The following is a 60,948-nucleotide window of genomic DNA, read 5'->3' as shown; positions in this document are numbered from 1 at the left end:
TTTATTTCGGGTCACTTTCTAATGATAATTAGAAAATTAGTTCGCAAATTAAAAAAAAAATCTGTTTTTTGGGCAGTCTTGAGTTTCCTTGTTTATTTATCAAAAGGCGGAAGTAAAACAAGAGGGTCACATGACCCGCACTCGTGACCGTCTCCGTTGATGTTAGTCACTTAAATGTATTTCCACAGTTCAATTAGCTGAATTATTTATTAAAAAACACCTAAAGTGCAGGTACGTATCGTTCTTTTCATAGCGTTTTCCTCAGCTACGTGTATTCAGCTTGTATTACTCATTACACGCGCTTGTCAATCAAACCTAGCTTAGCTGCTACATTAGCATTGCTGAATGTTATTTATGTGGAAATGAACTTTACGTCTTTGTCATTTTACCAGAAATATTTAGTGATACGGGAAGAGACTTGCCACCATGGCTGACGTGAGTATATGCAGCTTTATATGTGATTATGCTAGCTTTTTAGCATCTCTTTTTCAATGTAAATAGTGTCAACATACAAAAATGCCACATCAGGGTTTCCAGTTTATACATTACTGTGTCATACGTTACTGATTTGGTTCAACAGTTTCATTAACAACACATTTTTATATTACAGGATTTGAAAAGATACCTGTACAAGCAGTTGCAAAGGTATGTATAGAAAATGGGAAATGTTTTCTTTTCGTATGTTTACAGTCGATTAAACATTTTATCCTGTACTAAAGTTCCATAAAATATACGTTACTGCACTTTAGGGCTTTGTTATGTGTAATTTATGTGGATATAATCTGTATTAAACATGCTTGATGTTCAGAACAGCATGGAATACTGTGTAAAATAGTTGAAAAGGTGATTATGGGATCCACTATAATATTAATTTATTTGATTTTCTGCTTTTATTAAGTGTTGATGGTCTTCACGCAATCGTGGTCACTGACAGAGATGGAGTTCCAGTTATTAAAGGTATTTAACCCATAAATCTATATATATGTACACAGTTGGGCAATATAGAAAATATAGTATTATAGAGAATGGACGTTACTTTCAAAATAATGGAACCTTTTAACAAGGAGCAAAATGCAAAACTTATTTACGTTGCATTTCGAAATGAATTGTCATGAAGTTAAAATGGTCACGAAGTTAAAATGGTCAGCCAAAAATGAAAACATTCTAATTTCTTTTCATGTCAATTGCTGGGAAAAAAATATTGCTTGCTTTTATTTTGGTAGTTTTGGTACAAAATACGTACTGAGCGGTTTGGTATAACAAAAAAAATGACAGTAAACTACAGCAGATTTTTTGCATTTGGAAAATTTGACAGTCTCAAGACATTCGCATTACCGTTACAGCTAATCTCTGCTAAGGCTAAGTAAAAAAAGTACAAATATTTCTCAATAACAATCATATTAGCTCTTGTGATCCATCCATTTTTTTTCGCCCCACAGTTGCTAACGACAACGCTCCAGTCCACGCGCTGAGACCGGCTTTCCTGTCCACGTTTGCGCTAGCAACAGATCAGGGAAGCAAGTTGGGTCTCTCCAAAAACAAGAGTATTATCTGCTACTACAACAGCTACCAGGTCATTTTTTTACTGTTGAAACAACACAAGCCATACTTTTTTTTTCGGCCCCCAAAAAATTAACCTAGCGACCCCCATTGACGTTCGTTCATTCGCCCTCTCCAATCAAAATGGATTGGACGTCTATTGCCGTCAATGGCACTAAAAAATGAGCATCTGGTGATTGTTTATGTGCAAGTAACAGGCCATAAGTTAATTTTGCATCACTCTTTTTGCATTTTGGGGTGCTTATAGGTCATTTTTGTAAAAATTTTGGATTATGGGGCTTTCGGGGGTGCGTACTGTTGATTTTTGGTCATTTATTTTGGTTTGAAGGGTCCTTGATGGCCCCATTTTAACTGTGGATGGGAAAAATTAAAATACTAAAAAGCATTTATTCTCTTAGTACAGTGTGTTTTTTTGCCTCCCCCGTTTTTGGTTATCTGGTTTTATTTATTTTTTATATTTTTTCAACAGATTGTGCAGTTCAATCGTTTACCTCTTGTCATCAGTTTCATTGCCAGCAGTGATGCAAACACAGGTAAAAAAATGTTTTTCAAATAAAAAAAAAAGGGAAAAAAAATGACAAAAAAATTGGGAAAAAAATGAGAAAAAAAATGCAAATTTTATCAAACTGTCACACAGAAAAATTGATGTTTGTTCTTTTCTCGTGTCTTTGTCCAGGTCTCATCATGAGTTTGGAGAAGGAGTTGGCTCCTTTAGTCAATGAGCTCAGGCAGGTAGTAGAAGTCACATAAAGTCAATGAAGAATCCTCACCTGGGTTTTCACATGTACACTCTGTGCTGTGTTCAAAACTACATTTGTGTGTATGTTCTCATTGCTGCTTGAGGTTTGAATAAAAGTTCCATTTTAATTCATGATGGAATGAACATTTTGGTTTTTAATTATTTTTGCAATCCTATGTTTTTTCTGGTTGAGTGGTTAGCGTTAGCGGGTACCGGCCTCACAGTTCTGGGGTCGAAACAACTTGAATTGAAGATTTTTTTGGCCTGCAATATTCCTCAATTGTGTCATCCAAAGAGTAGTTGAAGTTCCCTTCTCCTTGAATTCTTCTCCAGTGTTCGTTTGATTTTAAGCGGAAGGTGTTGCCAAGCACCCGGAAGAGGAGCCTGCGGAAGAACCACAACACCAACGTCAACTAAAGCTCACATCTCCACCGACCAAAGCGCCAAAAAGGTTTTTCAAGTTCTCAAACCCAAAACTAACGTATGCTTTTTTCTGGTCCTACCTGGGCGTTAGCGCCGTCACCACGGTGAGTGTGCACACGAAATAAAAGAGGGGCTGGGACATTTGCCAGGTTTCCACACCCAGGGGGCCGCAGGTCCGGCAAGAAATGGCGAAAACCAGCACAAAGCCAAAGTAGGACCCCCCGCTGAGCACTAGCACCAGAACGTGAATCCAAGTCTGCAAAACCAGATTTTTTCCAGTAAGTAGCGACCGTCATGGGTCGTTTTTTTGGTGACTTTTAAAGTGGCGCGTCTGACCAGGTTGTGACTCTCGATGACTTGGTGGAGGAGGACGATGAGGAGAGCGGACGCGTTGATGGGCGACCCAAAGGACAGCAGGCCCACGTCCGATCCCACGTAAGTCTGACAAACACGTAAACGTCTTAAAACGAGTGACGGACAAGTTGGACGCAAAAAGCCAGAAATTTGAAACCGCAAGAGTCAGACAAAAACACCATTAAAAAAAAATCCAAATCTAATTTAGGATTTGTTTTGGATGGCGTAAATATATTATTATTAAATATATTCATCCACGGCGCAAATTCATTGGAGTGTGTTTTAATAGCGAATCAAAAGAAGAGAAACATGAAACGAGGCAAAAAAAGCTGCGGTATATACAAAATCGAAGAAGCAAAGAGCCGCATGCGGCTCGAGAGCCACGTCTTCGTCACCCCTGGTTAATACCAAATTGCCATGTTAACCGTGTATTTGCTTAGCTAATAAGCCACGTGCTAAATAGGCGTTTCTGTGGGTGTCAGTGATGTTTGGATAACAGCGAATCGGAGCAAAATTGACGTAAAGAGTGGCGTACTTACTAAATAAGGCACAAAAAAGCAGACGAGGCTCTGGTAAAACGCATCCAGGACCGTCAACCAGAAGGAAAATCGAGCACAGGCCTGAGGAAAGGAGAGAAAAAAATAATTGAGTTCAAATGTGATCAAATTGATGAAAATTGGAAGCGTTTGGATGACTATTTTTACGCAGGATTCCAAGCAATCACAAAGGGTTTGCACACATGTATATAATAGGGATGCGACGATATTAACCCACAATACGATATGCCAGGATCGCGATATGACAGAATAAACTAAAAAAACAAACTGTACTGCACACAGAAAAACAAAAATGATGTCATACACAATAACAGTCTTTGTGGCTTAAGTCTCAACCTGACTTAAGTCAAGTTTAGAACGGGTTCTGCTATTACAAGCTACCTTTGAGCCGACACGTCCCTAATTAATCTATTTTTTAAATGAATTGGTGGTGGAAGACTGGATTTATGAAGACTTTAAAGCAGGGGTCTCGAACTCAATTTACCTGGGGGCCGCTAGAGGCCGAGTCTGGGTGAGACTGGGCCGCATCAGGATTTCCACAAGAAAAGCACTGATAAAACATTCCAACGTTATCAAATATCTTTATTTTTTAACAAAAAATAATGAATTAAATAAATTAACTTAAAGATGAATAAAAAATAAATCAATCAGTAATACAAAACCAAATAATACTAATGAGCATACAGTAGATATACACTGGCTGGCTAAGTAGAGAAAATGAATTATTTTTATTCCGTTTCAAATGTCTGTATTAACAGCTCTTTAACCTTTAACTTTCTGAACTTGAATGGAACATTGAACATGAAATATTCTGAACACGGCTTCTCTTGCCTCAGCGCTTCTTCTCACATAGTCACATTTGGCTTGAGGGAGGAAGCAGTGGAGACCCTCAGTAGAGCTTGAAGATGCTCATCAGTAAGTCTGGACCTGTACTTGGACTTATTGAAGTTCAAGGTGGAGAAGAGCTTCTCACACAAGTATGTGCTCCCAAAAAGGCACATGGTCCGCTTGAACCTACGTTCAGGGAAGCTGGGGGTCAACTCTCTCAAAAATTGCCCAAGCTTGTCTGCTTCTCCACTCACCTCCCTGAACTTGGCTTTGAGTGCAGAGTTGCACTGCAGGTCAATGAGCTCCATTTGAAGCTCAGGAGGGGCATCTTGCACATCAAAGGAGAAGGGGTCCGCAAAAATTTGAAATGTGGCTTTGTGTGTCTTGAAGTCTGCAAATCTGTGATCAAATTCCTCCTGTAGCTTTGAAATGGCCTCAACATACTTCTCACCACTGAATGGTGTGCCTGCATCCACGAGAGCCTTGCATGCTGGGAAATGGCAAAGGTTTGTCTGAGAGAGCTGGGCTTTCCATAACACAAGTTTAGGGCAGAATGCTCTCACGTTGTCATAGGCAGCACTGACAAGTTGCCCCTGGCCTTGTAGCTTCTTGTTCAGTACATTAATCTCATGTGTGATATCAACAAGAAAAGCTAAGTCCATGAGCCATTTGGGATCACTTAGCACAGGATCAATCAACTCACAAACGGCGTAGCTAGCTTTGACTGCTGCATTACTGTCTTTGGTAGCCTTCTTGAAGAAATCCTGTTGCCTCAGAAGACGTGTTTTAAGACTGGCAACCTGGTTGGCTCTCTCATCTCCCTGGTATTTTTCGTACTCCTCAGCATGTCTCGTAGTACAATTACGTTTCAAATTGTATTCCTTGTGCACCGCAACTTTTTCAGTGTAAATGGGACACGTCGGGGTGCCCCTGTGTTCAACAAAGAAATATTGCACTCCCCACTTTTCTTGAAACTGTCTGTGCTCATCACCGACCTTTCTCTTCACGGCAGGCTTTGAAAGAGACATCTCTGGGGCTCTGTAATATGTTTTTCCACTTGGAATGAGTCTCGGGTTGATCTTTCACATTCAGTCGCGCGGGTTTGTGGCGCATGTGCACTTTCGCTCTCCGTTTCAATCGCGGAGATGGCTACAGACACTGACACAGGCTGGATCACGGATCATAGCGCCTCATTCAGTTCTATGCTGAGAGCAGCGGAGGAGTGTGCGCGCCGAGCGGAGTGATCGGCCTCACCGTTTCTCCTCCGCCCAGCTGATTGGAGGAATGAATGAGTGAGTGAGCGAGGCACTGGACAGCCCGGCCGATGTCCCGCCCTCCAGAGCCGTATACCTCACCGTGATTGGTTCATTCAGCTCCGAACCAAAGTTCCCTCTAATTTTTTGTTGGTCTGAGCAGAAAGACAACCTCCCTGAGCGCACTGAGTACCAGTGTGAGCGACATCATCGGTACTCGGATGATTCGCTTAAAGACGTTTCGCCGACGGACGTTTGACAGACGGGCAGGTCGCCGAATGGACGTTCCACCGAACGTTCATTCGGCCGAACGGAGGTTTCGCCGAAACGGGATTCGAACGCTCGCCCCGCCGGATCGTGTGTGTACAAGTTTTTCAACCTCGGCCCGCGGGCCATATACGGCCCGTTAGGATTTTTAATCCGGCCCGCCGCCGGTGTTTTCCAAATTATAGTAAAAATCAATGTTCGTCTACCATCAATGGCAGTCCGGGAATAAGCACTCTTGGGCAGGCAGATGTAGCAGAACCGAGCCGTAAAATGACAGCAATCGGGTCAAATCCATCCTAAAACAGCATTTAATGATTAAATACAAATACTGGATGATATCGCGATGGAGGCAAAAAAACGTCTATAGACGTCCATTCGCCAAACGGCTCAAAATGCTCTCAAATTCGGTCAAATCCAGCTGAAACCAGCGTTTAATGATTAAATACAAATACTAGTATTTTTATTTAATCATTAAACTAACAAATACTAGTACGACCTGTCCGTCTGTCAAACGTCCGTCGGCGAAACGTCTTTAGGCGAATCATCCGGTCACGACATCATCATTGCTCGCTATGGGCACACCAGTATCACACCTGCCACAAGCAGGTGCATGTCAATGTTCCCTCTAATTTTTCATGTAAAACATGCTGTAAAACACGAAAAACATGAGTGGACAGAGCTACTGCCACTGGCTGCCACTTAAACGGCGCCATCATGGGGAAAGGGGTAAAAAAAAAAAAAAAAAAAAAATTAAAAAAAAAAAAATTTAAAAAAAAAAAAAATCGATTTTTTTTTTTACTGCGTGCCATATGATTGCTACTGCGCAGAGAAGACGAGAGTAGTGGCCAATTGCGCACGCGTGCAGCTTAGAGGGAACATTGCTCCGAACACAAGTGTCATTAATATCAATTTTGCGGGCCGCACGAACATTAATCTTTCATATTAAGACGGGGGCCGCAAATTATCGTCCCGAGGGCCGCAGTTGGCCCGCGGGCCGCAAGTTTGAGACCCCTGCTTTAAAGCATGTGTCAAAGTGGCGGCCCGGGGGCCAAATCTGGCCCGCCGCATCATTTTGTGCGGCCCGGGAAAGTAAATCATGAGTACCAACTTTCTGTTTTAGGATCAAATTCAAATGAAGAGTATAGATGTATATTCAATTTCCTGATTTTCCCCCTTTTAAATCAATCATTGTCATTTTTTTTATCCATTTTTTTCTGTGTTTTTAGTTGAAAAATCATTTTGTAAAATCTAAAAATATATTTAAAAAAAGCTAAAATAAACATTGTTTTAGATCTATATAAAAAACTGAATATTCAGGGCTTTTAATCCAGTTCTTTTAATCCATTTATAATAAAAAAAATCTAGATATGATATCTAAAATGGTCCGGCCCACGTGAAATCAAGTTGACGTTAAAGCGGCCCGCGAACCAACCAGAGTCTGACACCCTTGCTTTAAATTTAGCGTAGATGATAAAAATCTATGTTAGTGGTGTTAAAACGTTCTAAAGCGGCACTAGGAGGACTTTTGCGGGTGTTTTGACGCTTCCAAAAATTCCCCAGCACCTCGGAGGCACGTCCGGCCCGGTAGAGCTCGGGTTCCGCCGTCAATCGCTCGGCGGGGACGTCTTTGTCCAGGACGCCGTAGACCAGAGGAGGGACGGAGGTGAAGAAAAGGTTGAAGAAGATCAGAACCCAAGCGTTGGTCATGACGGCCCCGGAGAAGCCGCAGAAGAACTGGTACCAGAACAACAGGTTCACAAACATCTGCAAGACCAGGACAAAAAAATGGTCCAAGTCCTGTTAGGTTCAAATTGTGAAAAAACCCATTGTGACGAAAACTGACCACATTTTTGTAGATAAAATAGAGCATCATGTTTCCAAGACGAGACAAAGACCAGCGGCCGTGGACCAATAAGAGCTTCCGAAGGTGCTTAAATCGGGAGATGGCAAAATCGCTGGCCATCACCGCCTGCAATCAAAACCAAAAAAAGGGAATTATTGTCATGTAGAATAATAACAGAGGACGAAAAGATGGCATTTTTGGAGAAATTGTCCGCGGGTGATGCCTTGCTCAACCATCGGAATTGACGAAGAAGTCTGGCGTTGGAATCGACCACTGGAACATGAAGATTTGTTATTAAAAAGCAAAATAGTATGGAAAAAACATTTAAAAATGGTGAAACATACGAAATACAAACACCACGGTAACAGCAAAAAATGCTAAACAGGTTAAATGGGTAAAAAAAACAACAAGACGTTTCAATTTGTTAATTTGCGCTTCCCAGTCAATGACTCATCCATTCATTTTCTCAACCGCTTTTCCTCACCAGGTTTGCGGGGGTGCTGGAGCCCATCCCAGGCGAGGGACACTTTGAATTGATGACCAGCCAATGGCAAGGCACGAGGATACGAACAACCAATCACACTCAAGACAAGGTACACTTTAGCACCCAATTAGCCTAGCTTGCATTTTTTTAGCATGTGAGGGATAACCGGTGTACCCGTAGAAAACCCATGCAAACTTGAACCCCAGAACTATGAGGCCAACACGCTAAGCCACTCCCATGCTAACCCCCCAGTCAATAAGTTAATTAAAAGAAAACAAATAAATGTTTTTTATAATATTTACCTGCATGCCTTCTTGGCCCGATATCCCAATGCCAACATCCGCTACCCGGATCATGCTAACATCGTTGGCCCCATCACCTAAAAAACAAAAAAATCCCCTGAACACTTCATTTTCAATACTTTTGCATACCGATGTCCACCATCCAATCACAGGATTAGAAATCGGGCCCCATTAGGTCATTTCTTAAAGGTCAGAATTGGACTTTTTCAATGGACAGTGCTACCTCTACTTACAAAATCAATTGTTTCCGTTTATTTGTATCTTGAATCGCAGCATTTTCCACGGAATTAGCAAAATTTGTTCCACAATCTTTAACGCTAGCCACTATAAACCCTTTAAAAATGATTTAGCATGATGTATACAAGGCTCGCAGGGGGTGCTGGAGCCTAACCCAGGCATTTACTGGGGACACCCCGAATCTGGGCAGCCAATCGCAGGGCACTAGGAGACAAACAACCAATTCAAACATTCAAAGCCAGGGACTATTTAGCATCCAATTAGCCTAGCATGCATGTTTTGGGGATGTGGGAGGAAACCAGAGTACCCGGAGAAAACCCACACAAGCCCGGGGTGAACATGCAAACTCCACGCATGTGCTAGTTTTGCGGTTAACGAATAAAACTAGCCAAATAGCTAACGCGGTTAGCTCACCTACTGCCAAGGTGGAGACCTTGAGGCGGTTTCGGACCAGCTGGGCCACTCGGCTCTTTTGCGAGGGAGTGCAACGGCAGCACAGGACGGCTTTGCACCGGCGGCTCAACTCCAGGAAGCAGCTGGAGTGGTCGCCCAGCGCCCAATCCAGCGTGCGGCCGTCGACGACCAAAACGAACCCGTCCTCGCCGTCCCCAGATATTTCGACGGTCCGCGCTTGCAATTTGAGGTCCTCGAGAAGGGTGCCGCAGTCATCCTGAAAGACGGAGGAACTCAAATATGGATGACAATTGACGATGGCGGGTGCGGAGAAGGTCCTGACCTGGTTTTCGCAGTTGAGTCTCAGAATTTGGTCCTCCGGGCCGACCAGTCGACAAGCGTAGGCCACGTTGACGGCCGTCTCTTGTTTGTCTCCGGTGAGGACCCAGATTTTGATGCCCGCCTTTTGAAGGGCTTCCACGGTGCTCGGAACGTCTTCCTGTAGCCGGTCGACGATTCCCGTGCAACCTGAAACCATACAAGGAAGTTGCCTAAAGGATTTGGACATGTAGGGCTGTCAAAGGCTCGGAAAGATCAGCAGTTCTCTCGGTTGAAATGATTTTTTTCTTTTCAAAAAAATCTTTTAATTGCGCCTTATAGTCCGGAAAATGTGGTATTTAAAAAAAAAACCTTTACATTTTATAATATGTTATTCATAGAAATATATTAAATGAAACAAGAATGATGTATATTTGCTTTTTTGTGTTTTTTTTAGACATGTCATCCCAATTTAAGTCCACCTGACCTCATTGTCTGCCATTGACAGCAATTGACGCCCTATTCATTTCCAAATTTTTTTTTCTCTCCCGCTAGTCCAAATAACTTGGACGTCTAATGCCATCCGTGCAAGCTCATGACTTAATATCATGAGCATGACATAGATGACCACGGCACAATTGAAACATTTTGACCCCTCCCCTCCTTAGCTAGGCTCTTCTGAATTTGTCATGTTCACAGTCAGCTTTAGCATAAATGTTAAAGCTCCCATACATGTTGATGTAGGCTAATGCTAACATTAATCATTGCTGATCTGCGTTAGTGGCCTGTAAAAAAATAGGTAGATGGTGGAAGTTTGACTCTCTCAACTTGGAACAGAAGAGAAGAGTATGAACACCCCCGCAGTATCTTGCCACAAATTGTGTGTCCTACAAGTGCAATCAGGAATTGCATTCAGGTGCTTCTTGTTTCAGCCCAACCCCCGTTGCTGCTGGATGGCTTGTAAAAAAACTCCAAACCCCCACCCACCCACAGAGGCCGTCCAGGACTGATTTGCCCAACCCTGGTCAAGACTTTTTAGGACCTATGTCAAACATTGGCAATCTTAGTGCAGACTTTAGACCATTTTGAAACCCATGTAAGATCACCTTGATGAAATTGAAGCATTAGAGTTATACAATAAGGATCCAATAAGACAAGGCCTTAATTTAACACGGGTGTGCAAACTATTCTACTGTGAGCCTTTTCATTCCAAGCCATAAAAACGAAACCTTTCCACAAAACTGATGTCCTACAAATGCAATGAATGAAGTGCAATCAGGTGCTTCTTGTTTCAGCCCAACCCCTGTTGGTTCAACACTCTGCGGAACCAAAACCTCCACTCGCAACGACCCTTAACGAGCGAGCACTTTACCCAACCCCCGACCCTCACGACAAAGTAGGTCGCAAGAGATTGGCTCATTGAAAAGTAGTGCGATTCAAATAGTCACTCTGAACTTGAAATGCTTGCAATTGACAACGATGGGGGAAGGGAAGTCAACAATGATTGGTTCTTCAACATAAGAGCGACTTAGGTGGTCCTACCCAAAAGGGTGAGGTTGCTTTCCAGCCTTTGAATGGATTCCAGCATGAGTTCTTGTCGGTTCTCAATGCTTTTCTCCACCAGCAAATGCTTCTCCAGCCATACTTGGTACTCTTCTTGTCCCAGGACCTGGACCAAAGACCGTTAAAAATGACCAAAAATGTAGACATTTATATTTATACAGTCATCCCTCAATTATCGCGTCTTCACTTACCATGAATTCACTATTTTGCATTTTTTTTCCTGCCATTAACTATTTATTTATTTATTTATTGAAAAGTTTAGGTCTACATTAATTGGGATTTTCGAGGGATTACTGTATTCATTCATTTATTCATTTTCGGAACCACTTTAGCCTCACAAGGGTTGCGGGGGGTGCTGGAGCCCATCCCAGCCAATGAGCCTGAATGGGTGGCTAGCCAATAGCAAGTAGAAATGATTTTAAAAAAAATGTAAATAGAGAAAATGATAGAGAAAAATACAAAATTGTAAAATGCTAAATAGAAAAAAGATGAGAAATAAACAGAAAATTAAAATAAGCTATATTTTTATTTTATTTTTACATGAAATCAATACTACAATATTCTCGAAAATATATAAATTACATATTTATTAATAGTTTTCTATAATTAGTAAAATAACCAATTGCATGATTTAAAAAAAAAAACTAATTAAAAATTGGAGAATGCTCCATTTAAAAAAAAGGACCAGATGATTAGAAAATGAATAAATGAAAAGAAACAGAATTTTTAAAAAATGTACGATTTTTTTGCAGGAACATAAAATGAAGCAAAAGTTCAAACGATGAGACGAGCTACCTTTTTAGCAAAGCAAAGAGTCCGAAGACCCTCTCTGGCGTACTGGTCCAAATGCTCCTGCGTTTGCGCCTTCATGCCACGGTAGCTCTCCTCACTTTGCTCTCCACCTGAAATTATTGGATAGAAAAACCAAAAACGCACCACCACTGTCAGATATTTTTAAAAAATACACCAGAATTTACATATAAAGTACACCTCTACTTACAAAATTTTCAAGTTACAAAAAAAGTCTTGGAACCCATTAATTTCGTAAGTAGAGGTATGACTGTATGTTGATCAATATGTCCTGTCCATCATTAAATAAATAAATCCCGCCCCTTACCTGCAGGCTTCCCCGCCAGATCCATGACCACCGAATCTGCGCCCTTGGTGTACACCACCGCCTGTTCCGTCAGAGGGTGCCGGATCACCACCGACATCCTCTTTCGCTGGCAGTCGAAGGGCAGAACGTGGAGCAGCCGGATGTCGGTGGTGCCCATACCGGGCAAGTCCACCTGGAGGCGTTGTGGAGAGCGTTCCAGCAGGGTGCAGCGGTAAGCCTGGGCGGCGTGGACCAGAGCCGCCTCGTCCGGACTCGCCGCCTCGTAGGTGAGTTCCTCCTTATTTTCCGGCTCTTTCTCCGTCACCTGGAATGGGCGATGCAATGTTTATAGTCGGGCAGAAATGAGGGCCACTAAAAATCCATCACTGTGTGAGTCATTTTATGTCACCATATAGCCATACATTTGTCATTATTTAGTGGAAAAAAATAAGAAACCAACTATGACCCTTCCTCCTCACTTAATTTTGAATTGACCTTAATGCGGTTGGTGTCAAAGGTGCGGCCCGGGGGCCAGAAGTGGACCGTTGGGGGGTCTCAAGGTGGTTCTGCCATAACGGGCACTTTATAGCCCATTCAAACAGAATTGAATGTCTTCATTTTTTTTTGACAAAAACTAGCATCAATTTTTCTCAATTTCCTATCCCATCAAACAGATTGGTTCATTCACCTCTGCTGTCAAAGCGGGGCCTTCAATGACAGCCAATGAGAAACCTTCAAAAGCCCCAAAACAAACAGGAAATCACCTGGAAATGCGCCAAAAAACAGCAGGAAGCAACAAAAGTCCCTGATATCCAATAGGAAATGACCCAAAATTGACCAAAAGTGACCCGGAAGTACCCTAAAATCACAAGGAAGTGATTGACAAAGAGAGATGTCCAATTCACTTAAACTAGCCTTGGATGCTCATCTTTCAGTGCCATTGACGGCGATAGACGTCCAATCCATTTTGACTGGGAGGGCCGAACGAACGAACGTCAATGGCCGCAAGTCATTGAATGGATTGAATTGAATGCTTTTATTGTCATTATACAAATATAATGAGATTTAAAGCTTAGTGAACCCCCCTCAAGTCGTTAAATGAGCACCCAAAAACAGTTAAAATTTGAAATTGCTCACATGTTGAGGCATCATGGGAGATGAAACCAGCACGCTATTGCACACGGCCATGGCCAGGAAAAAATCGATGATGGCGGCCACTTCCAAACTTGACGTCGCCTCAGACGGCATTGTGGGAGATTGAAGACAGCTGATTTTTTTCACCAGCTCGGGGTCCGGGATCACCTTTTTTGCCTGAATTCAGGACACATGAGCACAATTGGAAGGTTATTTATTAGCATTATTGAAAACCTGGAGGGCTTTTATGAATTTATTTAACCCTTTCACTGAAGATTTTTGCCCAAATGAAAACAGGCCTAAATACTAAAAACGTTGTCAATTTAGCACCGTGTAGGAATCAAAAATAACGTTTTGAGTACGTGAGTCGCCATTTCGAGGAAATTATCGCCTTCCGAAAAATGTAAACAAAAGACAGAGGTGGGCGGAGATTGGGCTGGAATTTTTTTCGGCTTTTAAACTCCAAAAAGTTGAATTTTTCAAGAGGAAAAATAGCCATGACTGACCAAGCCGCTGCTTCTTGGAAGGAAATGATTGGACGCTCGCTCGTCTTCATCGGACTCGTCGAGGAAAGCGTGGACGGATACCGAGCTGCCGTTGCAGTCATAGTTGACGGATTGACGTTGGAGCGTTTCGCGACGACCGCTTGCGTCGTTCTTTTCCGTCTCGTACAATTCCAGTCTCCGACCTGATTCAAAAAAGAGTAACCCAAGTGAGGAATATACTTTCTGACTTGTATTTATAAGACAATTTGCCATTTTTTGTGGGTGTGTGTGAATTTTGTGAACTGGAAAAGACAGTCGTACAAGTAGCATTTAGAAATTGTAATTTTTTTGGGATGTGGCACGGTGGAGAAGTGGTTAGCATGTGGGCCTCGCGGTTCTGGGGTCGAGGGTTCGATCCCAGGTGGGTCCTCACTGTGTGGAGTTTGCATGTACTCCCTGTGGGTTTTTTTCTGGATACTCCGGTTTCTTCCCACATCCCAAAAACATGCATGCTAGGCTAATTGGATGCTAGCTTGTCCGTGGCAATGGGTGTGATTGGTTGTTTGTCTCCTCGTGCCCTGCGATTGGCTGGCCACCTATTCAAGGTGTCGCCCACCTGGTGCCCGTCGTTAGCTAGGATAGGCTCCAGCACCCCCACGTGAGGATAAAGTGGTTCGGAAAATGAGTAATAGTTTTGGCTATTGGAAATGAAAGTGGCTATTTTTTGGGTGAATTGTGTACAAGTAGCATTCCGAAATGTTCATTGTTTTGGTTATCGGGAATGAATGTGGCTTTTTTGTGGGTGACTTGTATACAAGTAGTTTGGGATGGTTACCATTTTCCAGGTGAGGATATTCAATGCCATAAATACTGCAGCGACGAAACACCATGTCGTTCTCCGTCAAAGTCCCCGTTTTATCGGAGAACAAATGTCGGATGTGACCCAAGTTCTCCGTGATGTTGAGCGCCCGGCACTGGATCCCGCGATTCGCGTGCTCATCGTACAGGTCCAGATCCTTTTGGATGAAATACACCTGACCCACTTTGACAATCTCAATCGATACGTACAGGGAGATGGGGATCAGCACCTGTTTCAATAGTCTATCGTTAGCCCGTTTTAGCGGATTTAGCACTTAGCCCAAAAAAATACAGTCCGATCAACATACTTGCAGAATAATGATCATGGTCCAAAAAATGTAGAAGCCAGCCAGGGCGGGAGGTATCTCTTCATTCGGCAAAAATATTGCATTTTTAATCCGTTTCAGCCAAAGTCCATGACCTAGCAAAGCACAAAATATTTTTAGCACGGCCAATGTCGCTACATTATTTTGATAAACAGTGGTTTAAGTTAAAAACAGTCATAAAATGCCTTTATATTAAAGCAAAAACATGCTGCTTCTGTTTACACTGGATTGTTTTAAGCTGCAGCACTACTTGATGCATTTCACTCATTGAAAGTGACACACAACCTATAAAGTGCTTATATTTCAGTGCCATTAGCGGTGATAGACATCCAACCTGAATGTTCACTTTGCCCTCAAAATGGGACGTCAATGGCAACCAATGAGCTAAATGCATCAAGTAGCGCTGCAACTTAAAACAATCCAGTGTAAACAGAAACAGCACATTCATTCGATATTTACGTATTTTTGGCAGCCCGGTTCATCAATTTTAACGTGAGTGGACTGAAAGCTATCGTAAATGCATCATTTTTCCACCGAATAATGAAAAAAATACGCACCTATGGAAGTAGTCAGACACATGATGACCAATAAGAGCACGCACCACAAAATATCAACGTTTAAGCGCTTTTCCAAATGGCTACGCTTATATTTTGGTCCGCTGTTGTTCATCATGGCTTTGGTTTCGTGTCCTGAGTCAAAAAAATGGGTAAAATGGAGGTGATACACGAGAAAAAATAATAATTTTTGGGACGATTTTTTTTTTTTTTTACCAGCATAGACCACGACGCCAACCACGGTTTCCGTGTTCCGGATGGTGCAACCTCTCAGGAGGAGGTTGTTGTTGTCCAGTCCCACGTGAGAACCGCTAGAAAACTCCCTTAAAACGATTAAAAAAAAGAACATATCCCATATCGAGAATGTTCCGTCACGGAGGGACGGCGTCGCCGATATTTACATGAAACCTCGATAGGTGGCGAGGTCGTCGTTGGGGTCGTCGCACTCGATACGGCTGTGGAAGTTCTCGGGGTTGAAATCCGCTGCCTTGGGGTGAAATGTTTTTATTTTTAAAAAAAATTAAGGATCAAATGGGGAAAATAAGTTGTCAAATATGTTGCTAATTGTTTAGAATGGATATAAATACAGAAAATTGTAGTTAAATGTGTTGTTAATGAATGAAAAGGTCTTTAGTGGGTGGGACTAACAGTCACCTGCCCATCTTGGGGAACCAATCAGGTGTTAGTCCCGCCCACTGACTTTGATGGGTGAGTTTGACAGTTCAATTAAATCATCAAATAGGGCAACATTGTCCAGGGAAAAAAATCATTTAAAATAAGTGAAAAAATTACGTTTGTGTTTTTTTAGGGAAAAATAAGTAGTCAAAAGTGTTGTTAATTGATTAAAGTGGAAATTAAATGAATAAAAGTGTCATTAAATGTGTTGTTAAAGAATGAAAATAACAGCTATTTGGTGGGCGGGATTAACATCCACCTGCCCATCTTGGTTTAATGTGCTGGGGAACCAATCAGGTGTTAGCCCCGCCCACTGATTTTGATGGGTGATCTTGACAGATCAAATTAATTCATCAAGTGTGGCAATATTGTAGTTTCTCTAAAAAAGTGAAAAAATGATATTTGTTTTTACATTTACGAGCTGCTATTGTCCTTAATTAATAACACTTGCATTCATTATGAATTTAAACTTGTTTTTACCTGCAGCGGAATGCCCGAAACGATGCGCTTTTCTTTCAGGTTGGTCTCCCCGTCCAAGTTGGCGGTCTCAATGAAACACGTGCCGCCAGGGTCCGATGAATAAAGGAGCAAAATGTCCGCGGGGGTGATATGGTTGCAAGATAGCCGCACAAAGTCCCCCACTTGAACATCTTTCCAGCGGACGCCAACATAATCTTTCTGCTTTCTGTCATGAGATTTCACACAATAAATCGGACAGGAGATTATGAATAATGCATTCATTTTCCCAACTGCTTATCCTCACAGGGCTCGCGTGGGGTGCTGGAACCTATGTCCGCTAACGCCTTGAATCGGTGGCAGTCCCGGGGAGGGTCCCACACGGTGAGGACCGACTTGGAATCGAAGCCTCGACCCCAGAACTGCGAGCCCGATGTGCTAACCACTCAACCACCGCACCAAAATTTATTTTTTGAACGACTGAGTGAGTGTTCTGGGATATAACTTGCCTACAATAGACGGTGGCGACACGGTTGTTGATCTTTTTGTCAAAGATGTAACGTCTGTAGTCTTCCACGCCATCTTTGAGCGCAATGACGGTCAAAACCAGCAGCAACGGAATCATGGTAATTTCCTTCTGAAAGGCTTCCACCACTGGTACCCAGTTCAGCAAAATTAGAAACAGGAAGTAGAGATTGGCCACCCTGGGAGCAGGAAAAGGTATGTTCAAATTACACACACACAAAACAACAACAACAACAAAAGAGCAATCCATCCATGGCCAACAACAGGTAAAAATATTTACCTTTTTAAAAAAAAAAAAACAGTATATATTCTTTTTTTTTTGCAAATAGAAATACAAAATATTTACTGTTTTTCCTTTTTAATATAAAAGTAAAAATAACATTTCGATGGAATGATCCCTGCTTCATATAAATCTACTTCTTTTTAAATTCCAATTAAAAAACAAGCATTTTTAATTTTAACATTTAATATTAATATTTATTAAAATAAATAGAAATAGAAGTAGTAAAGCTTTCTTTTTGTAAAATAAATTAAATACACCATTTTCAAAATTAAAAATAAATGTAGTTAATAGCAGTTTAAACACGTTCACCTAAAAACAGCCTTCTTAGTAGATATGGGCAGCCAATGAGAAAATGACCTCCGAAAATATGGATTAAAAAGTGCAATTTTCTGACAAATCTGACCTCTGAAACTGCTGAAACAGGTTCATGGGGATGAAGCTTAACAAGGTGTACTTTGTCGTGTGGATCTTGTTCCCTTTGTAACTTTGGCCGTTGTCGTGTTCTTCCTGTCGCGGACCTCGGCCAATGAGAATGCTTCTCCTCTTTGAATTGGGAGAATCCTCCCAACTTTTTTGCCCACTTCCACCCAACAAGCGCCACCGACATTGCCGTCCTAGCCGACGGCAGACCTCCATTGGGGCGGCAAGGCAGTCCGGCCCGCTGTTCTTCGATCATCACCTCGACACTTTCATCGTCTAATTCAAAACAAAAATCATATTAATTAATTTTCTGCATCCTTTATAGCTATCTCCAATGGAGATTTATTTCTAGGGATATATCATCACATCACATCAGTAAGACTTTCATTCAAAATTAGTTTTCATTCATTTTCGGAGCTGTTTATCCTCACACAAGGTTCGCGGGGGGTGCTGGAGCCTATCCCAGCTAACTCAAAGGGACACCCGGAATCGGTGGCTAGCCAATTGCGGGGCACAAGAAGACAAAAAAACCATCACACTCAAGGCAAGGGACAATTTAGCATCCAATTAGCCTAGCATATGATTATATGAAATCCAAGTATTAAAAATATTGGCTAACTGAAAAGTATGAATATGAAAAATAGGAGCATGTACCACAATGAATACTTTAGCCTGTATGACACACTGTTATAGTACACAAACCTGATTGTGAGTTCATTTGTGGTTGTAAGATTGTGAGTTAGTTTAGACGACGTTATCAAAAGCGGGCGTGGCAAGATTTGTTTACGCAGCTTTATTACTTTTCATAAATGATTGATGTAAGGCGATGAATAGTCTACTTGTACTTTGTCTGTGGGGAGAATAAACATCAGCAAGCCATCAATCTTATTCTGGTACTTTATGAAATCTGCTATTTTAAGCCACACCCAAATCACAACGATAGATATTATTAGTATTTCATGCTTCAATGATCTCAAAATGAAATAAAACAGAAAGTAAATGTTGAAATAAATAACACATTCAATTATTATGTCACAATTAACATGAATAAATGGTGAAACAATTTTAAAAACATTTGAACTGGAAAAAAATGAAAATAGTTCATGTTAAAATACATTAAAATGGGCCAATAAATATTTCAAAAATCAAATAAAAATGAAAAAAAATACAGAAAAATTAAATCAATACTCACCTAATTAAAAGAACTAATAATACAAATAAAAAATTAAATAATTAAATCAAATTGAAATAAACACTAACCAATTGATAAATGCAAACGGAGCAACCACAAAAAAATATTTTGCAAAAGTTGTTGTCAATAAAAGAAGGTTAAATATTCACAACGTTCACTGAATTAAAAAAAAACTGCCAGAAAATCTCCATTTTGTCCATAAAAATAATAACAAAAATAGTAGTAGTATCACTGTTATGATAGCTATACTTCATAGTACAGTATACTGTACATTGTAACGAAGTAGTGCCAAACAACACACATCCTTGACAAATCTCTGCTTAACCTCAATAACTGGTCGCGTTCAGATATTTTTGGGCAATTTTAAAAAATGATCGTAACTCAAATATACAGTGCTTTATAGTTAACTTGAATCTAAAAAAATGAACAAACAGAATGAAACAAGTATCTATTCTAGAGCTATAATTTCCCTTTAAAAAACCGCGAGCTTTTATCCCATGACAGACTTACCCTAGTTTCAACGTCGAACTGAAGATTGACGTCAAATTGTGGCCACTCATTCGCGATTTTATAACAAAATCAGTTGTTACTGTTCGTATCTCAAAGGGAGAAAAAGCAGCACTGCGGGCGATTGTCTTGTCACAACCGTTTTTTTATATAACTGTGCTCCTTCCGCTTCGTTTCCATTTTGACGTATCAATAATGACTAAACGTAACATTTGAATGAATGAATGAAAATGTAATATCCTTTTATTAACACATTTTGTCACAAGGGTTTGAATATTTTCACTTTTCAGTTGATTTTTGTTTTCGTTTTTTTTTCGTTTTTTTCATTTTTGACGTCAAATTAACGTTAACAATACGCGATTGGAAAATACCGTTATTGATATTGTTGACACTAGATTTACATTTTTCTTCAAATATAAAAAAATGCAAAAAAAAGAAAAAGAACGCTTCCTGTCACAATCACGTGACTCGTTGCTAGTCAGGTGACAAGAAAGCGGAAGTGGAAGAATTATGGCGATACAATTGACCAACGTGCCTGTTACGGAGTGTCTTAAAGTGAGTGTAAATGTTTTTATTTTTGTTGTGGACGTGTAAAAATGTTTTTGGGGAAGTAGCAGGGGTTTACTAAAACTAATTCCTGAGCTATTAAGCTACGTGAATGAATTTAAAGTCAAATGAACGTTGGGTTACGATATTCTGATTAATTACAAACTAGACTCTTTTTTTGTTAAGCATTAATACATTTAAGCTTTTGGTCATTACGCAAAAATAATTGTCATTAGTGTAACGTTGCAATTTCGTGTGTTTATCAATATCTGTCGAGGGTTTATGCCCACACGTGTTTTGGGAAAGAACGTTAATTACCCCTTGGTAATTACGACTCTTGTCCAGGTGCTAAAAACTTAGGTAGTGGCTCCGTAGTCGGTAACCGGTCAAATAACCTATATGGCCCCATTTGGCCATTTAGCCGGTAAGAATTCTGTGTGGGGTAAATAGTAAACTACATTTTATAAGGTATATTTGCTTAATGTGATAATTGATAAGGACCTTTATATAAAGATAACTAGGCTAGAAACAGCTATAGGCAAAGTCAAATCCTTTTTTGGAATTTAAATTTGGCAATAATTTCTAAAATTCTTTACAAATACTCACAATATTTGGCAGTTATTATTTATTTTATAAGTGTTAAACTTCCCACCAAATTTGATAAAGATCAGATGGACAGTTAATTTTTTTTCCTGTTCTCCCAATTAGCATGCAATTGATAGATTTTAAGGTATTTTAGGTAATGACTATTATTTAACATTGAGTGAATAGGGGATTTTCTAAACCATTCAACCAATCTTATTGAAATTTGATGTGTTATTGCCACTTATAAAATAAACAATAACTGCCAATTATTGTGAGTATTGCTTTAGAAATGGGAGAAATATTGCCAAATTTCAATTCTCATAATGGATTGACTTTGCCTATAGTCTACATTAAAGTAGTATCCCTGTGTTTTGATGACTCAAAGACAAATCGGAGCTATATTAATATAATGCTGAGACAGAGTACTGTTATTTGATAAATGTTGTGAAAATATGAAAGGAGGGTAAGGGTTTACTATATAAATAAATAAGATATACTGTCACACCGGCCCCTGGGACTATTTGACCGGTTACCGGCTACGGAGCCATTGCCAAAAACTTAAAACAAGAAGAAGAAAAAAACACATCAGTCATGCTTTTAGTTGTTTTTTTTCACGATTACCGTGTGACTGCAGTTGTGTCACAGGGTCGTGGATGGAATTTGTGGACGAGAACCTCCTTGTAGAGGAGACTACAGCAATTTGTGGAACCTGGAGGAGTGGATGGAGCTTATGAACTCGTTAGCTGCTCTCTTCCGAATGTCGGTGGGGAATGGCACCTCTGATGAGGAGGTGAGATGGCATTAACGGGTCGTGTAATAAATTACTTTGGGGGGGAAGATATTCTCAGATTAAAAATACGGACTGAGTGTGTCTCATTTGTTGTGTTCAGGTGCTGGCTAGCCTGTCGGAATTGAGCAGTAGCCACTCAAAGGCTGTGCTCAACGTGCTAAAAGCCAGACGAGAAGAGATTCACAATGCTCTGCTGGAAAGAACCAACTCTATCGCATCTGCTACACTGCAAGACTTTGACTGGCAGCTTAAGGTGAATTAATACAGGGACATCTCGCTACTTTTTTTTTAAGTCATAAAAAAATCGTGATAATCGAGGTATTACTGTACTGAGATTGGAAACTGAACTTCTACCTAGGCAATATATGAAGAAGAAAACAAAACAAAACAAAACATATCCTTCACGTTCTGGTAAAATGCAGCTAGCAAGTTCGGAAAGTAAAGGTCTGTTTTTGTAATGCATATCTTCTGCCACTAGATGGCACTATCCAGCGACAACATCTCATCTCTTCAGACTCCCCTTTTAAATCTCAACTTGGATGTCAGAGAGAACGAAGCTTTGAAGCCCATCATCATGGAAATGAACAAAGAAGAGCTTAACACGTTCATCAATTCACTCGAGGCTGCTAATAAGGTAAAATGTCCGAATTTGGTTCTCAACTCTCACTTTAAGACCAATTCTCATGCCCCCACCCTCAAAATATTAACTAAACCAATGTCATAATAGCGTTTCGTTACTTTATCGTACCAAATTCAGACTTTTGAAAACACTACTGAAGGAGCTAACAACATAACTTCATCCATCCCAAACTAGGTTTGCTCCAAATGCTGAATTTTTCAACAAACTTAAGTGTCCCTTGTGATTTTTTTTTTTCATACAGGTGCTGCTACAGTTGAAATAACAAAGCAATTATGGAACCAGTTCTTACCTCCAAATTAGAAGCACTAACGACATATGACCTGGTATACATCAATGGAGTTAACCTATATGATACCAATAAAATGATGTGAACAAGGTTTGTCCTTTCTCTATCCTAATTTTTGCTCCACGGATAATGTTCGAATTTCAATTTATATGTTTATTAAGTTTAGCCTTATATTGTTTAGCAGCAAAACTAATATATCTTTTAATTGATTAAAAAAAAATCATGAACAAGCAGTCCTTAATGTTCGGAGCTTTTAATTAATCCAATTTGATTATATTCATCGTATATATTTATTTATAAACTATTAATAGCCCTAACAAAAAAAATAACTACCAAGTATGAGCATCCAAGTAAATAAAAACCAAAAATGTAAACTAAATAAAAATGAATGTCAATAGGCTATTAGCTTATTTTAGCTTAGCTTCCCTCCGCACCGTTTTCCAACTTCAGTACGGAGAAAAAAAAACATAAATGCATCTTACCCCGATCAAACTGTGACAACAATTGTAACGATTACTCAGAAGCATTACAAATATGTACTTGATTACACAAGTGTGATTTATTTTTATTTTTATGACACTTCAGGAGTGCGACTGAGATTTGAGCCACATCTGGTCTCGTCCAATCAGTTATTCCCATTTTCCAGTGGAACGTGTATAACCTTAGCGAGTATATGACAATTCCAAACTCATCTTTTCGGTTGTATTGCAGTATGTTGATGTTTTCTCTGTCCTTGCTGGTCATTCTTACAGAAGCTGAGATTTTGTTGATGCGGTCAGAAGCAGCGATGAGGTCAACCTCCTCACTTGAGTGCACGTGTGCTGCCAAGAATATGCCTGCTCTGTCTTTTTCCTGTGTTTATATTCAGCTCAACGTGACTGTACTTGTGACTAAGCATTTACGGAATCCCCTCTGCGACCTTTTGACGGCAGCTTGGTCCTAACCGGGCCTGGAAACACGCCGTCCGATGCGATGAGCGTCATCGGCGCCGGCGGGAGACTGCTTTCCATTTGAGAGGTCGGTGGATTTAACACTTGTGGGCTTTGTATTTCAAAATGTACTCAAATGTGGGGGTGTTTTCTTTTCTTCTAGCTTTGGGAACTGGAGTTTTGCTCTCCTTTCTTTGTGCTCGCAAGCTCTGCTTTCTCAGGGGGGCTCTATTGCAAGTTCAACTAAAGGGTGCGTTCAAAGGCCGCTCGGAGAAAAGAGTTTCAATGCTGCTTTCTAGTCTTTTTGTCCTGTTTTTTTTTCTCCTCTGCTACTATTGTCTTAATGATTTTATCTTGCATTTTTGATTTGCAAGTTCAAGTAAAGGATGTGTTCAAAGGCTGCTCGGAGAAAAGATGTTGCTTTCTAGTCTTTTTTAACTGTTTTTATTCCTCCACCCTACTATTTATTTCCTTATTGATTTCAAGTTCAACTATAAGGTGCGTTTAAAGGCTGCTCGGAGAAAAGAGCTATTATGTTGGTTTCTAGTCTTTTTGACCTGTTTTTTCTCCTCCACCCTACTATTGTCTTATTGATTTTATCTTGCATTTTTTATTTGCAAGTTCAACTAAAGGGTGCGTTCAAAGGCTGCTCGGAGAAAAGAGCTTTTATGTTGCTTTCTAGTCTTTTTGACCTGTTTTTTTCTCCTCCACTACTATTTCCTTATTGATTGCAAGTTCAACTAAAGGGTGCGTTCAAAGGCCCCTCGGAGAAGAGAGTTTTCTGTTGCTCTCTAGTCATTTTGTCCTGTTTTTTCCCTCCTCCCTACTATTGCCTTATTTTTTTTATCTTGCATTTTTAACATTATCCTGCACAAGGGACTAAAGATTTAAAATTAGCCTTTGTCTATAATCTTACATATTTACATGTATATGTATGATTTATTGATTTTATTATTTCTCTGTTCGTTTGCTATTTGTGCTCTTCCCTACTTATGTTGACTACTTTTTATTTATTATTTCTTACTTATTTATTGATTATTTATTTTTTTGTTTGTTGTTGTTCTTTGTGTAAAGCTTTAAATCTCATTATACTTGTATAATGACAAAATAGTTGAATCAAATAGGAAGGTAAATAAAAATCTGGGTCAATTGGATGCGTTTTCTTTTTTGTGGAAATGATTGAAGGTGATTTTGTATTTCTTTTTTTCTTTTTCAGGAATATGGAATATTTTGTCAATGAAAAAGGAGCACGAAGCCATTGGTTGACGTATCCGTGCCAGAGAATAAAGAGAGCTGACCTGCTGACTATTTAATAGGAGCTCCGTCGGGTACTCCGCTCAGTTGCTCGGTCGTGGACCAGGGACGAGGATACCGACCGAGACGCCGTTGTTGGAACTTCATCTTTGAAAATACTTTGATTCCCTTTCAAAGTATTCAAAATTGGCACCTACCACTTTCTCAACAGGATCAGCTGCAGCGGACAACTTTCGTATTTCAAGTATGTTACTCTACCTCGACGAGTGTCATGAAAAAATGTGGACAAATATGTCCATTTTTTTACGAATTTCCACATTTGTTATTTTGGTCTTAACTCTAACTAATGAAAGGAAATCTGCCAAAAAATTGTGAATTTGGAACTGATTTTTTATTTTTTTTAATTACAGCATTGAATTTCCCAGTTTTTTTTTTCCCTCCGCATCAAAATGTAGCCGCAAAAAAATACAGACAAAAAATTCATACGTTTCATGTTTCCCTGTTTTTGTTTCACTTTTAGGAGCATCAGAGGGTGAAAAAGATGAGAGGACGACGGCGCCTTTGTTTTTTTGCTGTCTCGGTCTTCGTGATAGCGATGCATAATCGGTAAGTTTTAGCGCATATTTACCTCCAGATTCCCAGCGGGGGGTGTTAGAAGGCAGGCTCTATACCTGAAAAGCTTATTTTCTATGTCCAATTATTAACAACCGCTGGCTAATTATTTTTTTTTTAAACTGACATTAGTATAATTGAATTAAAAAGTTGAAACATTTCCCCTTGTGTACTTTTTTTCCTTTTTTTTTTTTTAGCTCCGAAGCCGATTCCAACGCAACACGCAAAGACATCACCACCTTCACTAAAATCCTAGACAGTCTGCTCGATGGTTACGATAACAGACTGCGACCCGGTGTGGGCGGTAAGACTGATTTTTTTTATTGCAATTCCCTTTGCTGTTCTATAAATCGGTCCTAAAACTTAGTTTGTTTTACTACCACTTTTTTTGTTTTTGTTAGACCGCGTGACGGAAGTCAAAACGGATATCTACGTGACGAGCTTTGGTCCCGTGTCTGATACGAACATGGTAAGTCAAAGACATTTCATAAATTGTCTACTATTATCTGTCAACCTCGGCCAATTACTCTCCCTTATTAATGATTTAAAATTCCCCTTATTAAACGATTAAAAAAAACCTAGATACAAGGTGGCATATATTTACTCACATAGGGTGCACTTAAAAGTCTAAAAATGGATGGGGTGCTCAATCAGTGTGCACTAAATTCAAGATTCTGTAGATGTCTACACCCTCTTTTTTTTCGTTGCTTAAAAGCTTTCTCCAATTTTCCACTTCTGGATTTAAAGCAGGCCTCCGTTTCACCTGTCTTCTGACAAAAGTGGTTTGCGGTGGGCCAGACAGAGAAATGGACGTGAGACTATGATCGGGGTGACAAGCGCAACTAAAATAGGGAAGATGGACGCATGTTTAATTTATTGTCCATCCTCATCAAATTTGCAATAGATCATTTCACTCCACCTCTAAAGTATGTGTGTATATGTATATATTACGTGTATCTATATGTGTCTGTGTGTGTATATATGTATGTGTATATAAGTGTGTATGTGTGTGTATATATATGTGTATACTATATGTATGTATATATATATACACATACATATACACATACTCATATATATACATATACACATATATATACATATACACATATATACATATACACATATACATATACACAAATATAAATACACACACGCACATATATATACATATATATACACATACATACATATATATGTATATATGTGTCTATATATATATATATATATAAATGTATATGTATATATATGGAGAGAGAGAGATGTGTGTATATGTGTATGTGTATATGTATATATGTGTATATGTGTATATGTATATATGTGTATATGTGTATGTGTATATGTATATATGTGTATATGTGTATATGTATATATGTGTATTTGTATATATATGTGTATATATATACATATACATATATATATATATAAATATATATAAATATATATATAAATATATATATATATATATATATATATATATATATATATATATATATATATATATATATATATATATATATATATATATATATATATATATATATATAAATGTGTATATATGTTTCGAGGCGTTGAAATTAGAAATTTGGTACTTTTCTGAAATAGTTGCCCCCCCAAAAAATTTACGTGACAATTATTTTGGATTTCCAGAGTTTAGAGAGGTTGTCCTGAGTCGCAGAGTTTGCGTTGCATTTCCGGGTAAACTCCTGAAATTCCGGAGTAGTTGGCAGCTCTGATAATACGATATGTGTTCCTGCTTTTTTTTCTTCCCAGGAGTACACCATCGACGTGTTCTTCCGTCAGAGTTGGAAAGACGAGCGATTAAAGTTTCACGGACCAATGAACATTCTTCCCCTCAACAACTTGATGGCCAGCAAGATCTGGACTCCCGATACCTTCTTTCACAACGGCAAGAAGTCAGTGGCCCATAACATGACCATGCCCAACAAACTTTTAAGGATTATGGAAGATGGAACGCTTCTCTATACCATGAGGTAATAATAATTTCAGTCTGTTGTAGTTTAAACCTTTCCATCTCTGATTTGGAATTCAACTAATATCCTTAAAACAACTGAAGAATCCATAAGCACATAAAGTGGGTTTTGATCAAATACCTAATCGAGAAAATTTCATAAAAAAATTCTACATTTAGAAAAAGACATTTTAAAAAATGACCAATTAAAAAAAATATATATTTTAAAAAAGATATGATTTCAAAATTAGGAGGAATATATTCATGAATTCCTCCTTTTTGTTTTTAAAAAAATATTTTCTCCAATTTTGAAAGATTGTAGATCTGAAAACTTTTGTAATTTCTATTTTCTCCTGTATTTTATTTTTAACTTAACTTTACATACAACAGTAAACCTGTTGTTAAATACTATATTGCCGAGCACAAAGCGCGCACCACACGATAATCACTGCCCTCCAAATGCTCTTATTTTCAGGCTGACGGTTCAAGCGGAATGCCCCATGCACCTGGAAGACTTTCCCATGGACTCTCACTCATGTCCTCTTAAGTTTGGCAGCTGTAAGTATGGAATAACTCGCCAATGTTCACCCCCCAAAAAATCTTTTTGTTATGGTTCCCACGTTAATGACAAATAAGCTGCCATGAGAAATTTAATCTCCTTCTTCTTTAGACGCCTACACAAAAACAGAAGTTACTTACATTTGGACTCGGAATGCTTCCCAGTCTGTGGACGTGGCGGCGGACGGATCCAGACTCAACCAGTATGACTTAGTGGGCCAAACAGTGGGAAAGGAAACCATTCAATCCAGCACTGGTAACCATTAATACTCGTTATTTTTCATTCTATCCTACCTAGTTTGGAATTAGCTGGAAGGAAACCCTTGACCTAGATTTCTAATCATGGACCATTCATTCCTTTTCTGAACCGCCTATCCTCACCAGGGTCGCGGGGGGTTCTGGAGCTCATTCCAGCTAACCACGGGAATCAGTGGACAATCAATCGCAGAGCACAAGGAGACCAAAAAAAAACCAATCACACTCCTGGCCATTTAGCATTCAATTAGCTTAGCTCAGCTTAGTTTATTGTATCTTATCTTAGTTTAGCTTAGCTTATCTTAGTTTAGCTTAGCTTGTTTTATCTTAGCTGAGCTTAGCTTAGCTCAGTTTAACTCAGTTTATCTTCATTTAGCTTAGCTTATCTTAGTTTAGCATGCATGTTTTTGAGATGTGGGAGGAAACCGGAGTACCCGGAGAAAACCCACGCAAGCCCAGGGAGAAGATGTAAACACTACACAGTGAGGACCCACCTGGGATCGAACCCACAACCCCAGAACTGCGAGGCCTGATCATGGGCCATTCCAGTAATAGAAATAATATGTTCCTTCAATTTGGACTGGGAAGGGCAAATGAACAAATGTGATGTGAATGAAGGAATTCCCCCCAAAAATTGTGATTAAATTATTTATTTGTAATTTTTTTATTTTAATTTTTGTTTCCCTCAGGCGAATACACCGTCATGACTGCCCACTTTCACCTGAAGAGGAAAATTGGCTATTTTGTCATCCAGACATATTTACCGTGTATCATGACGGTCATCCTCTCCCAAGTTTCTTTTTGGCTCAATCGGGAGTCGGTTCCTGCCAGAACAGTTTTTGGTGAGTCCAATACAGAATGAGCCAATTTGATTTTTGGAATGGAGTTTGATGTAAATTCTATGACTTTTTGTATTCCAGGTGTGACCACCGTACTGACAATGACCACCCTGAGTATCAGCGCCCGCAATTCTCTGCCCAAAGTGGCGTACGCCACAGCGATGGACTGGTTCATCGCCGTGTGCTACGCGTTTGTCTTCTCCGCGCTCATCGAGTTTGCCACGGTCAACTACTTCACCAAGCGAGGCTGGGCCTGGGATGGAAAGAGCATCGTCCACGACAAGGTAGCGTTCCTTCCGTCCTCCTTTTGTGTGATGGCTTTCATTTTCAGCAACACTTTTAACACTAGAAAAATGCATTGCTGAATGAATCAATGACCTTAAATGCTCACACCACAATGGTAAATATTCTATTTTCATTGATAAATAGAAAGGGATTCATTTTCCTAAATTTTAGATTTAGAAAATATATATTTTTAGAGCAAATTTTAAAAGAAAAAAATTCCAGTTTTCCCTTTTATTTCTAAACAAGAAGAACACAAAAACACTAAATTATTTTAATCATTTGTTTTTTTCTGTAATAATCTTCAGAAAGCGTGATTTATGGGTGTGTGAGCTTGTGTGTGTGTGTGTGTATGTTAAGATTCTCTCGCTACGTTTGTCCAAACCGTGCAACGTAGCGAGTTGAATTTTTTTATCGTGGTTAGAAACGACTGTCAGATCCTAATACACTGTCAAAGTGGTGGCCTGGGGGCCAAATCTGGCCCGCCGCCTCATTTTGTGTGGCCCGGGAAAGTAAATGATGAGTGCCGACCTTCTGTTTTAGGATCAAATTCAAATGAAGAGTATAGATGTATATTAAATTTCCTGATTTCCCCCCTTTAAATCAATAATTGTAATTTTTAAATCCGTTTTTAGTTCAAAAATCATTTTGTAAAATCTAAAAATATATTTTAAAAAAGCCAAAATTAACATTGTTTTAGATCTATAAAAACGGAAAATTCAGGGCTTTTAATCCGCGAACCTTGACATCCATTTTCACTAACACAATTCTCTATCTCTTATCACTTAATCTGACGGCCTTTTCCCCGTAGAAGAAGGAATCATCCGCGGTGAAGAAAAACAACGCCTACGCCGTCGCCGTGGCAAACTACGCCCCCAATTTAAGTCAAGACGCCACCTTGGCGACCTTAGCCACCATTTCCAAAGGTGCCATCGGCGACGCCGGCAAGACCTCCTCGGGGAAGAAAGCCGAACACGGCAAAAAGACGTTCAACAGCGTCAGCAAAATCGACCGCATTTCCCGCATCATGTTCCCGGTTCTGTTCGGGAGCTTCAACCTGGTTTACTGGGCCACCTACCTCAACAGAGAGCCGGTCATCAAAGGTTTGGATCATTCCAAATAAGGACTTTTCCCACGTCAAATTCTGTCAAATTCCATGCACATACTTGGGATCCTCACCACCGTATAATACGCAATATTTTCAAAGGACTGTACGTCGTTACCGTATTTTTCGGACCATAAGTCGCAACACTTGGGGGGAAATTTATTTGATAAGATCCAAAACAAGGTGCAGACAAGGCATTTAAAATAGAAATGATCATAACAATAGACGGCAATAACATGCTGAATATAATTTTTATGACAAAAAAGTTTCAAAGAAAATTGCGTATTTTCTCGCATATAAGCCGTATTTGTAACAAAAAAAATGATGGCTTATATGCTCTTAAATTAGACTTGACATGTACAAAACCTGCAAGGTGACAAAGACAAAACGTCATAGCGCAAGACAATGCGGCCGATATGGTCATTTATTTCAAAATAGAGAAAATGTGAACAGATAAAATGCTTAACAAAATTTATTTTGATGTCTGCGAATGAAATTCAAGAAAAAAAATGCATCTTGCATAAATCGTGGAAAAACTCAGGGCGCCGCCATCTTTAAAAAAAAGCGTCCTATAGTCCGGAAAATACGGTATATTCGATTTGGTGAGCGTGACTGTGTCAATTTTATCATGTATTATTTGTTTCATGTTTTTGTAATTTACAGTTTTATAACCTCACAAATGGCGTGTACAGAATTGGTGTTTGAAAACCTGTAGTGAAATAAGAGCTGTAATCTTTAGGTTTGCGTAAGTTTTATAATGCTAGTCTGCGCCTAATTTAAAAAAATAGAATTAGGTTTTATATAAAGTTTTAACTGGGCGGCACGGTGAGAGAGTGGTTAATGTCTCGGCCTCACAGTTCGGGGGTCGATGGTTCGATCCCAGGTCGGGACTCACTGTCTGGTGTTCTAATTGGGCTCGTGGGGGTTTTCTCCGGGTACTCCGGTCTCCGCCCACATCGCAAAAACATGCATGCTAGTCTAAATCGATGCTTAATTGGCTTTGATATTAATGAAGAATCTAGTGTAAAATTTATTGAAATGTTACCAGTTGCAGTGAAAGGATTTTTTTTCCTCACAATGTTGTGACATAATCCTTTTTACCCAAATATGGTATCGGTGTAACATTAATGTATGCTAATAAGATTTTCTCAACAACAACAAAAAACATAAATGTCACAGTTCCCAAACCACTGTACAATTTTTAACCTTGTCTTTTTTTAAACGATAAAAGTCCAGCAACTACTGTATTTTCATTCCTGAATTTTTAATTCACAGTTACCTTTCTGGACAGGTTTTTTTCTCAAGGGAAAAAAAACTAGTAAAAAGTACAGTAATCCCTCGAATATCGCGGCTTCAACTTTCGCGGTTTCACTACATTGCAGATTATTTTCTGGATAATTTTTTTTAAATTAAATTGTTTTTTTAAAATGAATAAAATTGTGAAAACCAACGCGGAAGCTACTCCCCAGTTCTCCGCTTGCTACTAGGACTCAGCACTGAAGTGAAAAAAAATTAATATATTTTTTTAGGGTAGGGTTACCCCTATTTAAAAACAAAAACAAAAAATATTTATATATATATATATTTTTTTAATAAGGGTGACCCTACTTTGCGTTTTTTCGTTCATTGCGGCCATGTCTGGTCTACATTAACCGCGCTAATCGAGGGATTACTGTAATACTTGATTCATAATAACAAAGACCTTTGACCAAGGTCCAGATTAGACCATGAGGATGCGATGCTAAAATCTGAAATGAGAATCCAACCTTGACAAGCACAAGAAATGAAGCTCTCTCCATCCAGTAAGTAGTCCCTCCCCCTTCCCCATCCTCCTCTTCCTCCTCCTCTTCCCCTCCCCCCTTCGAACACGGACCACCGTCGCACCTTTCTCATGCTAGCGACCTAACAATTAACCTCAATATTTCCAATTTCCGAGAGACCTCCTTCCAGACGTCTCCGATTCCCCCCGGAAAGCGCCTGGCCCGGACGACCCGCGTGGGACAGAGTCATGAGGTCGTGCGTGCTCTTCGCCATCCTCGGATTCTGGTAAGCGGACGCACGCGGGGGGTGGGTGGGGGGTGTCGGAGCCGTAACGGGATGGCGCTCTGGGGGATTTGTTTGGCTTTTTGGAATGAGATGTTTTGGTTGTTTATGATTAGCTTTTTGGATGAGATGCCATTAGGATGCGGTAGGGATGTTGGTGCTGTTGCCTAGGAAACATCTGGAGAGAAATTGCAGCGAATAGCAGGGCTACAGTACCGCATAATGACAATGCGAAATACTACTGGCTATCCCAAGGGGTAGGGTACCTATGGCTCGGGAGCCTCGTGTGGCTCTTTTGATGGCTGAATACGGCTCTGAGGTCAAATATGGAAACCGCTGGTGAGAGAGAGGAGGTCCGAACGCACCAATAGGAGCGTGGCGTTGGCGCTGTGGCGTTGATGCCGCCTCTAATGGCTTTTTAATTGTTTTTTTTTTTCATCAGGGGGCGGGAACCTTTTGGACAGAGAGACAGTAATCCCTCGATTGTCGCTTTTGTGATTTTTTTCCGCTATTAATTATTTTAAAATATATATATATGTATATATTATGAGTCCTAGTAGCAAAAGTTTCAGCGTGGAATTTCACATTTTTATGAACTTTAAAAAAAAAATTGACTAATGTCATAAGAAAAATATTATTTAAGCGGCGCTAAAGGTGGATTTTAATTATAGGTTAACAGAGCATCTTATTTTAAAAAATCTTTTAAAGTTATTATTATTATTGTTTTAAATCAATTTTTTCATTTGCTATTATTTTTTTTTTACTTTTATGTTCATGTACTTCATTATTCAACCTATACTTTGCGTTAAATACATTTCCTTTCAAGTAAAAACAAAAATAATGAATTTGAGTATTTTAATCTACTTTTATTTTTGTAATTAAAATATTCCTATTTTTTCAATTGTACTCTCCAATTGAATTTCCTATATGTGCACATTTTTACCATAATTATTACTCTTTTCATCTACTTATGTATTCCCCCAACTGCTCTTTGATTTATACCTTTAGGCATCATGTTTTTAACTCATTACAATAACCGTCCAATGACATTCGTTTGCAATAATCGGACATAAAAACAAAGTATATGCTGATCGTTTTAACTCATCTTTAATTATAAATACAGTATAATATTGTCAAACCCTGCACAAACAATAATATTAGGACGCTTTCTACGAGTTTTTAGTTCTCGCATTACACAACAACGAAAAGGCTATTGACAACGTCTACATTTCTTTGTATGTATTGACATTTTTTGGTCTTATTTCCCATTTCAGCGCCGCCCTTCAGCCCGCGAAACAAGTAGAGGAGGATTACGAAGACGTTCCCATCAATAAGACCTGGGTCTTATCTCCCAGGGTCTACGAAAGTGACGTCACCATGATTCTTAATAAACTCCTGCAGGGCTACGACAACAAACTGCGGCCGGACATCGGGGGTAAGTCGACTTCTTTGTTCTCTTTTCATTTCTTCCTCTATACGCGAAACCTTCAAAATAGCCGTGACTGGAAATTGAAATGAAATAAAACCATATCACCCATAGACGTCCAATCTTTACTATTTTATGGTATTTATTATGAATTTTGATTTTCTCAGTGAGGCCCACCGTGATTGAAACAGCAGTTTATGTCAACAGCATTGGACCGGTCGACCCTATCAACATGGTGAGAAGATTTATTTTGCTTATATGATTATGTAAATATATATACTATATACCACATGTGTCAAAGTGGCAGCCTAGGGTCCTAATCTGGCCCGCCGCATCATTTTGTGTGGCCCGGGAAAGTAAATGATGAGTGCCGACTTACTGTTTTAGGATCAAATTAAAATGAAGAGCATAGATGTATATTAAATTTCCTAATTTTCCCCCTTTTAAATCAATAATTGTCATTTTTTAATCCATTTTTTCTGTGTTTTTAGTTCAAAAATCATTTTGTAAAATCTTAAAATATATTTAAAAAAAGCTCAAATAAACATTGTTTTCGATCTATAAAAACGGAATATTCAGGGCTTTTAATCCAGTTCTTTTAATCCATTTATAAAATAAAAAATAAAAATATTATATCTAAAATGGTCCGGCCCACGTAAAATTAAGTTGACGTTAAAGCGGCCCACCAACCAACCCGAGTCTGACACCCTTGCTATATACTACTATATATACAATATATATGATATTTTAAATTAAAAAAAATAGCTGTAGTTTTCAATTCATTTTCTATACTTGGTATTTATTTTTAATCCTGTACTAATTCTATTTCTCCATTTTTTTTTTCTATAATTGATAAGTGTAAGGGCGCGGTGTAAAAGTGGTTAGAGCGTTGGCCTCGCAATTATGGGATCGAGGGTTCGATCCCAAGTTGGTCCTTACTGTGTGGAGTTTGTATGTTCTCCCCGGGCTGGCGTGGATTTTCTCTAGGTACCCTGGTTTCCTCCCACAAAACATGCATGCTAGGCTAATTGGATGCTAAATTATCCCTAGCAAACAATGTGATTGGTCATTTGTCTCATTGTGCCCTTCGATTGGCTGGCCACCCTTTCAGGGTGTCCCCACCTGGTGGCCATAGTTGGCTGGGATAGGCTCCAGCACCCCTGGCGACCCATGTGAGGATAAACGGTACAGAAAATGAATGAATACTTGTTGAATGTAAATTCAGGCATCATGAGGTTTTAATTAATTCAACATCAAAAGTAGTACTTAAAAAAAAAAAAAAATACTCTTACTGTAATTAAATATTTACCCATATTAACGCACAATGGGACTATTCACTTTTTCACTAATTGAAGTTTAAATAAAATATAAAAGTTACATATAAAAAAATAAGAGTTTTCAAATAAATTTGGATGTTGAATTGCTATTGTATCCTTTTTTTATATATATTTTTTAATTCCTTTTGCGCACGTTTTTCCAGGAATACACCATCGACATCTTTTTTGCCCAGACGTGGTACGACGGCAGACTGAAATTCAACAGCTCAATGAAGCTGCTCATGCTGAACAGCAACATGGTAGGCAAAATCTGGATCCCCGACACCTTCTTCCGAAACTCCCGCAAATCCGACGCCCACTGGATCACCACGCCCAACCGCCTGCTCAGACTGTGGGGCAATGGTAGAGTCATGTACACGCTCAGGTGAGATGAGAGACGCCGACTACGACCGCTACGCTCAATCGTGGCCTTCGATTCGTGCCGCGGTACCGGAAGCGTAACGCCAAACACACGCGCTGCTTGCGTCAAATTGATTGATTTGAATGCTTTTATCATATAAAAACCGCAGTGCCAACAATAACAACAAACAAATGGACTAATAAATAATCAATAAATAATAACAATAAACAAATCAGCATCAATAAATAAATAAGAAATAATTAGTATAGGTAATATAATTAGTATAAGTAGGGAAGTGCACAAATAATAACAACAACAACCAAAAATACACAATCAATAGATAATCAATAAGTAATAAATAATTAAGTAGTCAGCATAAGTAGTGCAAAAATAACAACAACAAAAAATCAGGCGAACCAGTTATAAGTAATAAATAATTAATTTGTCAACATAAGTCGTCAACAACGTAAGTTGGGAAGTGCACAAATAACAACAACAAAAAGACATTAATAATCAATACATAATAACGATAAATAAATCATCAATAAATAAGTAATACATAATTATGTATTCAACAACAAATAAGTAGTGGAGTGCAAAAATAACAATCAAAGAGACAAATAAATTATCAATAAATAAATAAGTAGGCAACATAAGTAGTCAACAACATAAATAAGTAGGGAAGTTCACAAATAACAAAAAATAGTCAAACAAATAATAAGTAATAATTAAGTAGTCAACAACATAAGTAGGGAAGTGCATAAATAACAAGCAAACGAACAGATAAATGAATAAATAATAATAAATAAATTAAGTGATCAATACATTAGTCAACATAATAAAAAAACATAAAAAGTGCTTTTTTTTAGTCGCGCCTTGTAGTGCAGAAAATACGGTACTTGAAATTGATATAGCGTTTTATAAAGGCATACCAACTCAAAATAATTGTGAATTTTCCCCCAAAAACACATTTGACTACACATATTAAAAAAAACATTCTTGTCTGCTTCAAACGCAATTTCATTTACCAAAGCGCTATTCCACTTTCCACTTGCGGCATGAATCCAACGCCATTTTTAATCCTGTCTGAAGTCTGTTCAGCATAAAACCAACTGGCCAGATACTATTTGTTGTCCGTGCCGCTTGACTGTACGCATCTGTACCAGCGTGATATTCTTGTTTGTTGGTGTGACGATCCAATTCTGTTTTTGTCAGGTTGACAATTAACGCGGAGTGTTACCTTAAGCTGCATAACTTTCCAATGGACGAGCACTCCTGTCCGCTGGAGTTTTCAAGCTGTAGGTGCTCAAACGTCTCCTCCTCTTCCTCCTCCTCCCATTCTAAACACGTCATCTCGACTTCAAATTCTTCACTTTGCCTGGAGACTAGGGTTGGGTACCGTTTGCCTTTTTATTACATTAGCCGTCACTACTCGGGGGTTCTTAAAAATAAATAAAAAAATTAATTTAAAAACACTTCCGGCGCTTAAACCACCCCTTAAAACATAACTAGTTTTTTTTAGTATGGTTGAAACATTAATGAAGCCTCTTAGTGGACAAATTAATCTTGTTTCGCTTCGGGTTTATTGGCTACCATTGACACTGTTAGACGTTCAATTCGTTTTGAGTGGGTTCAAATTTAACATTTTTGTTTCTTAGTTTATTATGTTTACGTAGTCGTTTTCTTCCTAAGAATAACAATTTTAAATGTGAAAAGCAAACTGTAAGCTAATAAGTTTAAATAAATCCTAAATGCCTTTTATTTCTGCTTTGAATTCGAACTAGCGAATGATTAGCATTAAGGACTAACGGTTAGCATTTGAGAATTAGCGCATTAGCTAGCTAATGCTAATTCTCGAACTAGCTAATGATTAACATTTGAACTAACTGTTGGGGTTTGAGAATTAGCGCATTAGCTAGCTAACGCTAATTCTCGAACTAGCTAATGATTAGCGTCAAGAACTAACGGTTGAGAATTCGCGCGTTACTCGCTAACGTTGGCATGCAGACTTGTTCTTGCGATGAAATTAATCTAATTGCGGCTTTGAGGTGCACTGTTCAAATGTTAGAGGATTATTCATTTCTGGTATTTACGTCTGCGTGTAATGTTAGAAAATAGTACAACATAATGTGCTAATTATATATATTTTTTGGGCTTCCTTGACTGTAGCTTGTGGATACCAACACTGACGTCAGGCTTGTTTTGGGGGATAAAAACAAAACTGGGACTGGGACACCAAACCGTACCTTTTTATTCTGCCGGGTTTCCACCGGTAGCTTCGGAACCGCTAACGCTAGTTACGGGGTTTCGGTACCCAACCCTACCGGGGACAACGGCATCTCAGTCGGCTAGCATACAGGCTAAGCCCATTTGTTGTCTTTGGCAAAAAGATCCATCCGCTTCCAGCTGCCTTGTCAGAGCCTCTTCCAATCTATTATTTGCTGTACTAGAGGAGAGAAGATGTCATTGGTAGCATTTGCTCTGACAGACTTGATGAATTATACACCCTCTGCAGTGTGATTCATGGCGTCTGCGTCACCCTTCACTCGTCTCTTGTGCTTCAGACTCATGTCCTCGTCCACACGCCGATGAGAAACGCAGGTGTTTGTTTGGGCCATTGCAGTTAGACTCAAATTCAACAAACGAGCATATAGATTCGTTATCTCAGGCGGCAAAATATGGCTCTAAATTAATCACTGTGTCACAATTTCAAGCTAATTTTGCTTGGAGAAAAATCAGGCCGAAGAGTTCAAAGGTCATTTTACTCAATTTAATCTGAATTTGCGTTAATTTTCTCAGCAAAAGTAGTGTTGCACCGATTGTGGTATTAGCGTCAGTACTGATACGGCACTCAAATAATGTACGTAATAAATACTTTGCCGGATCTAGATTCAAACTACAGGTCACTTCCTGTTTTTGTTTACTTTCTGCTCTTTTGCGGCCTTTCCGTGTCACTTCTTCATCATTTTCTTCAATCTGTTTATTTTGAAATCCATCCTGTTGATTTTGGTCCATTCCTGTCTCACTTCCTGTTGATTTTGGCGGACTTCCTGTTGTTTTGGGCCCATTCGAACCTTAGCATGTGTTTATCACTAGGATAGCAATTTTTGACTTTATTTAAAGGTTCTATGAAATATCCCAAAAAATTAAATGGCAACACTAGTGTCATTTTACTCGAATAGGATTGTCTCTTTCTTTTCTGTCACTTTTTGAATATTTTCTGCATCCAAAATATGGTCAGCTAAAAAAAAAAGAATCAGTGCAACTCTACAACAACAAGTGAGTTTACGGTGTGACCAATTTTTTTTAAACGATGATTTTTAAGTCAGTATGCTCGTTTGAAAGAATTTCAGGAGTCCCAGCTTGTTACTTCCATGTAGAATGCTGTGCTTGAACCTTTAAAGCAGCGGTCCCCAACCACCGGTACCGTCCGACAAATTAATATTAACATTTCCAATCTTGCTCTCCCACTTAGTCATCCGTGCACCCGCGTTTTTGGTCCCAAGTTGTCGCCCTCCCCAAATTCCAAAAATAAGAAGCGCTTTTTAGGAAATGTTTGGGGACCGCTGCTTTAGAGAATGCGCTCCACCACGGTTAATTCTATTTTTTTCTACATATCTACGTGTTTTCTCACCGTCTGTTCTTAGACGGTTACCCCCGCAACGAGATCTCCTACCGTTGGCAGCGACGAGCGGTGGAAGTGGCTGACCAGCGTTACTGGAGACTCTACCAGTTCGCATTTGTGGGGATGAGGAATACCTCGGATGTGGCGCACACCCAGTCAGGTAGGAACCTCTCTGTTGGCTTTTCTAGGGATTAAATCATTCATTTTTTTGGACTCTGTTCGTTGTTTTTCAGGGGAATACGTCATCATGACCATCTTTTTCGACCTGAGTCGGAGGATGGGTTATTTCACCATTCAGACCTACATCCCGTGCAGCATGATCGTGGTCCTGTCCTGGGTGTCCTTCTGGATTAATAAGGATGCCGTTCCAGCTCGCACCTCTTTAGGTTCTATGTCGTCTTTTTTTTTCTTGAAATCACCCCTAGAAAAGAAGATTTCAGATCACTCTTAACAAAGTGGTGACCCGACGGAATTACGGAAATATCCTTGAATTTGGCCCTGTTGCAAAATGGCCGCCCTGAAGCAATTTTGCTAGGGCCGTTGAATGGCAATTTTACGCGAAATGAGTACGTAACTAGTAGATGTTCTATCCATTTAAAGTGGAAGGCCGGTTGCAGGAACATTTTGCTGCCTTTCCTCCCACTTCAAATCGATTGGACGGTTATAATATTGCTATCATTTAGCAAAACTCCATTCAAGCTAGTTCTGTATTCATTTCAATAGCAATGCATTCACTTTGATGGGATTCGCCTCAGATTGGCGGCCATGTTAGTAGGGGCTTCACTCTCTTTCCACTTTAAAATGATTGGACGTCTCCCGTCGTCAGCAGCAAAAATGTAGCGATGTTCTCACCAAAAGCATCTTCGCAATTAATTTTTCGGCTATTTGCTCTCAGGTATCACCACCGTGTTGACGATGACGACCCTCAGCACCATTTCCAGAAAGTCCCTGCCCAAAGTCTCGTACGTAACGGCCATGGACTTGTTCGTCTCCGTCTGCTTCATCTTCACCTTCGCGGCCCTCATGGAGTACGGCACGCTGCATTACTTCACCAGCAACAGGCAGACCAAAAAGTCCAAAGCCAAGAATAACACACAAGTACGTCATACTGTATTACTGTTTTCTTTAAAAAAAAAATGGAGCACCAAATTTTCATTCCAGCCGGATATATTTAAAAGGATGCATGATAATTATCCTCATCACAAATTTGTATGATACTACATTCATTTTCTAAACCGCTTATCCTCACAAAGGTCGCGGGGGGTGCTGGAGCCTATTCCAACTAACACCTTTAATCGGCGGCCAGCCAATCGTAAGAGCACAATGAGACAAACAACCAGGCCAGGGACAATTAAGCATCAAGTTAGCCTAATATGCATGCTTTTGGGACGTGGGAGGAAACCGGAGTACCCGTAGAAACCCCACGCAAGCCCATGGCGAACATGCCAAACTCCACGCGGCGAGTACCGACCCGGGATCGAACCCACGTCCCCAGAACCGCGAACATGTACTAAATGATAATTTTATTTTCCCGCAGAAACCCACAAGTATGACCAATCTGCACTCTGGCCCCTCCCTCCTGCAAATGAACAACATCATGCACTACCACGACGACGACGACGATTACGCCTACGATTGTTTGGACGGCAAAGACTGCATGAGCTTCTTTTGCTGCTTCGACGACTGTCGCTCGGGCGCTTGGCGAGAAAACCGGATGCACGTGCGAGTGAGTAAGATCGATTCGTACGCCCGAATATTCTTCCCCACCGCTTTCGGCCTTTTTAACGTGGTTTATTGGATCGGTTATCTTTACCTATAAAAAAAACGGGAACCTCAAGGAACGCCGCTCCGAGTTTTTTTGTCTGTCCAATCATTTTGCAAGGAAACCTATCCATATTAGTGTTGCGCCCATACCGTTTCCGCGGGTGGGTTATCTGCCAATACCGATTTATTTATATATATATACAGTGGTACCTCGAGATACGAGCTTAATCCGTTCCGGGACTGAGCTCGTATGACAAGATTCTCGTAACTCAAGCGGAAGTTTCCCATTGAAATGAATGGGAAACAAATTAATTCGTTCCAACTCTCTGAAAAAAACACCAAAAACGGGATATTGGATTGAAAAAAATGTTTTATTTCTTATAATCAGCTGGCGGCAATCTTGTGTGTGGCGATCAGCGATTGGACAGTAGATCTTGTAGAAGACAAACATAAATGCAGCGGATGATGTCATTTTAATCAATACGCATGCCGCATGATTTTCTAAGAACAAAACAGCTTTTCAGTCAACTTGAAAAATTCAAAATTCAAATCTGAAATTAATATGTCGCATTGCATTGTCTGAAGGGGCAAATGTTTTATTTCATTCTTTTTAGTTCTGCTTCTACACAAGCAAGAATGTATTTAAAACTGCAATAACCTATGCAAAGATAAATATTGTTGGTCTCCGTGTTTGTCCTAACACAGGGTGTTTTTTTTTTTTTTAAATCAATGTATTTATTATAATATATCATCATTTTTAATGTACATATTAACTACGCCGCTTGGCCTGCTCTATTTATCGATTCATTATTTTAAATTAAAACCATATATGTATATTATATGTCTGTTTTACGGGAAGCTCCAATTATTCAGTCAATGGCCGCCATTGACGGCAATAGACGTCCAATCCATTTGAAGTGGGAGATCGTGTGAGAATTTCAAGACAAATGTTCTAATTCGATTGGACGCCCCACGGCAGCGTGCCGAACGATTTTCGACGCCGTCGTATTTGACGTTCCATAATGCGCCAGACGTTTTCCCATATGACCGAAGCCATATTAAACGAAAAAGACACACGCCAACCAATGGGATGTCATCATTTTTAAAATGTCTGTCTAATTGTATTGTGATTACCCAATACACTGTGCCAAAATAAAGTAGTGCCTGGAAAAAAAGGTCAAGTGAGTTTTTATTTCTGTCATATAAAAAAAGACCACTAAAATATACCGATAGTATTTTTCAGGTAGGTTTTATGCCAATTAATAAATAATAAAGCGCCCAATATAGTGCCCGGCTCAATATTTAACAGATATCTGATGTATTCATGGAAAAAGTGCTTTTCTTTTAGAAAAAAAGCCTTATAAACAATGTATGACTCAAAAAATGCATTTATGGTAAAGTGCACTCTGAGATTCCATACATGTTTTTAGCTATAGAAAAATATACATGTCATATTTCCCACTCTCTGAATTCGCCACTTTTGAAAGATTATCCAGAAATATTTTATTTTTTTTACTTAGTAGGTGGAAGTCGCGCAAAATATTTTGACCGCACAAAGAAAGAAGTCAGAATATTACAAGATTAAAAATCTACTATTGCGAGGTTAGTGTTAAAATTATCAGAACAATTTCATAATATTAAATCACATTGAAGGCATTTACTCGCATATAAGCCGCATGCTTAAAATGGCCTTAAAATCGTAGAATTTTGTAATTTCTCGCGTATAAGCCGCCTCCTGATTCACAATTTTCACTTCCATATTCATAGTTTTAATAGGGAGTACAAATGTGTTACTTTGAAGGGAAAATCGCAAGAAAAATCATTGCGGGGGGTATTTCTGAGATAATATAAGCACATTATTAGGGTCAATATCATAAGGAATTAATTCATCCAGTAAAGGTTGTTTTCTTACTGCAAAACAAAAAATAACCAACAAATAGTCAATGTTACTTTGCCGACATTTACTGTTGAAAAATCATATCGCAAGTCTTGTGCGCATATAAGCCGTACTCTCGATTCAGTCATTTTTTTAAGTTGCAAATGCGGCTTATATGCGAGAAATACGGTACCTCGTTTATTGAGGTTAATATGTTCCAAGACCCATTTCATATTTGGACTTTCAAAACTCTTTCTGTGCTACTAGTTAACTCCCGATGCTAAACACTGCCCTCTAGTGGCCACTCTCTAACGGTGACCCCATTTCATGTTTGTATTATTGTCGCTACACTATCAACTTTTCATATATATTTGTTGAATCTGCTATAATTTGAGCTTTATCATAGTTTCTTCAAGGAAGAAAAATTCCATGGCGACATCCACGTGGGCGGAGAACCTCTCCAAGAACCGAGACACATTTAAAGATTAGTAAGTACTCTGAACATTTTTTTTAAATTCCTATACGGCGCCCTTTTGTGTTAGGAAAAACACCCAAAAGTGTTTTTTCGCCCGCTGTCGATCGTTTCATAACTTCATCATCCGGCCACTGCACAATAGCTTATTAATAATAACCACTTAGCCAGATGCTATCATAGGCAGCTGCTGCATAACTTATTGATGCGCGCTAGCATACACTGGCCTCATTATTTAATAACGAACACATTGAGTAAATGGACCCAAAGGCTGACGAGTTTTGACTTTGTAACTTTGAAAGGGAAGCCATCTTGTCCACACTAGAGATTGGATGTGATGTTATATTTGTGATTTACAGTAATCCCTCGATTATTGCGGTTAATGTAGACCAGACATGGCCGCGATAAGCAAAAAAAAAACGCAAAATAGGGTCACCCCTATTAAAAAAATATATATATAGATATTTTTTTTAAACTTCAGTGCTGAGTCTTAGTAGCAAGCGAAGGAAGGAGGAGTGTCTTCTGCTTACGAGTTTAAGCATGGAATTTTACATTTTTATGAACTTACAAAAAATAAAAATTCCCCCAGAAAAAAATCTGCGATGTCGTGAAACTGTGAAAGTTGAAGCCGCGGTATTCGAGGGAATACTGTTTCATTGATTACATATTCCAAATTTTTCATTAAAAAAATTTCCCCCAGAAAAAAAACGCGATGTAGTGAAGCCGCGATATTCGAGAGATTACTGTATTAATAATTTTAGTTAGACACAAAGAGCAAAACTTTTAAAATGTGGGAGTTGCACAAAACAGGCAAAAACGCACAATTAGCATATTATTCACCCTTAAAAACATAATTTATGATTTGTTTTGTAATAGGCGCTGATGACTTTGAGTGTTTTAAGATAGAATAAAAATAGAGTAACATTAAATGAGGCAGAGCCACATTAAATACAAAATATGATAAGAAGCAATCCCAATATAATTTTCACAAATTTACATCAAATCCACATCAGAAAAAAATATCCCACAATTCTCTATCAAATAGGATCCATGTGGCTACATAGTATTTAATTCCACAATTATAATAAAAAAAAAACAAAGACAATATGCATTGGTCTAAAGAAGAAAAATACAAAACACCATTTAAAAAAGTTTATTGTCAAACAATTGCAAAACAGTAACAGTTGCAGCACCCGCGCCAATTCATGAACAATACAAATCTTTTTTTTTTTCATTATTATTTTTTTCTTAAACAAATAATACTGATATGATCACTAATTGAACACGTCGGCCATCTTTATTTGTCCTTAATGCTGAGAACAGGATCCACCAGTCTATTGTGGACGTGCATCAAACCTGCAATAATAACCCCCAAAAATTGCTAAAAATTCACCGTCAAAATTTTCAACTCATCGGTCGGTATCCATTGACCGTGCTGGACGTCCAATTCCTTTCCACTCTGAACAAATTTAAACGCATCAAGTAGCGCTGCAACCTAAAACTAGTCAGTGTAAACACAAAAAAAGCCAATTTTTGGCCTCAAATGTACAGTTAAAAATAGTAATAGTAAAATAATGTAAAGTTAGAAATATCTTCTGATATTTGTGACTGGCCGAAAGGAATTGGACGTGCGGTGCTGTCGATGGCACTGAAACTTGACGGTGGCGTCCGTACCTTTAAAGTATTTGACCGTTTTGACTCGTAACTCCAGCGTAGCGTCTTCGTCGCAGACAAAGATGGTGTGCGGATGTTGCTGGAACGCCGAAACTGTCCACATGTGATTGACACCGTCTTCGATGGCTTTGTACAGCGCAAAAGCTTTGTGCGCACCAGTAATTACAATCATCACCTAGAAAAATACAATTTTAGATTAGATTAGATCACTTTATTCATCCCGTATTCGGGGAAACTTCATTGTCACAGTAGCAAGAGGGTGGGAATACAGACACAGCAAAAGACAACTTAGACATAAATAGATAGGTCATAAATAAGTAAATAAATACATACATACAAATAAAAATTATTTAAAAAAAATAATAAATATATAAATAAATAAATAAATATATACATTATTAAATAAATAAATATATAAATTAATTTTAAAAAAATAAATATATATAAATTAATTTAAAAAAATAAATATATATAAATTAATTTAAAAAAATAAATATATATAAATTAATAACGAAATATATACATTATTAAATAAATATTTATCATCTAATGTTAACATAATCCACAAAAACTGCATGCTATTTTAAGATGGTGGTGAATTTTCCCAACTAAAATTCACACAATTTTCATACCTATACTAAATTCACTTATATCATTTAAAAATGTTGAATTTTATATCTGAAATGTTAAACTGGCCGGCCATGGAGTCAACATTACCCACATGTACGGCGTCCTAATTCCTGCAATATTTCAAAATTCATATTAAAAAATACACTCATAAAATCAGGCGGATAATGATGTTAAATTATGGGTTACCGTATTTTCTAGAATATAAGTTCCGCTTTTTTGTGTTAATTTAATATACTTTGGGTGAGCTCTGAGCAGATTGAAAATACATGCGGGGTCCCCCAAGGCTCCACCTCGGGGCCCAATGCCTTTCCAATCTGCATCAATAAAATTTTTGGGGCTCCTGATACCAATATTGTAACAAATCCATCTCCACGAATGTTCCAACGTCCGTTTAACTCATTCCCTGCCATTGATGCCAATAGACCGTTTGAATTTGAAGGGCTAGCGGCCATCTTGGGTAAGGCTCGGACGTCACTTTAGCGCTACGCTAATTCCAATATGGCCACAATGCTACTTTTTTGGATTGTTTTAAACAATTGGTGTAAATTCCGAGCGAGCGAGCGACCTCCTTGGCGTCCATGACGGTGCCCACGCCGACAGTCAGAGCCATGTTGGGCACTTTGGAGAGGTCGTTCCCGAAAAAGCGAGCATTAGCCACGATGGTGTCCTTGGCGAGGGTCTTCACTCTGGTCCTGGAGACCAGGCTGGAGCCGGGCTCGTTAAAGGCGATGTGGCCGTCGGGTCCGATGCCTGCGAAAAGGGCCAGCATGGGTTAGTCTTTAAAATACTACAAATAATAATAATAAAAATAAGATTGAATGAGCGACCGCCAACAAATAAGTGGATTCCTCCGGCTTCTGCTATTTTCTTCTCGTAAGCCCGGCACTCTGCTTCCAGGTCCTCGGCGTTCCCGTCCAAGATGGACGCGTTGGCAGGGTCGATGTCGATGTGCTTGAAAAAGTTGTTCCACATGTACGAGTGGTAACTCTCCGGGTGAGCGCGAGGAAGGCCTGCACCGCAAAATACCTTCGTTAGTAAAACTCAGGTGACTTTTATTCTTAGTATTTGGTTTACTTCAAAAATTATGCAACCGTTGTGATACATTTTTTGAATGAACGTTAATCAGTTTGTTGGTATTTTCACTTTTCATGCAGGCATTACTCACTGACAATTAAAGGCAAGTACAAGAAAACTATAAGTAAATTATGCCAAGTCTGTGCGGGTCTAACAAAAAATTACGCATTCAAATATTCCGTGTCTGCAGTATGAAACGCAATTAATGTGTTTTTTGTAATTAATGAATTGTAAATAATCAGTTTGTTGGTATTTTCACTTGTCTTGCAGGCATTACTCACTGACCATTAAAGGCAAGTACAAGATAACTATAAGTAAATTATGTCAAGTCTGTGTGGGTCATTTAAGTCGGTCTAAAAAAAATTACGCACTCAAACATTCCCTGTCTGCGGTATGAAACTCAATTAAAATGTGTTTTTTTGTAATTAATGAATTGTAAATAATCAGTTTGTTGGTATTTTCACTTGTCTTGTCATGCAGGCATTACTCACTGACAATTAAAGGCAAGTACAAGATAACAATAAGTAAGTCAATACAAGGTAAGTCTTCATTACAAATGAATATTTTTTTTAGCTAGATTGCAACTTACCAACATATTCATCCATGTTGAACGTCTTGACAAATTTGAATGATAGGTCTCCATTTCTGTGATATTCAATTAATTTTTGATAACAGCCATATGGCGTGCTACCTGCCAGAAAAAAAATAGGCGTCAAATAGGGACATATTTTCCTCATATTCTAGAAATAAATTGATCAAGTGAGGGATTCTCACAGAACAACCACGTGGGCCGGGTCAGACCTCCTGACGGGCCACTTCTGGCCCACTGGCCGCAGGTTTGACACCAATCAATTTACGATACTCACCTGTGGGTAAACCCAGGGTGAAGAAATTGTCGGCGGAGGGTTTGAACTGGATTATTCGGTTGCGGATATATTTGGCGGCCCACTCGCTGGCCAGGTCGTAATCGTCCAGAATCACCAGCCTCATTGTGTTCACTCTATTAAAAACTACATTGAAAAAACAAAAACAAAATAAATTCCATTTAAACAATACTAAAGTTTGTAGCGATGGAGTGCCGAGTTAAAATAAATACACAATTAAATAAATTAAAAATGGCATTAAGATGTGAACATGACCATGTTTATTTGAATATTTATTTAAATATTCATTTTAAAGCCGTTTGTTTAAATCAATATTTATTTAAACATTTATTTATAATTTTAATTATTATTTTTCACTACTGTATTTCAATATTTATTTCAGTATTAATTTAAACAATTTCATTTTTGTATTTTCTCTTTATGTAATTTAATGTTGAATTTAAACTTTAAAAAATATTTAATCTATATTTGATTTTTTAAATTTAGGTCATGATTTATTGACTAACATTTATTTATTTTTATTGTGGAAGTGCGTATTCCGTCTATTTGAAGCCTGCAGTTGCGTTTTAGAACCACTAAGTAGCAGTGTTTTACATTGTAAAAATGTAGGATGCGTTTACGTACCTTCTGTTTAAAATATGTACTGTAATATAATAGTTATTCTAACCCACTTTTGTCGCGTTTACTGCCTGTTTAACACTCTACTATACTATAAATTAACATTTCTGATCGTAAAAATAGACTGTCATCAAACAAATATGATCGACAAAAAAAAATGTAGCTTTAAAGTTGCTAACATGCGCACTTTCTATGCCCAGATAACATTTCCAACCCAAATTAGCAAATTAACGTTTGAGTGAATAAATTCAACTCGTTATGGAAAAGCAATTTCTGCCTATTAAAAGCTGTTTTGAACGGCACGTTAGCATTTATGGCGTTGTTCGGGTTAGCAACAAAACGCCAAGCAAAAAAAAATGAAGAACTCGCTTTCTAGAGTAGATACATATATTGTCAAGTTTTACAAAACGCATCTATTAGTAATATCTTGATCATTAATGTAAGGAAGTGTCTTTACCGGATTCCTATCAGCGATGCGCTTCTCTCCTCTCGTGCAAGTCATGTGATTCAAACATTGTCACGTGACCAAGGCTACTTTAGGACAAAATGTTCCCCCCCAAAATATAAAATTAAGACTCATTGGCTACCATTGAAGGCAATACTCGTCCAATCTAATATGAAGCACAAGGCCGATTAGAATGTTCAAATATGCAGAAAAAAATAGCACAATATTAATATTTTTAAAACCATTACCAGTAAAAATGCTGATTCACTTCTAATTTAAAAATATAAAGAACATTACATGCTTTAACTTTTCAAATTAAAAATATGTTTTAAAACATTTTAGTACTAAAGAGCAGTTTTTCCTTTTGTTTAATAAAAAAATCAATTTAGAGTATTTACCATTTTGCCTTTTTAATTTAAAAAAATGTAAATATTGACTACATCTCCCTCCATACACCACTCTAAAACAAAAATCAATGAACCAACTTATTTTACCATTGTCTTAAAAACTGCCATTAATCACACAGCACTAATTTTCCATGTTAATTATGTCCAATATATTTTATGTTTAAAAATAATGGCCCCAATATATAGCATATGCAGTGTACATGATGGTATTTTATCAAATACTTGAGGCAAATGATTCACCCAAACAAAATACTTGATTCACATTTAATGTGGTACATACATTAAAATATGCACAGAACTATTATGTATCATTGTTATTGTTCCGGAATCATTTATTGTCCGTAAATTGTGCCTGTCGCCAAGGGTGAAAATTGGCCATTTGAAGATGGTAGACTGGCATGGTATGGCGACCAAAATTTAAATTCACTGTTGCTTCTTGTAGTCCTCCAAGTGGGCCAGAATCCATCCAGATGGTCCCAAGATAGCCACAGAGAAAAATGTCAATCCAATGACAGTTTCCTAAATACCAAAAACAAAATAGATGTCAAATATGAGACACGCCTTTTGCGCTACTCAGCTATCACTTAAAAAAAAAACATATTTAAATTCAGCAGTGATTGGACATTAAGGCACTGAAAGTTCATATGAAAAATAATATATAAATATGATACACTATAGAGATAATCATCATTACTTCCTTAAAGTTTTATTGATAAATCTCTATGTTTGGTAGCAATAAAATAGTATCTATATTATTATTATTCATTTTGATCTAAGTACTATCGCTCCTTTATTTGGCAAAATAATTATAGTCTATCATTTTGATATATAAATTCAATTTTTATCACAATTTCCATCCACGAAACTACAATTTGCCCTAGTACTATTTTTGTCATCTCTCGCTCAAATTAATTAAAAAAAACTAAATTTAAAACTATGAATTCAACATAGTAATCCAAAACTCCGCCAGGAAATAAATAGCGGTTTAAAGCTAGTGAATCAAATACAACAACAATTGTGACCTCGTTAGTCAAGGGCAGCTAGCTTATGGCTACATGCTAGCAGTTAGCTTACCAAGGCACCTATCTTTTCCTTAGGGGGTTTTGTGTAGATATTTGCCCGCTGACAAACAGTGTGTCCCCGCAGGACGGGAACCGCACGGCGAGCGATGGTTTGCAGAAGCCCGGACATAGCTTGATTTTCTTCGTTTAATGACGGACACGTCCTATCGTGTGCTACTGGGCGCTTAGTTATGCTTTCCGGCAGACTGTGAGTGTTACTTGTTGGTGTTAAATGAACTGTTCAGCGCCGCCTGCTGGATTGGAAGGTAATTGCGTCATATATAGTCTTGATACGAATATACGTAGTAGTGTTCTTTCGTGTTCTTGATTATTTTTTGTAATACTAAGAATTTGTTGTTGTTATTTAGCTTGTTTTTTTTAATTTCTCTTAATTAAATCATTATTGTTAGTGAACAAAAAATAATATAATTCGTAAATATTATTTTTTTATCTTATTTTTTTTTTCGGAATGAATATTTCTAATTTAAAAGCATTCATTTTTTTATTTAAAAGACAAAAAGGAAATTTGATTTTTTTATTCATTTAATGTTATAACTTTGTTCTTTTTTAAAATGTGTTTTTAATCAAAATAAGGAAAAATCTTTTTCATATTTTTTTAAATTAAAAATGTTAGGATTTGTTGCGGTTTTGGTTGGGTTGTTTGTTTTATTCATTTTAATCTTACTGTTTTCCTGATGTTTTGTTTTAACATTGCAAAATGCTATATGTGCTGTATCCATTAAAAATCAATTTAATTGAGAAAAAAGCTTAGTAGCCAGGGCCTCATATGTAAGAAAATTCCATGTGAGCGTTAATCGTCTCAAATGGCCTTTTTTGTTGCCTAGCAACAAAGGAGCAATGGTATGTCATAATCCTCTTGTATTTGGAAAGACCTCCCCTCCCAATGCAAAAAAGGAAAACAAAAAATAGCAAAAGCGCAACATTTTTTAAGGACCTCTTTGCCATTATTATTATTATTAAAACTGTTTTTATTGTATTTTTTTTCCTAGGGTGTCCTTTCTCATCATGGCGACTTTGACCGGACTCAACATTTCAGATGAGGAAATTCCTTATGGAGGAAAAAGTTCTTTTTCCCAACTGGAGCACAACATCGTGGCTGCATATCTAATAACTGCGGGTAAACAAACAAAAACAAACAAACATCTTTTACACTACTAATATCTTGGAAATATGTTTTTCTATGGCTATTAGTATGATTTTTTTCCCTGCTTTTTTTAAACTCCAAGTTTACTCACATATTAATTAACATTTCATTACTTTAACTCACCTAACTGTGAGTTAACTTGCTAACATTGATTCATATTTTTTTAATATCACAGTACATTTCAGATTAAACTACTACTTTTGAATTCATTATCATAGTCTGATTTATCACAATTAATCTCCGTTAGTTCTTTTAATCCTGCATGACCAAATGCATCCTATTAAAAGTATATAAATATATAAATAAAAAATCCCTGATAAAAGCCCGTGTATCCTATGAATAAAATAAAAAAATATGACAAAATGTATTTGATTTTTTTGTAGTCTATTTCCTCTGAGGGGCATTTAAAGGCTAAAACCTTTGGGGAGTCAATTAGCTAACTATGGAGATGAAATAGTGACATCCCGTGGTCGACTCGTAGTACTACAATCATATTTGGGATGCCAAATGTCAATTCTTTTGAGTTAACGTTGACTTTTTTCCTCCCCTTTTTTTGCAGGAATCGTCAGTCTATTGAGCAACATTATTGTTCTTTTAATGTTCGTGAAGTTTAAAGAACTGCGCACGGCGACCAACTTCATTATCATCAACTTGGCTTTAACCGATATCGGAGTGGCCGGCATCGGTTACCCAATGTCGGCGGCCTCTGACATCCATGGAAGCTGGAAATTTGGCTACGGGGGTTGCCAGGTTGGTGATGACGTCCACCTTTTTTTAGTGCCATACACGACCCTAGATGACCAATCATCCTCCTGCTGCGAATGGAAATGAGTTTGTTCATTTTCTAGACGGGCACTTAATTATAACATATAAAGATAGCAACAACAAAAACAGGAAACATCATCCTAAACTATTCAAAATGAATATTTTTGTCCTATTTTTCAGGTCTACGCTGCTCTCAACATCTTCTTCGGCATGGCCAGCATCGGCCTGTTGACCGTGGTGGCCATCGACCGATACCTCACCATTTGCAGACCCGACCTGGGTATCCAATCAGACACTCTCTTTCATTTTCACCCTCAAAAAAACAAAATACATGCTTATGTTTGCAGTGAACATTTTTTGTTGTTGTTTTTTGGGCAGGTCGTAAAATGACGGTGCGTTCGTACAACCTCCTGATCCTGGCCGCCTGGCTCAACGCTTTGTTCTGGTCCAGCATGCCGGCGGTGGGCTGGGCCGCCTACGCTCCGGACCCCACTGGGGCCACCTGCACCATTGACTGGCGGAACAATGACGCGTGAGTGCTCCAATTGTTCGGCTCCGGCACTCCCCCGTCACCCTAGTGGTTCCGAAAATGCAAATTTTGTCACGGCGGCCCGGTGGTTAAGTGGTTAGCGCCTCCGCCTCGCAGTTCTGGGCCCGTGGGTTCGATCCCGAGTGGCTCCTCACTGTGTGGAGTTGACATATTCTCCCCAGACATGTGTGGGTTTCCTCCCACATCCCCAAATACATGCTAGCTAGGCTAATTGGATGCTAAATTTTATTCCCTAGCTTTGAGTGTGGTTGGTTGTTTATCCCCCTCGTGACCTGCAATTGGCTCTCCACTGGTTTAGGCCAAGGGTGTCAGGCTCGGGTTGGTTCACAGGCCGCTTTAACGTCAACTTAATTTCACGTGGGCTGGACCATTTTAGATAGAATATTTAGATATATTTTTTTATAAATGGATTAAAAGAACTGGATTAAGAGCCCTGAATATTCAGTTTTTTTATAGATCTAAAACAATGTTTATTTTAGCTTTTTTTAAATATATTTTTAGATGTTACAAAATGATTTTTGAACTAAAAACACAGAAAAATGGATTAAAAAATGACAATGATTGATTTAAAAGGGGGAAATCAGGAAATTTAATAAACATCTATAGTATAGATGTATATAAAATTTATTGATCAAATTAAAATGAAGAGTATAGATTCAATACTCTTCATTTTAATTTGATCCTAAAACAGAAAGTCAGTACTCATCATTGACTTTCCCGGGCCACACAAAATGATGCGGTGGGCCAGATTTGGCCCCCGGGCCGCCACTTTGACACGTGGTTTAGGGTGTCCCAAAGTTAGCTTGGATAGGATCCAGCACCCCCCGTGGCCCTTTTGGGGATTAAACAGTTCAGAAAATGAAGGAATAAATGGTTTTATTTGATTTATTTTTTGCCCTGAGCTCTCCCTGTGATTGCCCATTGAGTTCAGCTGTGGTTGCCCCGCCCCCTTTTTAAGTGTGACTCAGGTGTTTTTGATTGTCTTGTACTAGCATTTGTTCCTTTTCAAACTGCTACACACAACTGCCAACATGCTCTTTTTTCCTGTCCTGGAGGATTTCTTTTTTTAATAAACACAGAAAACCCACACAGGTCAGTTTTTAAAACTATATTCTTTATTTGCAAGACAAAAGACAAGCTTTAATCATCTGACGCCCATTTATCGATTCTTCCCAACAGGCAAATGTGGTTGTTCATTGCAATATTAGTGGTTAATTTTAAGTTAAAATGATTTTTCTACAACCAGCTTCTCTGTTAATTAATTTAATTTAGCAATTCTTACACCAGTCTGCTTTATTGCAAGAATATGACACCATTTTTTTTTTAATTCTTTCTGAGTGGGCGTTAACCTGGACATCTGTGGGGGTGTGTCATTTTAGAAGGATCTCCGCCCACTTCCTCGATATTGAATTGATTGTTGGTTGTTTTGGAATGAGCCATTAAGCGGTTTTTGGTCTTCTTTTTCAGATCCTTCATTTCGTACACGATGGCGGTGATTTGCGTCAACTTTGCGGCGCCGCTGGCCATCATGTTTTACTGCTACTACCACGTGTCGGCCACGGTCAACCGCTACAAGGCTAACAACTGCCTGGACAACATTAACGTCGACTGGTCGGATCAGATGGACGTGACCAAGGTAGGAAGGTGCTTTTAAAAAATTTACATTTCTCGTAAAATGAAAAAATATGGCTTTATACTATATAGCACATGTGTCAAAGTGGCGGCCCGGGGGCCAAATCTGGCCCGCCGCATCATTTTGTGTGGCCCGGGAAAGTCAATGATGAGTGCCGACTTTCTGTTTTAGGATCAAATTAAAATGAAGAGTATAGATGTATATTACATTTCCTGATTTTCCCCCTTTTAAATCAATCATTGTCATTTTTTAATCCATTTTTCTGTGTTTTTAGTTCAAAAATCATTTGGTAAAATCTAAAAATATCTAAAAAAAAAGCTAAAATAAATATTGTTTGAGATCTATGAAAAAACTGAATATTCAGGGATCTTAATCCAGTTCTTTTAATCCATTTATAAAAAAATATATCTAAATATTCTATCTAAAATGGTCCGGCCCACGTGAAATCAAGTTGACGTTAAAGCGGCCTGCAAACCAACCCGAGTCTGACACCCTTGCTATACTATATAAGGCTTATTCAGTTTTAAAAAAACCCACAAAAATGACCATAGTACGTTTTTTTTTTCTTAAAAAAGACCATGTATATATAGGCTTTATTTGTTAAAAAAATGACCATGTATAGTAAGGCCTTTTTTTATTATAAAAATGACCATGAATAGTAAGGTTTTTTTTTTCTTTAAAAAAAAAAGGACCATTTATAGTTAGGCTTTATTTGTTTAAAAAAATGGCCATGTTTACTAAGGCTCATTTTCTTTATAAAAAAAAGACCATGTATAGTAAGGGTTTAAAAAAAGACTACATATAGTAAGGTTTTTTTTTTTCTTAAAAAAAATGACCACTTATAGTAAGCCTTTTATAAAATAAAAAAAAGACCACGTATAGTAAGGCTGTATTTGTTTGAAAAAAAGGCCATGTATAGTAAGGCTCTTTTTCTTTAAAAAATGACCATGTATAGTAAGGCTTTTTAAAAAAGACCACATATAGTAAGGCTTTTTTTATAAAGTAAAAAAAAAGTAAAAAACAAACATGTATTGCAAGGCTTTTTTCATTAAAAAACTAGTAAGATTTTTTTCGTTAAAAATGACGATGTAAAGTTAGGCTTATTTTCTTTTTAAAAAAAAGGCAATGTATAGACACGCTTAAAAAATAAAATGAAAAGACGATGTTTATTAGGGCTTCAAAAAGTAAAGGACCATGTATAGCAAGCTTTATTTTCTTAAAAAAATAACCATGTATAGTAAGGCTTTGCTACACAAATCAAACCATTACAGAAGATATTTTTATTGAACATTCTCCTAAGTTACAAGTCTCTAATTGCCAAAAAAACGTCCCCTTCCAATAACTCCGATTCTCGTTTTGCAGATGTCCATCGTGATGATCGTGATGTTCCTGGTGGCCTGGTCTCCGTACTCGACGGTGTGCCTGTGGGCGTCTTTCGGGGACCCCGCCACCATCCCGGCGCCCATGGCCATCATCGCCCCCCTTTTTGCCAAGTCCTCCACTTTTTACAACCCTTGCATTTATGTCATTGCCAACAAAAAGTGGGTTTCTTTTCCCATTTTTTTCCCCGATCGACCTCGATCTAACAGCATTTGACGTTTTTTTTTTTTGCAGATTCCGAAGAGCCATCATCGGGATGATCCGCTGTCAAAGCCGGCAACGCGTGACCATCAACGCGCAGGTTCCTCTGGACACATCTCAGCAAGCACTGGCTCAGTGACAACAATCCTGGATTTAAGGTAATTTAGGTGTTTTGCATAGAATTGACTATTAAAAAGAAAAGTTTTTAAAAATAAGTAAAACGTGCAGTAAGGCTTTTTCTCCAAAAAACGATCTAGTATAGTAAGATGTTTATTTCTTTAAAAAACGACATAGTATAATAAGGCTTTTTCTAAAAAAAAAAAAAAAAAAAAAAAAAAACGACATAGTATAGTAAGGCCTTTTTTCTTAAAAAATGACCATGTATAGTAACGCGTTTATTTCTTTAAAAAACGACATAGTATAGTAAGGCTTTTTTCTTAAAAAAAAAAACGACATAGTATAGTAAGGCTTTTTTTCTTAAAAAAACGACAAAGTATAGTAAGGCTTTTTTCTTTAAAAAAATGACATAGTATAGTAAGGCTTTTTTCTTAAAAAAAATGACATAGTATAGTAAGGCTTTTTTTCTTAAAAAACGACATAGTATACCAACGCTTTTTTTCTCAAAAAGACGACAAGGTATAGTATAGGCTTTTTTTAATTAAAAAAATGACATAGTATAGTAAGGCTTTTTTCTTTAAAAAACGGCATAGTATAGTAAGGCTTTTTTTCCTTCAAAAACGACATAGTATAGTAAGGCTTTTTTTTAAAATAAAAACGACATAGTAAATAGTATAGTAAGGCTTTTTTATTAAAAAACGACAGTATAGTAAGGCTTTTTAAAATTAAAAACGACATAGTATAGTAAGGCTTTTTTAGTAAAAACGACATAGTATAGTAAGGCTTTTTTTTCGTAAAAAACGACATAGTATAGTAAGGCTTTTTTATTAAAACACAACATGGCATAGTAAGGCTTTTTTCGTAAACGACATAGTATAGTAAAGCTTTTTTTATAAAAAAACGACATAGTATAGTAAGGCTTTTTTCGTAAAAAAACGACATAGTATAGTAAGGCTTTTTTTTTAAATAAAAACGACATAGTATAGTAAGGCTTTTTTAAAATTAAAAACAACATAGTATAGTAAGGCTTTTTTTAAAAATAAAAACGACATAGTATAGTAAGGCTTTTTTAAAAATAAAAACAACATAGTATAGTAAGGCTTTTTTTCTTAAAAAACGACATGGTATAGTAAGGCTTTTTTTCGTAAACGACATAGTATAGTAAGGCTTTTTACGTAAAAAAACGACAGTATAGTAAGGCTTTTTAAAATTAAAAACGACATAGTATAGTAAGGCTTTTTAAAATTAAAAACGACATAGTATAGTAAGGCTTTTTTAGTAAAAACGACATAGTATAGTAAGGCTTTTTTTTCGTAAAAAACGACATAGTATAGTAAGGCTTTTTTATTAAAACACCATGGCATAGTAAGGCTTTTTTCGTAAACGACATAGTATAGTAAAGCTTTTTTTTATAAAAAAACGACATAGTATAGTAAGGCTTTTTTCGTAAAAAAACGACATAGTATAGTAAGGCTTTTTTTAAAAATAAAAACGACATAGTATAGTAAGGCTTTTTAAAATTAAAAACGACATAGTATAGTAAGGCTTTTTAAAATTAAAAATGACATCGTATAGTAAGGCTTTTTTAGTAAAAACGACATAGTATAGTAAGGCTTTTTTTTCGTAATAAACGACATAGTATAGTAAGGCTTTTTTATTAAAAAACAACATGGCATAGTAAGGCTTTTTTCGTAAACGACATAGTATAGTAAAGCTTTTTTTATAAAAAAAACCACATAGTATAGTAAGGCTTTTTTCGTAAAAAAACGACATAGTATAGTAAGGCTTTTTAAAAAAATAAAAACGACATAGTATAGTAAGGCTTTTTTAAAATTAAAAACGACATAGTATAGTAAGGCTTTTTTTCTTAAAAAAAGACATAGTATAGTAAGGCTTTTTTTCGTAAACGACATAGTATAGTAAGGCTTTTTACGTAAAAAAACGACAGTATAGTAAGGCTTTTTTTAATTAAAAATGACATAGTATAGTAAGGCTTTTTTATTAAAAAAACAACAACATAGTATAGTAAGGCTTTTTTCGTAAACAACGACATAGTATAGTAAAGCTTTTGTATTAAAAAAACGACATAGTATAGTAAGGCTTTTTTATTGAAAACAACATAGTATGGTAAGGCTTTTTTTCCTTCAAAAACGACCTAGTATAGTAAGGCTTTTTTTCTTAAAAAACGACATAGTATAGTAAGGCTTTTTTCGTGAAAAAACGACATAGTATAGTAAGGCTTTTTTTCTTAAAAAACGACATAGTATAGTAAGGCTTTTTTCGTGAAAAAACGATATAGTATAGTAAGGCTTTTTTTCTTAAAAAACGGCATAGTATAGTAAGGCTATTTTTCGTGAAAAAACGACATAGTATAGGAAGGCTTTTTTTGTGAAAAAAACGACATAGTATAGTAAGGGTTTTTTTCTTAAAAAACGACATAGTATAGTAAGGCTTTTTTCGTGAAAAAAACGACATAGTATAGTAAGGCTTTTTTCGTGAAAAACGACATAGTATAGTAAGGCTTTTTTTCTTAAAAAACGGCATTGTATAGTAAGGCTATTTTTCGTGAAAAAACGACATAGTATAGTAAGGCTTTTTTCGTGAAAAAACGACATAGTATAGTAAGGCTTTTTTTTCTTAAAAAACGACATAGTATAGTAAGGCTTTTTTCGTGAAAAAACGACAAAGTATAGTAAGGCTTTTTTTCTTAAAAAAACGGCATGGTATAGTAAGGCTATTTTTCGTGAAAAAAACGACATAGCATAGTAAGGCTTTTTTTCTTTAAAAAACGGCATAGTATAGTAAGGCTTTTTTTCTTAAAAAACGGCATAGTATAGTAAGGCTATTTTTCGTGAAAAAAACGACATAGTATAGTAAGGCTATTTTTCGTGAAAAATCGACATAGTATAGTCAGGCTTTTTTCGTGAAAAAACGACATAGTATAGTAAGGCTTTTTTATTAAAAAACAACATGGCATAGTAAGGCTTTTTTCGTAAACGACATAGTATAGTAAAGCTTTTTTTATAAAAAAAACCACATAGTATAGTAAGGCTTTTTTCGTAAAAAAACGACATAGTATAGTAAGGCTTTTTAAAAAAATAAAAACGACATAGTATAGTAAGGCTTTTTTAAAATTAAAAACGACATAGTATAGTAAGGCTTTTTTTCTTAAAAAAAGACATAGTATAGTAAGGCTTTTTTTCGTAAACGACATAGTATAGTAAGGCTTTTTACGTAAAAAAACGACAGTATAGTAAGGCTTTTTTTAATTAAAAATGACATAGTATAGTAAGGCTTTTTTATTAAAAAAACAACAACATAGTATAGTAAGGCTTTTTTCGTAAACAACGACATAGTATAGTAAAGCTTTTGTATTAAAAAAACGACATAGTATAGTAAGGCTTTTTTATTGAAAACAACATAGTATGGTAAGGCTTTTTTTCCTTCAAAAACGACCTAGTATAGTAAGGCTTTTTTTCTTAAAAAACGACATAGTATAGTAAGGCTTTTTTCGTGAAAAAACGACATAGTATAGTAAGGCTTTTTTTCTTAAAAAACGACATAGTATAGTAAGGCTTTTTTCGTGAAAAAACGATATAGTATAGTAAGGCTTTTTTTCTTAAAAAACGGCATAGTATAGTAAGGCTATTTTTCGTGAAAAAACGACATAGTATAGGAAGGCTTTTTTTGTGAAAAAAACGACATAGTATAGTAAGGGTTTTTTTCTTAAAAAACGACATAGTATAGTAAGGCTTTTTTCGTGAAAAAAACGACATAGTATAGTAAGGCTTTTTTCGTGAAAAACGACATAGTATAGTAAGGCTTTTTTTCTTAAAAAACGGCATTGTATAGTAAGGCTATTTTTCGTGAAAAAACGACATAGTATAGTAAGGCTTTTTTCGTGAAAAAACGACATAGTATAGTAAGGCTTTTTTTTCTTAAAAAACGACATAGTATAGTAAGGCTTTTTTCGTGAAAAAACGACAAAGTATAGTAAGGCTTTTTTTCTTAAAAAAACGGCATGGTATAGTAAGGCTATTTTTCGTGAAAAAAACGACATAGCATAGTAAGGCTTTTTTTCTTTAAAAAACGGCATAGTATAGTAAGGCTTTTTTTCTTAAAAAACGGCATAGTATAGTAAGGCTATTTTTCGTGAAAAAAACGACATAGTATAGTAAGGCTATTTTTCGTGAAAAATCGACATAGTATAGTCAGGCTTTTTTCGTGAAAAAACGACATAGTATAGTAAGGCTTTTTTTCTTAAAAAACGGCATATTTTAGTAAGGCTATTTTTCGTGAAAAAACGACAGTATAGTAAGGCTTTTTTTCTTAAAAAACGACATAGTATAGTAAGGCTTTTTTCGTAAAAAAACGACATAGTATAGTAAGGCTTTTTTTCTTAAAAAACTGCATAGTATAGTAAGGCTATTTTTCGTGAAAAAACGACATAGTATAGTAAGGCTTTTTTTGTTAAAAAACGGCATAGTATAGTAAGGCTTTTTTTCTTAAAAAACGGCATAGTATAGTAAGGCTATTTTTCGTGAAAAAACGACATAGTATAGTAAGGCTTTTTTTCTTAAAAAGCGGCATAGTATAGTAAGGCTATTTTTCGTGAAAAAACGACATAGTATAGTAAGGCTTTTTTTCTTAAACGACATAGTATAGTAAGGCTTTTTTCGTAAAAAAACGACATAGTATAGTAAGGCTTTTTTTCTTAAAAAACGGCATAGTATAGTAAGGCTTTTTTCGTGAAAAAACGACATAGTAAAGTAAGGCTTTTTTTCTTAAAAAACGACATAGTATAGTAAGGCTTTTTTTCTTAAAAAACGACATAGTATAGTAAGGCTATTTTTCGTGAAAAAACGACATAGTATAGTAAGGCTTTTTTTCTTAAAAAACGACATAGTATAGTAAGGCTTTTTTCGTAAAAAAACGACATAGTATAGTAAGGCTTTTTTTCTTAAAAAACGACATAGTATAGTAAGGCTTTTTTCGTGAAAAAGACGACATAGTATAGTAAGGCTTTTTTCGTGAAAAAAACGACATAGTATAGTAAGGCTATTTTTCGTGAAAAACGACATAGTATAGTAAGGCTTTTTTTGTTAAAAAACGGCATAGTATAGTAAGGCTTTTTTTCTTAAAAAACGGCATAGTATAGTAAGGCTATTTTTCGTGA

At 37.5% G+C, this 60,948-nt stretch overlaps 8 protein-coding genes and 1 long non-coding RNA gene across 15 annotated transcripts; 6 read left to right on the top strand and 3 right to left on the bottom strand.

Moving 5' to 3' along the window:
* Positions 1–601: 601 nt before the first annotated feature.
* lamtor3 (late endosomal/lysosomal adaptor, MAPK and MTOR activator 3) lies at positions 602–2,431 on the top strand (the record flags this gene model as incomplete). Its single annotated transcript, XM_077621661.1, has 5 exons — positions 602–645; positions 899–957; positions 1,440–1,573; positions 2,030–2,093; positions 2,237–2,431. Coding segments are annotated over 5 exons (375 nt in total), but the record flags the coding sequence as incomplete, so codon positions are not given.
* Positions 2,158–18,225, bottom strand: atp10d (ATPase phospholipid transporting 10D). Of its 4 annotated transcripts, XM_077621658.1 has the most exons (22): positions 17,917–18,225; positions 17,211–17,409; positions 16,730–16,930; positions 15,976–16,061; positions 15,791–15,897; positions 15,578–15,709; positions 15,003–15,115; positions 14,672–14,924; positions 13,858–14,039; positions 13,355–13,528; positions 12,239–12,542; positions 11,917–12,023; positions 11,101–11,227; positions 9,584–9,768; positions 9,262–9,517; positions 8,611–8,687; positions 7,825–7,950; positions 7,545–7,745; positions 3,616–3,696; positions 3,059–3,163; positions 2,803–2,978; positions 2,158–2,683 (listed from the first exon to the last, which is right to left on the bottom strand). In XM_077621658.1, the coding sequence occupies exons 1-22, from the start codon at positions 18,147–18,149 to the stop codon at positions 2,518–2,520; spliced, it is 3,591 nt and encodes a 1,196-aa protein (XP_077477784.1). In that variant the 5' UTR covers positions 18,150–18,225; the 3' UTR covers positions 2,158–2,517. The 4 variants fall into 4 exon arrangements, with proteins under 4 accessions (XP_077477784.1, XP_077477782.1, XP_077477783.1 ...); XM_077621656.1 differs by having other exon boundaries at positions 15,578–15,897; XM_077621657.1 differs by having other exon boundaries at positions 9,262–9,768.
* Positions 2,543–17,639, top strand: LOC144090280 (uncharacterized). Of its 2 annotated transcripts, none has more exons than XR_013305325.1 (4): positions 2,543–3,157; positions 8,312–8,417; positions 12,245–12,504; positions 16,769–17,639. It is a non-coding gene; the product is annotated as an uncharacterized LOC144090280 (long non-coding RNA). The 2 variants fall into 2 exon arrangements; XR_013305326.1 differs by lacking the exon at positions 16,769–17,639 and adding an exon at positions 11,874–11,997 and having other exon boundaries at positions 12,245–12,775.
* A 1,800-nt stretch (positions 18,226–20,025) lies between the features above and the next one.
* commd8 (COMM domain containing 8) lies at positions 20,026–22,572 on the top strand. The gene is made up of 5 exons (XM_077621660.1): positions 20,026–20,187; positions 21,398–21,553; positions 21,654–21,806; positions 22,032–22,187; positions 22,435–22,572. Exons 1-5 carry the CDS (start codon positions 20,143–20,145, stop codon positions 22,453–22,455), a joined length of 531 nt encoding a protein of 176 aa, XP_077477786.1. The 5' UTR covers positions 20,026–20,142; the 3' UTR covers positions 22,456–22,572.
* Positions 22,573–22,712: 140 nt separating this feature from the next.
* Positions 22,713–32,325, top strand: gabra2a (gamma-aminobutyric acid type A receptor subunit alpha2a). Its single transcript, XM_077621662.1, has 12 exons — positions 22,713–23,496; positions 23,572–23,658; positions 24,625–24,906; positions 25,183–25,268; positions 25,472–25,578; positions 25,676–25,743; positions 27,048–27,268; positions 27,722–27,804; positions 27,917–28,060; positions 28,749–28,901; positions 28,980–29,182; positions 29,992–32,325. The coding sequence occupies exons 4-12, from the start codon at positions 25,204–25,206 to the stop codon at positions 30,301–30,303; spliced, it is 1,356 nt and encodes a 451-aa protein (XP_077477788.1). The 5' UTR covers positions 22,713–23,496; positions 23,572–23,658; positions 24,625–24,906; positions 25,183–25,203; the 3' UTR covers positions 30,304–32,325.
* A 1,278-nt stretch (positions 32,326–33,603) lies between these two features.
* On the top strand, positions 33,604–41,989 carry gabrg1 (gamma-aminobutyric acid type A receptor subunit gamma1). The gene is made up of 8 exons (XM_077621659.1): positions 33,604–33,763; positions 33,922–33,989; positions 35,235–35,455; positions 36,647–36,729; positions 39,079–39,216; positions 39,290–39,442; positions 39,952–40,154; positions 40,594–41,989. The coding sequence occupies exons 1-8, from the start codon at positions 33,706–33,708 to the stop codon at positions 40,873–40,875; spliced, it is 1,206 nt and encodes a 401-aa protein (XP_077477785.1). The 5' UTR covers positions 33,604–33,705; the 3' UTR covers positions 40,876–41,989.
* A 2,316-nt stretch (positions 41,990–44,305) lies between these two features.
* Positions 44,306–48,628, bottom strand: LOC144090064 (glucosamine-6-phosphate deaminase 2). 3 transcript variants are annotated; one of them, XM_077621373.1, is made up of 7 exons: positions 48,506–48,628; positions 47,413–47,556; positions 47,136–47,237; positions 46,300–46,482; positions 46,038–46,222; positions 44,843–45,017; positions 44,306–44,524 (listed from the first exon to the last, which is right to left on the bottom strand). In XM_077621373.1, exons 2-7 carry the CDS (start codon positions 47,534–47,536, stop codon positions 44,466–44,468), a joined length of 828 nt encoding a protein of 275 aa, XP_077477499.1. In that variant the 5' UTR covers positions 47,537–47,556; positions 48,506–48,628; the 3' UTR covers positions 44,306–44,465. The 3 variants fall into 3 exon arrangements, with proteins under 3 accessions (XP_077477499.1, XP_077477498.1, XP_077477500.1); XM_077621372.1 differs by having other exon boundaries at positions 47,136–47,233; positions 47,413–47,546; positions 48,506–48,587; XM_077621374.1 differs by having other exon boundaries at positions 47,413–47,546; positions 48,506–48,568.
* Positions 48,629–49,150: 522 nt separating this feature from the next.
* Positions 49,151–50,194, bottom strand: LOC144090065 (cytochrome c oxidase subunit 8A, mitochondrial-like). The gene is made up of 2 exons (XM_077621375.1): positions 49,975–50,194; positions 49,151–49,419 (listed from the first exon to the last, which is right to left on the bottom strand). The coding sequence occupies exons 1-2, from the start codon at positions 50,089–50,091 to the stop codon at positions 49,324–49,326; spliced, it is 213 nt and encodes a 70-aa protein (XP_077477501.1). The 5' UTR covers positions 50,092–50,194; the 3' UTR covers positions 49,151–49,323.
* rrh (retinal pigment epithelium-derived rhodopsin homolog) lies at positions 49,814–55,800 on the top strand. The gene is made up of 8 exons (XM_077621371.1): positions 49,814–50,227; positions 50,972–51,099; positions 51,686–51,876; positions 52,072–52,171; positions 52,270–52,423; positions 53,909–54,077; positions 55,437–55,615; positions 55,689–55,800. The coding sequence occupies exons 2-8, from the start codon at positions 50,988–50,990 to the stop codon at positions 55,792–55,794; spliced, it is 1,011 nt and encodes a 336-aa protein (XP_077477497.1). The 5' UTR covers positions 49,814–50,227; positions 50,972–50,987; the 3' UTR covers positions 55,795–55,800.
* Positions 55,801–60,948: the final 5,148 nt, after the last annotated feature.

The sequence above is a fragment of the Stigmatopora argus genome, chromosome 15 (genome assembly GCF_051989625.1).
Source record: "Stigmatopora argus isolate UIUO_Sarg chromosome 15, RoL_Sarg_1.0, whole genome shotgun sequence".
Lineage (NCBI taxonomy): Eukaryota > Metazoa > Chordata > Actinopteri > Syngnathiformes > Syngnathidae > Stigmatopora > Stigmatopora argus.
Note: the sequence above shows the minus strand (reverse complement) of the source record. Positions and strands in the feature narration are given on the sequence as shown.

What these genes read in the sequence shown, in the direction of transcription:
- atp10d (XM_077621655.1), bottom strand. Translation starts at nt 18,149, where the DNA reads ATGGAGGTCTGCCGTCGGCTAGGACGGCAATGTCGGTGGCGCTTGTTG. An exon ending in CTGTTTCAGCAGTTTCAGAG is followed by an intron (nt 17,410 to 17,916) that starts GTCAGATTTGTC and finishes TCCTGCTCCCAG; the next exon opens with GGTGGCCAATCTCTACTTCC. An exon ending in TTCCAAGAAGCAGCGGCTTG is followed by an intron (nt 13,529 to 13,857) that starts GTCAGTCATGGC and finishes TCCTGAATTCAG; the next exon opens with GCAAAAAAGGTGATCCCGGA.
- commd8 (XM_077621660.1), top strand. Translation starts at nt 20,143, where the DNA reads ATGGCGATACAATTGACCAACGTGCCTGTTACGGAGTGTCTTAAA. An exon ending in ATGGCACCTCTGATGAGGAG is followed by an intron (nt 21,554 to 21,653) that starts GTGAGATGGCAT and finishes TGTTGTGTTCAG; the next exon opens with GTGCTGGCTAGCCTGTCGGA. An exon ending in CACTCGAGGCTGCTAATAAG is followed by an intron (nt 22,188 to 22,434) that starts GTAAAATGTCCG and finishes TTTTTCATACAG; the next exon opens with GTGCTGCTACAGTTGAAATA.
- gabra2a (XM_077621662.1), top strand. Translation starts at nt 25,204, where the DNA reads ATGAGAGGACGACGGCGCCTTTGTTTTTTTGCTGTCTCGGTCTTCGTG. An exon ending in ACGCTTCTCTATACCATGAG is followed by an intron (nt 27,269 to 27,721) that starts GTAATAATAATT and finishes TCTTATTTTCAG; the next exon opens with GCTGACGGTTCAAGCGGAAT. An exon ending in AGAGCATCGTCCACGACAAG is followed by an intron (nt 29,183 to 29,991) that starts GTAGCGTTCCTT and finishes TTTTCCCCGTAG; the next exon opens with AAGAAGGAATCATCCGCGGT.
- gabrg1 (XM_077621659.1), top strand. Translation starts at nt 33,706, where the DNA reads ATGATTCTTAATAAACTCCTGCAGGGCTACGACAACAAACTGCGGCCG. An exon ending in ACTGCGGCCGGACATCGGGG is followed by an intron (nt 33,764 to 33,921) that starts GTAAGTCGACTT and finishes TGATTTTCTCAG; the next exon opens with TGAGGCCCACCGTGATTGAA. An exon ending in CGGTCGACCCTATCAACATG is followed by an intron (nt 33,990 to 35,234) that starts GTGAGAAGATTT and finishes ACGTTTTTCCAG; the next exon opens with GAATACACCATCGACATCTT.
- LOC144090064 (XM_077621372.1), bottom strand. Translation starts at nt 48,550, where the DNA reads ATGACTTGCACGAGAGGAGAGAAGCGCATCGCTGATAGGAATCCG. An exon ending in CACCCTGGGTTTACCCACAG is followed by an intron (nt 47,234 to 47,412) that starts GTGAGTATCGTA and finishes TCTGGCAGGTAG; the next exon opens with CACGCCATATGGCTGTTATC. An exon ending in CCGTCATGGACGCCAAGGAG is followed by an intron (nt 45,018 to 46,037) that starts GTCGCTCGCTCG and finishes GTATTTTTCTAG; the next exon opens with GTGATGATTGTAATTACTGG.
- LOC144090065 (XM_077621375.1), bottom strand. Translation starts at nt 50,091, where the DNA reads ATGTCCGGGCTTCTGCAAACCATCGCTCGCCGTGCGGTTCCCGTCCTG. An exon ending in AGGAAAAGATAGGTGCCTTG is followed by an intron (nt 49,420 to 49,974) that starts GTAAGCTAACTG and finishes TTTGGTATTTAG; the next exon opens with GAAACTGTCATTGGATTGAC.
- rrh (XM_077621371.1), top strand. Translation starts at nt 50,988, where the DNA reads ATGGCGACTTTGACCGGACTCAACATTTCAGATGAGGAAATTCCTTAT. An exon ending in CATTTGCAGACCCGACCTGG is followed by an intron (nt 52,172 to 52,269) that starts GTATCCAATCAG and finishes TTTTTTGGGCAG; the next exon opens with GTCGTAAAATGACGGTGCGT. An exon ending in GACTGGCGGAACAATGACGC is followed by an intron (nt 52,424 to 53,908) that starts GTGAGTGCTCCA and finishes CTTCTTTTTCAG; the next exon opens with ATCCTTCATTTCGTACACGA.